Here is a 68824-nt window from a genome sequence, read left to right as displayed (position 1 = left end):
TTTCTCTCTTTTTCAGGGTTGCATGATGTAACCTGAATTTAAAACGTGAATTGCTGGGCTGGGGCTGTGCTGACCACTCCTGCTGGCCTCTCGCTGTCGCAGCTCTGATCCTCTGGGACACCCAGTGCCTGGGGGATTTATCTCACCTTTCCAGGCTCAGAGTGATCTATTTCCCTGGAAGTGAGCCACAGGGAGAGGGCTTCGGTGTGGGAGGCTCAGAGTGATCTATTTCCCTGGAAGTGAGCCACAGGGAGAGGGCTTCGGTGTGGGAAGGGCAGAGAGGCGCTGGTGCAGCACGCTGAGAGGCGGGGATGCTTCTCCCACACCGGCCCGGCTTTACCTCTGCAGACCGCGGGTTTAACAGAGCCCTGCCTGGGGAAGATCGCGAACGATTTCATTTCCAGGAGGACAGCCTGCACAACAATGCCGAGCAGGAACAGCTAATTACTTGTCAGCTAATTACTGTCCCCGTGTCCCCGCAGTGCCACCGCTGCTGCCCTGACTGCTGCCTGTCCTGGCTGCATTCCGCTGCTGCCTCATGCACGGCTCTTGCCTGGCTCTCTCTGCCTCCCCCACCTCCCTCAAGTTTATTAATGAAAACCTTATCTGTCTGCGCAGATAATGCCGGGAATAATTAGTACTCAGTGAGCTCTGTCGGGCTCCTCAGCTCTGCCACCCCCTGCCCTCACCTCCTTCCTGTTTGCAGATTCCCAGGTGCTGGGTTTGTGCTGGGGATCTTTTGGTTTGGGGTTTGGTGCTTGGTTAGTGCTGGGGATGTTTTCGTTTGGGGTTTGGTGCTTGGTTAGTGCTGGGGATGTTTTGGTTTGGGGTTTGGTGCTTGGTTTGTGCTGGGGATGTTTTGGTTTGGGGTTTGGTGCTTGGTTAGTGATGGGGATCTTTTGGTTTGGGGTTTGGTGCTTGGTTAGTGATGGGGATCTTTTGGTTTGGGGTTTGGTGCTTGGTTAGTGATGGGGATGTTTTGGTTTGAGGTTTGGTGCTTGGTTTGTGCTGGGGATGTTTTGGTTTGGGGTTCTTTTTTCGGGGGGGAGAAGGGGTTTACATCTTCCTCACCCTGTGCAGTTTTCAGTCTTCCTGGCTGCATCCACAATCCCCATTTAAAATCTGTGACTGTGGGATTGGTGTCTGTGCTCTCCACCCAGTGCACCCTGAAGCAAAAGCAGTCCCATGGTGGGTTGGGATCAGGTGATCCTGAAAGTCCTTTCCAGCCCATCCCATGATTCTGTGGAAACCATCTGAGTTTTCCTTGCTCAGGGCACACCTGGAGCATGTGGGGAGCTGCAACCACGTATTCCAGAAGGGTTCAGTCCCCAGAGACCTGGCTGGGTCACAGCTGACCCTGGGTCCCATCCCTGCAGGGCAGCAAGGGACAGCCCTCTGCATCAGGGACCCGTCCCAGCTCTGCTCCAGCTCCTTTTTTTTTATTATTGTGTTTATATTCGTTGTTTCTTGGCTCAAATCTTTCAGCCTGATAAAGGATGACAGCGCTTCTTGAGTGCCTGGGATGGCATAAATAATTCTGGTGCTGAGAGCAAGATTTACAGTGATATAAATGTCAGGAGTGAGCCCACTTTGTATTAATGGCCTTATTAGTTATGTTGCTGTAAAATTCTGATACTCCAGTTGTTAAGCAGCCATGGCTTTGCTCTGCAGCATTAATTCAATAAATTGGGCCTTTTTTGATATAAATCTTAGAGTCTGCTGTGCCCCATTAGAAAATCCTTCATGACGTGTGGGAGATTTTCAAATGGCTTTGACTGAGGCACACCTGGGGATAAAAAAGCTGCTTGGTGTGCAAGTGTGGGGTGAAAACACTGAATCCTTGGGTTGCAGCTGAGCATCTCCTGTGGGCTGGGGACGTGGCACAGGGTGTCACACAAACACCTCAGGGGCAGCCCCTGGAGCTCTGGGGGTTTCCAGCCACCAGCTCCGTGTCCAGCCGTGTCCCAGAGGTCACCTGTCACCCAAAGCTTGACTTGGCTGCAACCCCAAGCTCTGGCCCACCCAGGCACTGAGGGCAGTGGGGAAAGGAGAGAAGGGGCTGGGAGGGTGGCACTGGAGGGAGGAGACGCCCCTAGCACTGCTCTCACCGCTCTTTGTGTCCCTGTCACCGCCTCTGCTCCGCTCGCTGCTGTCACCTCCTCCCCGTCAATCCCGAGGTGAGCCGACAGCCGGGACACCTCTCCTCGCCTGACCCCAGCCCGGGCTGTCCCTCCCTCCTCCCTGCCCCGGCCGGGCTGCCAGCCTCCTCCCGTGGGACAGGTGCCGCTGCTGTCCCCATCTGTCCCTTCCCTGGAGCCGCCGCTCCTGCCACGGCTCTTCTGAAACTCTGCAAACTTTCCACCGGCGAGAGGCGCAGGGAGCGGGGGAGAGCACCACGATAATTGAAAATAAATGATGCATTCTATGAGAGAAATGTCCTGGTGCAGCCAGCTCGCTGCAGAGGGGTATGCATTTGTTTATTTATTTATTTATTTATTTAGTTAGTTAGTTAGTTTTTCTTCCTAGAGTTCAGAGGTGCCTGGGAAAAAGGGGGTTTGGTAGGAAAGGAATGGCACTCCCAGAGCAATGGCACTCCCAGGCTGGTGGGGATTGGGTTTCCAGTTGTGGTTTAGGCTGGAGCCTGCAGTGGTGGCCTCTGGAGTGGGATGTGAGCCTCAGGTGGGAGTCCAGAGCAGGAAAAGCATCGTTCTGAGCTGTGGCAGAGGTGCTGGGCACAGTGCCCACATCAGGATGAGGCAATGGCAGTCCTTTCTCCTCTTGGCACTGCCTGCATGTGAGCATGTCCCAGGGCTGACACAGTGTCCCTGTATTTAATGCCCATCCTCAGGCCATGGCCATGCCTCTGCTGAGCCTCCTGCCCCTGCAGCAGCTCTGACCCACCAGGAGATGTTCTCCAACCACTGGTGGGAATTTGGGGAGGCCCTCAGTGACCAGAGCTCTGCTGCTGCCCTGCCCAAGGTTAACACAGGTGAAGCAAACAGCCCCTCTGGCCCAGGTGAGTTCGCTTTGAAATGTTCCTCGGGTGAGGATTGACTCTTGACACGGCTGTTTGTTATGGGAAGAGGCTGCATTTTCCTGGGAGATGTTGGATTTAACCAGGAACATGAAACTTTCTCCTGCCTTGGATCCTGCACATCACTGCTGACCATTTCGTGGTTCTTATGCCCTGGTAAGACTTATCCTGGATTATTATTTAGCTGCTAATTAATCTTGAGAGCGATGTAAAGGCTTTGAACTGCTGTTTGAAGATTTGAGTGGATGGTTTTTGCTCTCGTCAAGGAAGGAGGGATTTGGAGGTGAGATCCCAGCTCTGAATGACATTAAGTTGCTGTGCCCTGACAGGTGGGAACAGCTCCTGACTCCCTCCTGCCAGCACCTGCAGGGGCCCTGCAAGACAAATCCCCTTGGGAATCGGGAGCACAAAGGTGTCTGGGGAGGGATGGCAGCCGGGGTGACACTGCCTGGGGATGGGACACTCCCTGTCCAAAGAGTCAGTCACCAGCAGGAGCCTCTCGGTTACCAGCCCATTTCTTGTCCCACAGGCATTTCCCTGCAGTCTCTTGGTGCTGAAGGACAGCTCAGACGCCTCGTTAATCACCGCTGATGGCGGAGCTGTGGCGCTCTGGTCCTGCTGGCTGCTGCTTCCCCAGCCAGGGAGGCTTTGCCAATGCTGCTCCCTGAAAACTCCACCTGAAAACTGGGGGAAAACTGGCCCCCTCGGAGCTGTAGCTTGTGGAAGATGCTCCTACTCTGTTCCAGCCTCTCATTCCTGCCCATGGGGCACACAGTGAGGTGTGCCCTTGCAAACCCGCATTTTTTTACAATACATTTTTCCATTCTTCGTGCTCGTCAGGATCGAGGGCAGCTCCGTGGTGGGCTGATCTGCTGCTGCACTGATCTGGCAAAGGCTGGGGGTGAAAGCCCCACAGCCTCCAGACGAGGCCATAGAGCTTTCAGGATGCAGTTTTCCCGAATCTGTCCATCACACAGCAAACAAACACCCCCAACCTGGAGGCAGCTGGCTCGGGGGTGAGCATCGATCGCTGGCTGCTGGGTGAGACCCACCAGAACCCCACCGGTGTCAGGAGGCAGCCCCAGCCCTCCCAGCTCCCAATCACAGGGCTGGGAAGGAAAACCAGCCTGCTCAGGAATCAATCATTTGACATCTGCTGTCAGCCTGCTGACACCCAGCCCCGCCGGTGTGGACCCCAGCAGGAAGCCTCGTGGATCTCGGCTTGTTTTGGTCTTAATCTGACCTGGTTTTGTGATAATGTCATCATCCATCACTGCCTGCGCTTGTGGGGAGGGGAGGTTAAACTCCTCCCTCACACTCCACCGCTCCCCTGCCACTGCTTTATCTCTGCAGAAGCTGCATTCGAGTGCAATTCACTTTGCTATTAATTTCTTTTACACAGAGGCTTTTCAAGTGCCCGGCAGCGGGGCTGGTGTCAGGAGAGGCTGCACAGCCCGGCAGCTGCAGTGCTGGAGGGGATCTGAGCAGCCAGCCCCTCCGGGGACAGCAGGCAGAGAGCTGAGAGCCCGAAGGGTGAAAGTGCCCCGTGGAGATGGCTCTGGACTGCAGCGGCTCTTCCTCAGAGCTGGATCAGGATGGGACCGCATCACCCTGGCACCCGTGGAGAGCTGCTGCCCAGGGACAGCGCAGCTCAGCGGCCCATGGGTGTCCCTTCAGCAGGTGACATGTCTCGGTGAGCCCACTGCTGTAGGAGGGTCTGCAGTGCTCGCTGGCCCTTTCCCAGCTGCACAGACCCCCCTGCCTGCCATCCCCAGGGAACCCACCCACACAGAGCCGCGCTCCCAGCTGCACAAAAGCTGCTGGAGGCCCAGCTCGTGTCCCACTGTCCCCCCTGTCAGCCCACCCTGCCGTGGCTTGTGCTGCTCAGGGGGCTGGGTGTGCTGGGACCCTTCCCGTGGGTTTGATGTGCGTTTAATCTGGTAGTGAAACTATATTGCAAAAATGTAATAAATGAGAGGGTTTAATCAAACCCAGCCAGCCAGCACTGATGGAAACTTGGTGGCGGAAGAAAACATTGCATTTGTGTTTGTTTATCTCCCCCTGTGCTCCCGGGGCCGTGTCCTGACTCTGGCGGAGAGCTCCTCGCGCTTGGTGGCACCGGGGGCACAGGCTGGATGTGGGGCCACTGCAGTGGGGTCAGTGCCAGCCACCCGCTCCCAGCACTGGGATTTCCTCCTGCCACTGCCCTCCGCAGCCCCTTTCTCTTCAGGAAGAGGGTATACCCCATTCCAGGAGTTGGTGTGGGGCTCGAGCCCTCCATCCCACGTTTCCTGTCACCCATGATGGCACCAGGAGCCGGTCTGAGGGTGTCTCCCGGTCTTGTCTGCCTAAATCTTGGGGATCGCATGGGAAGGTTGAGCATCTCCCCAGGGTGGGAACAGCCCTGCCAAGGGTGGGAGTGGGGATAAAACCACCAGGTTTCTCTGGCTCTGAATTGGGTACAAAACATCCCAATATGCAGGCAGTTGACGCGGCTGGGAATGAGGAAAGACTCCGCATTTTCCCTGTGCATCAGAGCCCCGGGAACGCAGCGGATCGCGGAGCTGCGGGGCCAGCTGCTCCCGGCGCCGCGGCTCCGCTGCCGCCTCTCTCCAGATGGCTTTTCTCAATGAAGCCTCTCCCCGAAATAGCTGCGCGCTCGCTCTGCAAATAGCTCCTCTCCCGAGCAGGGAGGCAGCGCGCTCGGAGCGGCGTCCTCCGTGTCCCTGCCACCCTCCGGAGTGCCTGGCTCTGCCTGCAATTCCCCGCGGCCCCGCTGCCTGGGGAAACGGGGATGTGCCGGATCCTGCCTTTGAGGAGCGGGATCAGCCCCGGGCATCCCACAGCCACGGGGAGGGATGGCTGGTGGCCTCCAGGGCAGGGCAGGTGGCCCTGGGGACACACAGCACATGGCCCGTGTGCCCCTGGCCAGGCAGCACCGCCCGCAGCTGCTGTGCTGCCTCACGGCCCTTTTCATGTGCTTATTGTGCCAGGGGGGGAAGACAATCTTCTCTGTAGGTTTAACCGATTTATTAATAGTCTGTGATGTCAGTAATAGCTCATCCATAAATCTGATCTTAAGAATTTATGGGGCAAATATTCCAGGCGCCGTATTAAAGACACAATTCATAAATGCCTCTAAGTACCAGCTCGGCGGCAGCAGGAGAGACTTATCCTGGGGAGGGAAAGGTGGCGAGCTCAGCCCATCACACAGAGCCTCCACAGTCTTTGGCAAGAAAATGATGTGAGGGACTGTCCCCTCCAGCCGGGGGCTGCCTGTGACCCCCGAGGGTCCCATCCCTGCAGGAACCCCAGAATGTGCCATCATCACCCCGTGCCCAGCCCAGGGTGATGCTATTTACCCTGCAGTGTAATTGCTAATCAGCTACAGGCAATCAATCCCCGCTGCCGCCGCTGGGGAGGGGCTGCTTCCCTGCTGAAGGTGACTCCTGCGGGAATTCAGATTTAAAAATAAAGGCGATAGTCATCAGCAGTTCATTAAATTGGCATCAGGCTCATTTGCACTCAATGAGGGGATGAGGCAGAGGTGGCTCTGCCGCCTCCCCTGCCCTCCCTCTGGGCTGTCCGCAGGGACAAAGCCCCTGGGAGCCCTCTCTGATTTATCCCTGCTGTCCCGGTGCTGCTGCAGTCATGAGCCAATAGAACGGTGCATTTAAGCACAGCCCACCATTATCCCTCATTAAATGCTCTGTCACCCCCAGCCTGCACGGAGGGGGTCACGGTGCCACCCTGCTCCTAGGGACAAGCGGCATTGCCGGCCCTCCCGCGCCGCAGGGATGGGTGCTGGGGGGTTCTCCGGGTCAGGCGGTGACATCCGAGTGTCCCTTCGTGCTGGCTGCAGAGCTGGGAGGGGAGGTGCGGGGAGCAGGCCGGGAGGGCACGGGGTGCCGTGGTGCGGGAGGGATGCGGGATCGAGGGATCCTTAGCACCACACTTGCCAGGGATGCTGAGATCCTGGACCCTGGGGCCTGCAGGGCCTCTGTGGCTCACAGCCCGCCGTTCCCAAAGATGGACCATCCCAGCAGGGCCCTGTTTCCAGCAGGTTTCCCATCCCTGAGAGCGGGCACAGGCAGAAGGGTGATGCCCCTCCAGCTGCCCCATGTCCTCCATCACCTGCCAGGGCCCAAACTGGCTGTGAAATCATCCCACAGCATCGCTCCTGCTCCACACCTGGGCCCGCGGTTCACGTTTCCTCTCTGTGAGCCCTGCAGGATGCAGCCCCTGTGCTCTCATGGAATCCCAGCACGAGCAGAGCTGCTCTTCGCCCGTCACTCCTAGCGATTCTTCTCGGAGCAGGGGAGTGAGTGAGGCAGAGCAGCTTTGGTAGTGGTGTTGATTCGCGGCTCGTAATTTAATTAAGGGAGGAACGAGATCAAAAGGGGACGGTGTTAAAAAATAAATCAGGTGAAGGGAGTGGAGTTCCTTCCTTTAATTACAGCGTGGTTTGTAACGGAGAGAGACTCAATCATAAAGGAAAGGAAAGGTGTCAAGTGGAGAGGCACCTTCCCTGGGTTAATTACTGATAGCGGGGAGGGGATGGTTGGGCTGCGTGCTGGTGAGCTGGACATCCCCAGTGATGCTCACGGTGCCTGGGGGGGCAGCCCAGGATCCTCGGGGTGCTGGGCAGTGAAATGGGGGGAGAGCTGAGAGCTGTGGGGACAAACAGCTCCCAGCCAGGCCAGGCATGGCCTGGGGCAGCAGTGGCCAGGGCTGTCCTGGGTTTGGGGCCAGGGGCTGTGCCACCGGCAGCGCCGTCAGGGACAGGGGCCGGGCTGGCAGCAGCCCGATTTGTGCAATAATTAATTCTCCTTTGATCATCTGCTGTGTAAATCATCAGTGGCCAGGAGTTAATCATGCATATGAAATGAATCCTTCTCCTGCCTTAATGAGCGCTGAATCGTGACCGGCATCTGTTTACTCCTGACACTTTCATCTCTTTGACAGTCTGAACAATCAGTTGTTTCCAATAATCTCCTTTTTATTCCATTAAATATACATATATATATATATATGTATACACACAGGTCTGAGAGCAAGCAGCCTTTTACTTCACACTCCTGCTCCCACCTCCAACCCCCTAATCTTTGTTTTTTTAGGCAAGGATTTGTTTGTGGGATCAGTGCAGGGGCTCTGCAGGCACCCAGCTCCTCGCTGTCCCACCGAGGATGATGCTGGTGCCAGGACTCCTTCCTCCCCAGCTCTTGGAGGCCGGGCTTGGCACAGTTAACAGCAAACAAGAAGCCACTTTGAGCGTTTCCGCCTCCCTCTACCTGGAACGAACCGCAATTAATCCACCGGTTGCGCCGCCAACGCAGTGTTGTAATTGGATTAATTAGAGCGGAGCTGGAGGCCGCGCTGGGGAGGTTTGGCCTGGCTGCAGCCTCATCCAGAGCTGGGATCTGTGGGATCCATCCATGGGATCTGTGGGATCCATCCATGGGATCTCTCCATGGGATCTGTGGGATCCATCCATGGGATCCATCCATGGGATCTGTGGGATCCATCCATGGAATCTTGGGATCCATCCATGGGATCTGTGGGATCCATCCATGGGATCTCTCCATGGGATCTGTGGGATCCATCCATGGGATCTGTGGGATCCATCCATGGGATCTCTCCATGGGATCCGTGGGATCCATCCATGGGATCCATCCATGGGATCTGTGGGATCCATCCATGGGATCTTGGGATCCATCCATGGGATCTGTGGGATCCATCCATGGGATCTCTCCATGGGATCTGTGGGATCCATCCATGGGATCTTGGGATCCATCCATGGGATCCACCCATGAGATCTGTGGGATCCATCCATGGGATCTTGGGATCCATCCATGGGATCTGTGGGATCCATCCATGGGATCTTGGGATCCATCCATGGGATCCATCCATGGGATCTCTCCATGGGATCTGTGGGATCCATCCATGGGATCTTGGGATCCATCCATGGGATCCATCCATGGGATCTCTCAATGGGATCTGTGGGATCTCTCCATGGGATCTGTGGGATCCATCCATGGGATCTGTGGGATCCATCCACAGGATCTTGGGATCCATCCATGGGATCTCTCCATGGAATCTTGGGATCCATCCATGGGATCCATGGGATCCATGGGGTCTGTTCCTGCTGGGCACTGGACCAGCAGCACCGGGGGATGCTGAGGCTCACCGGCCGCGGGTGATGGAGCTGCCTGAGGCTCAGGAAGGACCTGCCCGCTCATTGGAGCTGATGAGGCGTGGCCTGCTCAACGGGGCTCGTTAGAGGCAGCAGAGCAGAGGGGGCTGTGGGTGGCTCTGCTGTCACCACCCCGGCTGGCTGTTATGGCATGGGGGCACGGAGTCACCTTCCCCAGCATCCCTGGCTGTGTGAGGGGCAGAGGTTGGCATTCCCTCTGCCCCAGGGGCTGGGGAGAGGCACCGAGGAGATGAAAGGGGAGTGTGAGTCCTGCAGCAAGGCTGGGTAGGACAATCCTGGCCATGCTGGGCCCTGCTCTGCTGCTCCTGTGCCAAGCCTGCCCATGTGCCATGGGGAGAGGAGGTGGAGGACAGATCTGCAGGGACACAGTACCCCTAGGCACCAGGAGCATCCCTAAAGGCTGTGGGAGGACGTCAGCCCTGCTCTCCCTGAGCTGAATTGGGTCCAACCTGGCTCAGCTGGAAAGCAGTGGCCACAGGGGATTTACAGCAATTGCCTAAATCAACTGGAAAAGCCCTTGGGAGCAGCAGTTCCTGTACCGGGGCTGCAGGAGCCCTGAGCTGGCTGCTGGTGCTTTTGAAACCCTCAGAGCAATCCTCACTGGGCAGGGCCACCCTCAGCTACCCAGAGCAGTGAAAAGCACCCCCAAACTGCTGGGAACAGGCACCCCAAACCATGCAGGACCCGAGGCTGTGGGACTCCATCCCTGCTGAGGGGAGCCAGACCCAGCAGTGCAGCCAGCAGCTCAGGATGATACCGAGGTGATACCAGCAACACAACACAGCCTCCAGGTATTCTATTCCTCCCTTTACCCAAAAAGAAATGCTCTTTTCATTCTCCAGAAAAATCAGATTTTTATTGTTTTGTTTTGTTTTTGTTTTTGTTTTTTTTTTTTTTTTTCCTGAGGTGAATCAGCCTCCCCCAGGAGGCAGCTGGGCTGAGGTGTGGGATGCAGCCTCGTTATTCACCAGGTAATTGTGGGCTGAGGAGATGTCCCAGGAAGGACATCAGGGCTGCTGCAAGGGGGATTGGGGCTCTCTGGCCAAGCAAGAAGGGTTTGCTACAGCCCTGGGCTCATCCAAGCTCCCAGCAAGAGGGAAGAGGACCTTTCCAAGATCCAGGCACACCCAGATACCCCCACAACAGCTCTGGAGCACTTCCCACCCTGGCTGAAGACCCCACTGTCCTCAGGGATCTGCTGTGACCTTTGGGCGAGCTCCAGGAGCTGTCAGCTCTTGACCCAGCCTGCAGAGCAGCCTGAACGGTGACAGCAAGGTCAGCAAGATTTGGGGCCCCTGGACACGTCCCTTGTCACATCAGTTCCTGCAGTTACTTGGCTGTAATTTAGCCTGGTTTAATTGTGCTTAAATTAGCCACAAATGGAACAGCACTGCAGCTGCTCTCAAAAAATATATAAAATTACAGCACGCTAAAACATTTTCACGTTTCATTAGTGCATCTTAATGGGAAGTGTCTGCTCCCCAAACTCTCTGTTTACCCTCCAGAGCAGTAAAAGTTTACACATTAGCAGTTGTGCTGCCCATTAACAGTGCAAAATGCTCTGTGTGTTTTACAGGGGCAGTGCTGCTCCCCACACGGGTGGGAAGGCTGAAATTTCGGGTTCTCCTGGGGCACCTCTGCATGGGTGGCAGTGATGTGAGCAAGGAGCACCCTGAATGGCAGCTGGGAGCAATGCCACCCTCAGGAGAAGCACCAGAGCCCCTTTCCCAGGATGGGGCTGCCTGTCTCCTTGGCTTTATCAGAGCTTTCTCCCAAGCAGGGTAATGCCTGCAATCCAAATCAGGGAGCTTTTTCAGTGGAAGCAGCATTTTAGCAGAAGCCTATTTAACGCTTAGGCTGACGCCCTCGAGTGCTTTATTTTAAAGCCTTTTTGTTCTTCTCCATTATCAGTAATAGTCTATAAAAGCCAAAATGCAGCACTTTGCTCCCTCCTGCTCCATCCCCCTGTGGTGTGGGCAGCCCAGCGTGGCAGGGGCTGAGGAGGCTCCTCTGTCCACTGCTCCCCCTGCCCCCAGTAATCCAGAGGGAGAAAAAATCCAGGGAAAAAGCTCAGTGAGAGGTGATTGCATGGGGTCAAACCGCTTGTCCCATCAGCGTTCCCCAGGCAGATTTGGTTAAATACCTTTGGTCTCGGGCAGCATCTTCCTGGGGGCTCATGAAATGAGTTTTAAGATCTGAATCCCAAGTGACAGGGAGGGGATTTTGCTCCTTGTCTCTGTCCCACCTTACCCAGATCTCATCTTCCCCAGGGAGATGGGTTTTTGTGCAAGGGGTGGCCAAGGAAGGGTGAACTCGAGCAGTTTGGGGAATTCAGACCTTCTCCTGCCCCTGACTTGGTTCAGTGCAGGGAGGTGCTGGAGGAAGGGAAGCAGGACTGAGCCAGGAATGGAAAATCTCAGTGCTGGCTTGGACGAGGGTGCACATCCTGAGTCTGACCCCTTCCAGCATTCCCAGTCCGGAGGCCAAAGCCCGCTGCCTTCCCTCTCTGCATCCCAAACTTGTGCTGAGCATCCCCACCCTGCCCCCTGCAGCCAGAGCCGAGCTGAGCTGGGACCCGGCCGAGCTGTCAGCGATTCCTGCAACATCCATCAGTGCTGTCCGTGTGACTGGAGGCTGCCAATTGCCAGCAGGGAGGGCACAGAGAGCCCGGCAGCCTCCCCAGCTCCGGGGGGATCATCCTTGGGGCTCTGGGACCCTCTGCCCACACTTGGGGGCTCTCTGTGCCCCCCACAGCCCAGCGAGGAACTTGGCAAGCCAGGCCCTGTCTCCTCTGCTCGGACACGTGTGGCTGCGGGCTCTGTCCCCTCTGTCCCCCGGTGCCAGCCCTGTCTGAGCTCTCAGCAGTGGTGCTCGGGGAGCAGCGGCTGCGCAGCTTTGCCGCAGGTCCCTGGGGCCGGCTCGCCTCCACAGCCACTGCTGCTCACAGGGGAAAAATCATATTTTCAGCTCCAAGCCTCCATCCCCTTTTCCAGTCTGGAGCTTTTTTAGAGCCACAGGGAAGAAAAGGCCATGGCCTGGCTGCCTGGCTTCCCTGCCTCCCTCTGCTCCTGCTCTCTCGTTCTGCTCTTCCCGGCGGCTTTGCTCACAGCTCCTGTCCCTGCGCCCTTTTTTCTCCTTCTGCCGAAATATCTGGGCCGTGCGGCTTCACTGGGTAAGCAGCGAGGGGAAAAGGCTTTTGTTGGAGCAGATGTGTGGGCAGGTGAGCTGCAGAGCCCCCTCCTGCCCACAGAGAAGCCAGGTGCTTCCACAGAGGCCAGCACTGAAGGCAGGGTGGGACACACCTGGTCCTGGGAAGGGGGACACAGGCTTGGCAGGTCCCTGATGTCCCCCTGGAGATGATGGAGAGGCATCCAGTGTCTACCTGGAGATGATGGAGAGGCATCCAGTGTCTGTCTGGAGATGATGGGGAGGTATCCTGAGATCCAGGGGCTGGATGGGGGTGTCCCACCCTGTGCTGGTCCCACTCCCATCGTGGTTTTTCACACTCAAACCCTACAGGTTTCTCTCTTTCCTGCACAGGCACAGTGGAGCCAGTGCTGATGGAGGGGACATGGGCATCCCTGTTGTTTATCAACCCAAACAAGGGTCTTCACCCCAATGTCAGCCCCAGCAGCCCCCTCACACCAGGCCCAGCATCCTGAAGCTCCTGAGCTGGGCACTGATGGCCCTTGTGGGCAGTGGGTGCAGCCACAGCCTTGGCCCTCTGCAGGGAAAGCTGCAGCTCCACTTCCCACTGCCCTTATTTACTGCCTGGAGAAGCTTGGGCAGGGTGATGGAGGCAGGGGACAGGGTGGTCACTGCCACCATCCCGTGCCCAAGGGGCCAGCACAGCCTTGCATGGACTCCCCTGGGTTTTCTGTGGGTGGAAATGGTTTTTCTGTGGGTGGAAGGACAAAAAAAAAAAAAAAAAGAAAAGAAAAGAAAAGAAAAGAAAAGAAAAGAAAAGAAAAGAAAAGAAAAGAAAAGAAAAGAAAAGAAAAGAAAAGAAAAGAAAAGAAAAGAAAAGAAAAGAAAAGAAAAGAAAAGAAAAATAAGACACCTTTGGCGAGTACCTTGACCTTGGATGCACCTGAATAAAGGGATGGGCAGAGTGGGACATTTGGGTGCTGGGCTCTGCCCTGAGGGGTCAGCCAGGAGCCTTGCAGGGTAAAAGGCCATAAACCAGGTATTTACCCCTAGAAAGGTGGCGAATTCCCTCTTGCAACAGTTTGATCCTCCTAAATGCATTTACCAGGCTAAAGGTGCTCCAGCAGCAGCGTCCTGCCACCATCTGAGGGCTGTTCCCAGCTTGGCACACAGTGCACATTGTCCTGTGGCTGTTGCTGCCTCTTCACCCTGCAGGCCACTCCTCACTCACTCTTTTATTGGGAAAACCAGCTTGGATCCAGCCCCACTGGGCATCCTCTGCACAGGTCCATGGCCAAACCAGTTCAGTTGCAGGACCCCCTCCTGGCAGGCAGGGCAGAGCCAAGGGAATAATTGGTAGGTGCTTCTGGAGGGCCACGAGCAGAGGGCACTCACAGCCTTTGTTTATTGACTCTTGATGTAATGAATACTTCCAGAGATAATTACTGACTTTCTGCCCTCCCAGTAAATCTGTTTGGGGAATGGCTGGAGTGGTGCCATGCCAAAGGCACGGGGAGGTGGGAATGGGGTGGATTGAGCAAAACCAGGTTCTGGCTCTTCCCACTGGGTACAAGCCAAATAAGAAAAAAAACCCAAACCAAAACAACGCTCAACATTTATAGGAAAATATTTATGTAGCTCCAGGACAAGCCCAGCTTTCTTCTCCCTACTAGGGGGAACAGATTAAAACTTAATCCTTGCTAAACACATTTTCTCCTTTCCCTCCCTTGGGGTGCCTCCTGCACACACACAGCTTCTTCCTGCTGATCCCTGCTTCCCTTGGGCTTGTCCTCCTCAGCAGCAGCCCAGGGGGTGTTCGCCAGAGCAGGGACCCCCCTCTTCTCTCCACATCCTCAAAATCAAAGCCTCTGTGTGGGAGGGCATGAGGGCACAGGGCCCTTTAAACGTGGAAGAGGGAAAAGCAGGAGAAGGCATGGCTGGAGTTCCTCTGTCCCTGAGCCAGGTGGGTCCCTCTCACATTTCCCAGGGGGGGTTGGATGCTGAGGGGAGGTTTGGGAGGTCAGGAGGGTTCTGGGTGTTTAATTGTGGGGTACAGGGGGTTGTAGGGCTGCAGAGCCAGGTGTGGCAAGCAGGGCTGGGGGCCAGCAGCCTTGGGGAGAGCCTGGTCTGCAGCACCCCATGCACTGGAGGGAGGCCCTTTGTGTCACTCAAAAAAACCCCAAATAATGAGAGAAGAGCTCTTTAAAGAAGAAGTTTATATATTATATTTTATTAATAGGTCCTGATTAAGAGGAAAATGTGCAATTATGCGGTTTCCCTGTTCCCATCCCAAGACTCACTCGCTCTGCTACAGTTTGTAGCAAGCATTTGAACCTGGCAGAGCCCCACGTTACTGCTGCAGCTGTAAATAACCCAGGCTGGCATTTATGGCACTCCCAGGCTCTGTGCTGCTGGCACACGGTGCTCCCACAGGACAGGCAGCACCTGCAGGGGCTCCAGGGATGCTGTGGCCATGCCCACCCCATAGGAGCAGTCCCAGAGCCCCAGAAGGACACCAGCCCTGGTTCCATGGGTTAACAGACACACCAGATGCACACAGCATCCTTTCTGCTTGTGATATAGTGCTTTTCCTGGCTATCTTGTAATGCTTTCTCAGGCTGTTTATTTATGAGACAATTTATTACTGCGCAGTTATTCTATAGCAGGGGAGTCTGTTCCTGGGAGCCTCCGTTAACCGAGCCAATTGCTTAATTGGCTCACTGATGTCTCCACAAGGTGTGCCAGGAGAGAGGCTCTTGTAGTGATGGCAGCCTTCCTCCTGCCCACACACCACCCGTGCTGCTAATTTAATAGTGCAAACATTTATTATTCTTTTTATTTGGGATTAAATGTTAGGGTGATTGGAGAGAGCGCTGGTGGAAGGGGTGAAATGCCCCGGAGTGCAGCTGGAGGTGGTTGGGCTCATCCTGCAAAGCCCAGGGGATGGTGATGCCTGGCAGGTTGTGAGGTAATGAGGCACCAGAGGAGGGTTGGGGCTGACAGTGCCGCTGGGGCTCCTGCCTGATCCTCACCCCGCGTTTGGGTCACTCGCCAACAAATCAGAGCAAGACTGGGGAGTGAGTGTACTTAACACCTGATCTCTCTTTATTGAGTTTAATGTGCTCTGAAGGGGAAACAGGTTCCTCATGAGCAGCCTGTGTTCTGTGGGAGTGACTGGCAGGGCCAGAGGAAAGCCGAGGTTGGATTTGCTCGGGTGGGGAGTCCCTGTCCGTGCCCAGCTGCAGGAGAGGAGCTCTGGCCCCTGGTGGCTGTGCTGGGGCTGCTGCGTGTGCCCTCCCCAGCCGTGCTTTCCCAGCCTGGCCGCTCTAGCCTCTCAAACCCTTTCTCCTGCTCCTTCTGCCCTTTGCTGTGACTGTCCCTGGAGGATCCCCGCTCTGACACCTGCCCCCGGCATGCGCATCGTGCCCTGGGCTGGAGCGCAGCTCCGAGCCGCCTTTCCCTTGGGCGGCTTCCCGGGGGATCACACTCTCCCAGCGAGCATCTCTGCGCCGTGCCTGAGCGCTGTCCTTCCCCGTGGGGTTTTCAGGCATTGTTTGGCAGCACTGACAGTGTTTCTGCAAGCCCTGCTGGATGCGTGCCCGCTCTCGCTGCTGCCCTTCCCCAGCATCCCCGTCCAGCCGCGGCACAAAGCCCGGCCCGCGTGTGCCAGCGCTGCTGACCCCGGCAACGAGGAGCCGGCAAACCACGCCGCCAGAACGAGCCTTCTGCTGGTGTTGGAAGAAGCGATTAAGTTTCCCCATGATTTTCCTTCTTCTCCGGCTCCCACCGCCCATTGTTCCCGGCTCCATTATCCCCCCGCCGCTTACATAAGCGCATCGTGCGGGTTTCTGAGGCACAATAGAGACAGTCTCATTCATCCAAGGTCACCGGCTCTTACTTGCGCTTCAAAGCATGTGGTAGAAGAAGCGTTCTCTCCTAAAGACGTTTTCATTGTACTCAGCGCAGAGGCTGAGGGAGATGGCAGCGCTGCACTTGCGCCGCCCCAGCTCTTCTTCCCTCCCCACGCGTCCGGTCCTGGCGGGTCAAATCCTGACTGGAAGGAGAGGAATTGTTTTCTGCGCTGGCTGGGACCCCACTGTGGGATTCCCAGCCCGGCACTGCGCTGGAGCCGAGGAACTGCATGCTCCCTCCCTGCCCCTGCCCAGTTAAATGGGAAGGGAGGAGGAGAGGGGTGGAAAAGGGGTTGTATTTCGAATTCTCTGTCCCATTTGGGTCTCGGTATAGACGAGTTACAGAGCGGTCTCTACGGCCTCCTGCCTGCTGCTTTCTCCCTCAGCTCCAGGCTCTCCCTTTCTTGTGTCTGGTGGGGACTGGGCAAACACGGAGGCTCCTGGGAGCCTGTGCGGGGTCCGGGGACTCTGTGTGCCCGGGAGGCTCCGTGCTCCGCCAAGGGCAAAGCGCAGCGGTGATCCCGCAGCGAGCTGGCAGCGGCCTCTCGGCTGGGGCAGGAAACGATGGGGAGGACGCACGGCCGGTCCCGGGGGCTGCGAGGGGGTGGAAACCCCCGAGGATTCCCCCACGCGGGGGAGCGGACACGGCCGGAGGGGGTCGCGGGTGCCCCGGAGCCGCCCCCTGCCCGCGCTGGGCTCCGGGCGCGGCCGCGGCGGGGGCGGTGCCGGGGAGGGGACGGCGGCGGGCCCGGCCCCTCTGCCCGCCCCGCCGGCACAAAACGGAGGCGGGGGCGGCCGGGGCCGCACTCCCCGCAGCGGGCCGGGCTGCGGGCTCGCCGGGCCGGGCGGAGCGGAGCGGAGCGGGGGATGTAGCGCTCAGCACCGCGGACAGCGGCGGGGCTGCCCGTGGGTGCCGGGGCCATGGCCGGCGTGCAGCAGGGAGAGAAGCAGCTCTTCGAGAAGTTCTGGAGAGGCACCTTCAAAGCCGTGGCCACGCCGCGACCCGAGAGCATCATCGTGGCCAGTATCACCGCCCGCAAGCCGCTGCCCAGGTAAGGGCTACCGGGGCAGGGAGGGGGGTCTGAGAGATCCTGCGTCCTTCTCCATCTCTAGTTCTCTTCCCACCATAAGGAGAGTCCTGAGCGTGTCTCCCTGCCACCAGCAGCTGTTCGTGGCTGAAGGAGCCGGGGCATCCTCCCCATGCCTGAGGCTGAGGGTGGTGGCTGGCTGAGCCCCCTCCCTGGGCAGGTGCTGTGCTCCAGAGCTGAGCAGGTTTGGGAAACTTTGGAGCCTGGGAGCAGGGTGAGGGTCTGCAAAGCTCTAGCTGGGCTACAGAGTGGTGGGGGACATTAGCTGGAAAGTGTGAGCAGCTCCATCCCCGTTGTGCAGAGCCCTGGGGTGTGTGTCCTGCTGGTGGCCTTGTCTCTGTGTCAGCCCTTCACCTCGGACCCTTGGGAAGGGAAACAGCCCCTGGGGCCGGACCCTGCCTTGTCACCGAGGGGAGGCTGGTGACGCCCAGGGACACACAGTGCAAGCAGCCTGGTCAGTGCCACGGCCAGGGACAGCTCTGGGGATGGTGTCCCCCATGTCCCATAGCCAAGCAGCTTTGACTTTGCTCACCCAGCACCTGTTCTGCCCTCCTGCTCCAGCGAAGTCAATGCCCCCGTGTTTGACAGAGGCTGAGCAACAGAGAATCCTGTGAAAAGAGGCGAGGGGGCTGCAGGTACCCCTTGAGCCCCTCTGCCAGGCTGTCACACAGGCAAAGGTCTGTGTGGCTTCCTCACAGCCATGCACACTCTAATTTAGACCACCTTTATTTTGCTGATTGTCTCAGTATTTGTTAATAATATCCTATTTGTGCTGCTTTTGTAAACAAAGGACTCTTTTGCTGGCTCTCCTCTCTCTTTGCTCTGTTTTTCCTCTGCCGGGTCCTGCCCAGCTGCTGTGGGGACCCAGCCAAAGTTCGTGGAGGTGCTGTGTCTGTAGGGGAGAGGGGCTCAGTCTGCAGGAGGCTGGGTCCTGGGGGCTCAGCCTGTCCTAGGGAAGAGAGGGATCCTTTGAAATGAGCCTTTTCAGATGCCCCCCGTGCCAGTGGAGGCTGTGAGCCACAGCACAGTGGGGATGGGGGTCCCTTCTGCCCTGCAGCCCAGCTGCTGAGCGTGAATGTTTCCAACCTCTCTGATTTCCATTAATCTAGGTAGGAAAATGGGAAAAGCATGGCTTCAGCCTCCAGTTGAGAAGAACAATTCTTGTTTCCACAGGCAGTGTTTGCAGGGCTTCAGCCTTTGTGGCAGAGGGGAACCTCTGTGTTTTTCTCCATCTGTGCATCGGGTAGGGTCGGCACCTGGGCTGAGGGCTGGCTCACACTCACACTCCTGCCTGGAGGTTCCTCAGTGAGCTTAAATATCTTGCAGTTGGAGATGTAATAAGGCAGCAAATTCAGATTTTGTGGAAATACAGCCAGCCTGGGTGCCAGGAATGCTGCCTGGCTCTATCTAGCCAGCAGTTTGGATGGCACAGACATCGTGGTGGGGCTGAGCACCGTGGCTCGGGGTGTTTGCAGATCCATTAAAAAGTTCCCAAATGTGAGCACCGCTCCCTGCTGTTGGTAGTGACAGCTCCGGTGGCAGTGAAACAGTGCAGAGCTCTTGGCACAGAGCAGAGCCAGCCCGGCTTTGCTGTGGTTTGTGGTGGGCACCAGCAGACCCAGGTGCCCACGCTGGGCTGTGCTCCGCTGCCGGGTCAGTGCAGCCCGGCTCCTTTTGTCCCCTGGCAGTGTGTCCTGCCGGCCCGGGGCTGTTCCAGGGGTGTGACAGCTGCACAGGCTCCGCGGGGCACTCGCTGTGCTCGCCCTGCCCGGGCACGGAGGGGCTGTGCTGCTCCAGGGGCTGCCACCAAAGCTGCGGGGACAGAGATGCTGCAGCTCCCAGCTCTTCTCATCGGTGCTGCCGGCTCGGCTCGCATCCCACGGGGCTGTGCCAGGAGCTGGAGCTGCCGCCTGGGCAGGATCACACCTCTGAGTGCCACATCGCACACCCCCAGGGGCTTTGCAGCCGCTCCTTTGGCTGCACGGTGATGTCCCCAAGCTGGCCCCAGGCTCCTGGTCCAGCAGTACCCAGAGCCAGGCTCCTGCTCTCCATCCATGGAGAGAACAGACCCGGGGCTCACAGCAGCTCCTGTTGTAGTGGTCTCTGTGCCTGGCTCCGCTCTGGGTTTGTTTTTCCGGAAGGTTTTGCTGCGCCACTGCTTGGACCAGCCTCCCTTCCCTGATGATACTCCCGACTAATTTAAGAGCAAATGACTGTGGTGCCAGAGAGGAGATGGGGAAACCAGTTAGCCAAATGAAATATTAAGATGACCATCTGGATTGCTGTTTTCTCCCACACTTGACAGCTGGTCCCCTGCAAACACCCTGCCCTGGATCCGGCCCCGTGCTTCCCACAGCAGTGGAGACGCTGCCATGGTTTCTAGGCCAGCACTGCCCACCTCCCATGAGTTTTCCTGTGCCCTTGTGGAGTGTCAAGGGGCTCAGCTGCACCATGGGGGTCCTGCCAGGGATTCCCCCACAGTGTCCATAGCCCAAAGCTTCCTGCAGGGTGCCCTGGGAATGGCTGAGGGCCCAATCCTGCATCCTTGTGGGGCAGCAACCTGCACAGAAAGTGATGCTTTTTCCCCTTGCCTCAACCCTCACCACTCCCTTCCTGCTGCTTCTGCAGGTAAAGCATCTTCCATCTAAATTCCCATCTAGCTGTCTTGGAGGTTGGGAGGGTTAAAGCTTTGCTAAACCCACGGTTCATCCTGGAACAAAAGAGTGCATTAATACCTTCCCTCCTGCTGGGGCTGGGGGGGGCACGAAATCCAGCCCCCCAGACAGCTTTGTGCCCAGAGCAGAGCTCTGCCAAAGTAAATGGATTATTGACCAGTTTGCAGAGTGAAAGGGAAAACCGAGGTGATGGGGAAAGGGGCTTTTCCAATTAACCTTTCCCCACACAGGGCCTGGTGGGGCTTTGCTGTGCAGCTGAGGGTGAGGGGCTGCATGATGAGGGGAGGCTGAGGCTGACCCAGAGCTTGCCTTTGCAGGGGAATAGCTCCAGCATGTGCAAAATCCCAGTGTGATTTGAGAGGGTTTTTTGCCCAGTGTGCTGGGGAGGGATGGGATCAGGGACAGAGACCACCCCACCTTCCCTGCCCTGAGCCCCTCTGCCAAACCGGGGCGCCCTCAGTGTCTCTCACTGGGCCATGAGGATGGGGCTTTGGCTCTGGTGAACTGAAAATGCTTTCAAAATCTGCTGTGTTAAGGTGCCACTGGCCTCTGGGGATGAGTATGAGCACCATGCTGTGGCCCCAGCCCCAGAGCAGGCTCAGCTTCCCTCCCTCTGGGCTGGGCTTTTGTCTGCATCTCTTCCCTGGCCGTGACCTCGGGCACAGCACGGGGCTGGGAGCCCTGTCCCACCTGGAAGCCTGACTTGTGCAGCACTGCTGAGAATTCCATCAGCATCGGGTCCCCAGGTGGGAGATGCTCCAAGTGTCCCAGGACCTGGAGCTGGTGGGAGTGTGGGGGCTTGAGGGACGATTCAGGGGTGGTTTAGTTCCCTGCTGCCTCACTGCCAGCCCCGGTACTGTTGGCATGAACTGCCGTGTCCCCAGAAACTCAGCCAAAATCCACTTTGGGGCCAGCGGGTGCTGGTGTCAGCTCCCGGGGCAGCCGCTGAGACAGAGGAGGCTCCTGCATCCCTCCGTGCCAGATGGTCTAAGTGGGTCACATCAGGGCAGCGCTGGGGATTTGTGCTTTAACCCTTAATCCCCCGGGATGCGCCGCGCGCGGAGGGGGAGGGATGCGCTGCTGAGGTGGGATTAAGCCGTAGTTTGCCGTCGCGGGTGATCTTGGAGAGGAGTCTGGGACAAGGGTGCCGTGTCCTGGGTGCCGTGTCCTGGGTGCCGTGTCCTGCCCGCTGCCCTGGGACGCGGCAGGAGCAGCCAGGGCACGGCAGTGCCGGAGGTCTCGGTATCCTCCGAGGCTGCACAAAGCAGCTGCGGATCTCCCGTGGCCTCTGCAGCGACTTTTGGCCGTGCCAACCTCTGGCTCCCTTTGGCTGCCGCGATTCCCCAGCGTGCCCCCCCATCCTCGGCAGGGATGTGTGGGGTGTGCCGGCGCGGAGGGAGCCCCGCTGGCAGCCCTGCCGTGCCGCTGCCCCCCAGCCCCGCTAATCTCCCCTGGCTGGCCGGGCATCTGTTCCGCGGGGCCGCCTGGCTGCCATCTGCTGCTCCATCCTGCGAGCCCCGGTGCTAATGAGCCCGTGGCCCCGGCCCAAGGAGGGGGGAGAGGGGCTTGAAAAGAAAAGCGAGGGGGAGAAGAAAAGCCCCTTCCTCGGAGGGGCTGTCAATAGCGAGGCTTTTGTGCGCCCCTGCCCTCCGGCTCCAGCTGGACGGCGCTGGGAGCAGGCAGAGCTAATTAGGCAGCTCGGAACTGCCGGGGGGCTGGGGGCGGCTCAGCGAGGGGAAGAGCTGGGAATGCCCGCAGGACCCACTCCCTGCTGCTCGCAGAGCCTTCGTCATCCTCATCCTCCTCCTTTCCATCTGTCTCTGCTCTGGTGCTGGGCACCGTGACCCTGCTGGGGAATGCTGTGATTTTGGGGACAGGTAATTTCTGACCTCTAAAAGTCCACTTGAGAGCTTTGCTGAGCTTTGCTTGGGGCCCAAACCATGGCTCCTGCTCCCACACTCACCCGTAAGAACACGGCACAACCTGGCCCTGCTGCTGAGTGAGGGGCCACAGCAGCTGCTGAGGAAACACAGGATGAGGGTCTCCCTAAATCCAGGATTTGCTGCTGCCCCACCTCTGGCCAAAAGTGACCCTGCGGTGTCCCTGCCGTGCCAGGGAAGCACCGTATCCAATCTCTTTAGATGAGGGATGAAATCAGGTGGAAGGCAGCAAAAGGGAGGACAATTCCACTGGCTGGCTGGAGGATGGTTTTGTAGAAATATTTGATTTCACCCTTGATCAAACCCGCTGGAGACATTGGCCTGGCTGCCAGGCAGCTTCCTGTCTGCAGATGCTGTGAGGGGAGCACTGGTGGGGTCTGTGCTGACCATGGGGTCCCTCCCTGCCTCAGCAGCATCCCAGCACTCACGTGAGGCTGTTTCATGGGGTGTGGAGAACCAGGCCAGGGTGAAGTATGACAGTTTAGGGTCTTGCAGGGCTGGGGTTCATCCTTGCCTGGCTCAGGTAGCAGCACCATCTCCAGCCAGTCCCCATCCCTGCTTTTATCCCATCCCTGGAGAGGCAGGAGAGCAGGATACTTGAACCCCATGCGTGTGTTCACACCCCTCCCACCAAGTGCTGCTAATGAATATTTAGGGCTGTGAGGCCCTAAATAATAAATAGCAGTGATGACCTTGATGACAGGGATTGCTAAGGAGCTTCTGCCCAGCGCCAGGTCCTGTGGCTGCTCGTGTCTCCTTGCTGTCACCATCCTGTCCCCATCATCTGGGACAGCCTGTGCTGCTGCAGCTTGACCCCAGAAAGAGCTTCTGTGTGATCAGGGATCCCTTCTCTCACCAGGCTCCCTGGGCATGGGAGATTTCCCTGGCATTTGTACCCCTCCCCGCATCTCCATGGCTGGTGGCTGTACCTTTCCACACCTCCATTTCTCTATAAGCTGGACTTATCAAATGCACCCCCACATCACTGAAATGAAATAATTTCATGCATGACCACCCTCTCCTTTTCTCTCCCTTTTTTTTTTCATTTATTTTTTCATTTTCTACCTGTGGGCACTGAAACCTCTTCATCACTGCAAAGCCTGGCCCGGGCCAGAAAATCCCACCAGTGTTTCAGTGCAGAGGGTGCCAGGGCTTTTGCCACAGCCCCTGCTCTGGCATGAGCCCTCAGAGGCTCTCCAGGACTGGGTCTGTGACCCACAGCTCTTCCCTGTGACCCGCACACAGCTCTCACTCCCTTGGGCCCAAATCCCTGGTGGTGCCATCACCTGGAAAACAGGCCAGGGTTTGATGCCTGGATTGGCATTCCCAGCAAAGCGCAGGGAGAAAGGGAGCCAGCTTGTGTTTGCAGCCTTGCTTGATGATTTCAGAGGTGTCTGCAGAGGCACAGAGGTTGTGATGCCTGAAATCTGGTGGCAGTGGTGTGTCCCAGCAGCACAGCATCCCCAACAGGCTTTGGTGTGTGCCAGGGATAGGCGGGCTGGGCCATCACCCCCAGCAGCGTGGCCGGGCACAGTGCCCACGTCTGTGCCACCATCTCCTGGCAAAGGGCACTCGACCCTCAGTGGGACACCGGGTGCTGCAGAACCGGCTTCTCCAGCAGGCACTCGAGCTGGAAGCGCTGACAAACACGGGCAGTTTAAAAATAGCCGTTTCTTTCGCACGCGGCGGGAACGCGCTCCCTGCCAACGCAGCAGGGACTGCAGGAAGGGCTGACAAAAAATAATGCAAGTGGCAAAATAAACTCTATTAAAAACTGTGCTGGTGTTTGAGGCGGGCTGAAATGAGTCTCTGGTCTGGAGGCAGCGAGGCTGGGGCTCCACTGATGACCCGTTAAGCTCTGCGTGTTTAATTTATGAATTGTCATTAGTGGGAGAAGAAGCAGCTGCTGCCCAGCCCCAGCTGGGGCATCTCCTTGTTCACCCCTGGCTGGGCAGAGGGGACAGTGTGGGCAGGGTCCTGCTGCCTGTGGGGCTGCTCTTCTCTCTGTCACTTGCTGGAATGGGCTGTGGGGGCTTTGTGCTGCTGGGTTCCAGGTGCCCATCTCACAGCCCACAGGGTGGCTGAAATGCTCTGAGACCCACAGGCAACAATGACAAAATGAAACCCATCAGCCCGCGTCAAACACCAGCACATTTCAGGCATCACAGCCTCTGTGCCTTTGCACTGCCACAGACATCAAATTCCAGCAGGAACTTGGTGGCGCTTTGGCAATGGGCTGGTTGTATTGGATTTATCTCTGTGCCCACGTGTGTTGGAGGGTGACTGGAACAGAGTGGGGCAGGAGGCTGGGATTTGAGCTACATTACCATCAGGATGAAGAATTAGCTACTGCCCAGCAAGAGAAATATTTTTGCATTAAGAGAGATTTCACAGTTAAAGAGCTCCTGCTGCATTAATCTGTGGGTCAGCTGGAGCTGCCCTACAATCCCCTGCCCACCAAAGCTGGGCAAGTGTAACACCAATCTGTAAGAGCATGTAAATATAACAGAAGTCATTCTCCACTGCTCCATCAGCTGCAGCCAGCAGAGGAATCCTGCTCTGCCAAGGCATGGACATGGATGGATGGCTGGGGCCCAGAGGGTGCGAGAGGCAGTTTGGGATTTGGGCAGATCTACTCCTGAGGCTGGTGCTTTAACTCAGAGAACTTATTTACCTTAAAGCATTTGCCCTCTTCAAACCCCCCTGCTCTGATCAGAGCCTGGTCAGGATTGTTATGATGGGGACAAGCAAGACAACTGGCTTCAGCACTTCTTTGAAGGGATGGGGTTTTTATTCTCCAGAAAATTCCAAGACTGGCAACTTACAGACAATAAGACCCCAAAGCAACAAAACTTGTCATGTGTCACCTGCCCTTCCCTGTGTGTGGGGCAGCCTCCATGGTTATCCCTCACCTTTACCTTTCGGAGGGGTTTTGAATGTTTTGGTGATTCCAGGGACCCTGTCTCTATCCCTGCCCTCCCTGTGAGTGTGGAGCATCTCTGCACCTGCAGGGCCAGAGCCAGAGGCACAACGCTGGCAGCACGTGCCAGTGGAAGGTTTAGCTCCTGCTCTGTGCTGCCTTGTGGCAGTAGCTACTCCCCCATTGCCTCAGGAGTTCACCACAAGTGCTTTTTTCCCACCCAGAGCCCCAATTTCCCCGTCCCACCAAGGGCTCTGGGCACAGGAGCTGTGCCATGGGGATGAGTGGGTTAATTTTGCAGTGGTCCAAAGTGCTGGCTGCCTGCTCTCTGGGCTGTGAATGCCACCCAGGGCACATCCATCCCTGATTAATGGAAACCAAAAAGCAGGATCCTAGGGACCTGTGGCTCCCTCCCCACTGCTGGCTGCCACAGCCAGCCCTCAGCCTGTGTTGCTGCCGGGTTTGTCCTGCACAGAGCAGAGGACAGGGGTCTCACCTCGCCTGCCCATGGTGGAAGAGCAGGCAATGGAGCCCCTGGACACAGCCTGTGCCCTGCCTGCAGAGCTGGCACTGCCCTGCTCCCCCTGCTCACCCTCCCCAGCACTTTGGTATTGATTTGACCTGAACTCCCTTTAATGTGCTGTGATTTCTTTCAATTAGGCTTTGAGCGAGGTCTGTGCCGCGTTCAATAGAACTGGACCCGTGCCTGGACTAGCACAGCCCAGAGGGAGATGCTTGCAGATGCTCCCCCATCCCTGCAGGAGCATTCCCCCATGCCCTATTTTCCCCCTGTCCCATGAGGATATTCCCACTGCCTCAAGGTTGCTCCTTGTCCCCTCTGCATTTCCTGGCCTTTGCACCCACTGGGCTGGTGGCTTTGCCAAAGGGCAGGTTCAGGGTGATTCCTGCTGTGTGCAGGAGCAGCCCCACTGCAAATGGGAGCTGAACCCACCCTGAGCACTCCTCATCTTCACCAAAGCTTTTCCCTCTCTCCTTGGGGGCTGTCATCTCCTCAGGGCTGCATTCAGCCAAGGCAGGGCTTGGGTCACATTGTTTGCAGCAAACTGATGGGCAGGGTGCTTGTTTGCAGAGATTGTGTGGAGCAGAAATCCCTGCCCTTCATCTCCAGCTGCAATTACCGAAGCCAAGTCGATGCAGTTGATGGTAATAGGATGGTAACACTGTCTGAATTCGTATTTAATGCTGATTCCAAGGGTCTATAATCTTCATCAGCACCACATGACTTTTTATAGAACAGAAAAATGTGAGAGCGGTTAATGAGCTGTAATTCTGGAGAGCTTCTGCCTTGATTGGGACTAATTATTTTCTTTATAAAAATAATTAACCATGCACACAACCTATAGAGTGAAAGGCATGTGGCATTAATTAAACCATGCAGTATTTTCACTGCACCTTTATCTCCCATTTCCCAGCACATCCCAAACAGACGGTGACACGCTGTGGAAAGCCAGGCTGGGCACAAGCTGGCATCGTGTCAGGGCACAAAGGGCAGGCCCTGGGTGAGGGGGGTGCCCCAGATCCCAAATCCACAGCCCCTTGGCCCTGCATGTACTGTGGAAGGCCTCATTTGGGTAGGGGAGGCTGGTTTGGGGGTAAGGGGATGGTGCTCACACGTGGGGGCACAGAGGGGACACTGGGGGTGTCAGTGGGGCAGGGCACAGGGCTCTGTGCTTTGTGCTGTGATTTGCATCAGGATATCCCAAATTTGAGGGGGTGGCTTTGTGCAGGCCAAACCTTTGTTCTCCAGCCCTCTGGGATGCCAGGATGAGTCCCAGGTGAACGTGCCCCAGCACCGGGGCTGTGCGTGCTTAGACACACACTTACATAATACATAATTGTTAACAAAACTAATTCCCCTATTTTCCTGGAGGTATTCTGAGAACTAATGAATATATTTGCATAATCTTGATTTTGTTTATGAATAATTCTGGATTATCCAAATGTGAATAACACCAGGGCTTTGCCACTCTAGATTGCCTTTCAGCTGAGGATAGCAAAGCATTTTACAAATATTAGTTCAGCCTCACAAATCCCAGCGAGCAATAAAATTATTATTACACCCAATTAAAGATGGATGGGATGGAAACTGAAATGATTCTCTGAAGCCTGTCCTGGCAGGGTCTGCCACAGGGATTCACCTGCCTCTTCCAAATCATCCTCCTAGGAAGCAGCAAGTGGACAAATATCCTCTTTTTTCTTTTTTGGGATGATTTAAAACAGTGGCCAGAGTTGCAGGGTGGTGTGGATGGTTCGGGACCTGAGAGCAGACAGGAGGTTTCTTTCTGGCTCTGACTCCCACACAGCACTGAGCACCTCATAGCCCTGTGTGTGGCAGGGATGGCACAGCTATACCACCCTTTTCCATCCTGGAGCACAGTGAGAGGAGAAAAGGCCTTGTCTTCCCTTCCAGAAACTCTCCTTTATTCAAAACCTCCTCACCAGTCCTTCCTGGGCAGGCAGCCTGACCACTGAGGTGTTTCCCACAGGACCAGGGGGTGTTACAGGGAAAGAGAATTGGAGTCAACCCAAACACTCCCACCCATGAAGCTGCAGTTCAGGAGCTTCCCAGCTCAGCTGTCCCTGCACACACAGGGAGGAAAAGGCCCTTTTTGGCCATTAAAAACCCCCGTGAGTAAATGAGAGTGGGAGTTTAGAGTCCACTTTCCACGTCCCCTGCTGGGCTGGGATCGTTGTAGGCTCCTTGCTCAGCAGCAGAAATGTGTTGGTTAATTCCTTTCCACGGGAGCTGATTTCTGCCCACGCCTCTCTGTGTGGGGACATCTGCTCCTCGCGGTGTCACGGAGCCCTCCTGGCCCCAGGGTGGCCCTGGCAGTGCAGCCCTGTGCATCACAGGGGGCTGCATGTTCAGGAGACAAGTCCCAAAGATAGGGATGGCCAAGGAACCCTTCCTCACCAGACCCTGCCCAGGTGATGCCCTGGCTGGGGACACCCATTTGGCTGCACTCCTGAGTCTGTCCTGGGGGATTTGAGCAATTTTTAATGTTGGAGTCATTTCAAGCTGAGCCCTTGGGAATCGCTGTTCCCTAGGGAGCACCATGCCTGTGTTGTGGCACATGGGGTGGCTCAGGGTTTATGAACAGCATGAGGTGACCTGGGTGTCCCTGTCCCCAGCCTGGGTGGATGGATGGGGCAGTAGAGAGGCTCAGCCACGCATTTCCAGGGCAGCTCTCCAGGCATGTGGCAGCTGCATGAACAGGTTTTGTTCTTGGAGTTACCTGAGTGTTGGGACCTCCAGTGTGTTCTCCCCTTTTCCAGTGACAATTCAACAGAAGATTAAGGGAGAGGAGGAAAAACTTTATGTGAGTGGCAAAGAAAGCATTGCTGCTCCAAGTGGATCTTCTCCAGCCACCTCCTTGCTGCTTTCTAAGTGCCTAATTACTAATTTATTTTTAAAGTGATCTCAGTGCTCCCAGGAGCTGTGTGTAACTGTGTGCTTACCATTCCCTATTTGATTAAAATTTAACGAGTTGTTATTGGCAAATTCACTATTTCACTGCTGTTTGCCATGCCAAGTAGCACAGGGTCTGGACAATGCAGGCCCATCTGATGGTCCCGGGAGCAGAGGCTGGCACTGTGCAGCCCCTTGGGTGTGAAGGTGCTCTCTAGCCTGACCATATTGCAGGGAGTGCCAAAGCCCTTATTTTCTAGGACATCCATGTGTTCTTTTTTTTTTTTTTTTTTTTGTTAAACCCTTCCTAAAGCATTAAGCATCATCCTCAGCTTCTGGCTCCCCGTGCTGTGTTGAGAAATGCCCAACCACAGCCTCTGGGCTCCCTCCCAGCCCCTTGGTCCTGACCTTTGCCCAGCTTGGTTTTGCCCTGTGCTGCTTGTGGGCAAATGTTTCAAGGGAAACAAGCTCAGATCCAGACTTTTCCTTATCCCAAGCTCTGCAAGGGCTGTTCCAGGTTGCCCCCATGCCTGGCTGTCAGCTCGCCCTGCTGCAGGCTGCTTGGGGGTGATGGCAAGGAGAGGAGCTGGGAGTGCTGGGAGGAGAGTGGCTGTGGGGTTATGGTGTGGTTTAGCATAATCTCTCAGCCCCAGACCTCTGGGTCACCCAGGAGCCTAGTGTCCCCCAAAACATGGATTAGGGCTATGCCATGGATCAGGGATGTGCCAGATTGCTGTGCCGTGGGGCAGCCCATAAGCACTTCCATCTGCATTTGCGGGCACCTGGGACAACCAAAGCTCTTGTCGTGTTTCCTGATGGAGGAGAAAACTGGCTGCTGTACAGGCATGGGAGCCCGCAGCGTGTTTGTGCAAGGAGGAGGCTCTGAGGACAGGAAAGGCACAGGATTGTCCCCCCGAGAGCCGGGCAGTGTGCAGGGGCAGACGGGCAGGAAGCTCCGCAGGGACCCCGAGCCGAGCCGGCAGCGTGGGAGGCACAGGATGCCGCAGGAACCCTTCGAGATGGGGCGGCAGGCCAGGTTTTCTTTAGAAACAATGTGACCATGTGCCATATTCCTCAGGTTCCTCGCTGTTATCGCTGGCAGGCAGTCAGCAGAGCCATCCTGGGTCGCTGGAAGCGAGGGGAAGGGACACGGAGCGCTGCAAGGAAGGGGGACAGAGATGGGGCTCCTTGGGGAGGAGGAGACCGAGCCGTGGGGAGCAGGGAGAGGCTGTGCCCACCGAGAATGCGATTCCCAGAGGCCTGGCTTTCCCCGTGGAGCTTTCCCTGCGCAGGGACTGTCCATCCCCAGGAACCGCTGGCAGCTGGTGCCCGGCACAGAGCCCTCCCCGCGGGCTGCCCCCTCTCAGCATCCCCCGGAGCATCTGGCACCGATCCTGCGCCGCCAGCGGGGCCTCCTCCGGCGGGGAAGCTCCTCTGTTCTGATCCAGCCATGCATAGTAAATCAACTGCTGGAAAAGAAAGAGCCAAGCTGCTTTTTTGGCCCGGGATGTGCGGAGAGCGGTCGTTAAACCTTTCTGGAGTGCGAGAAGGAAAAGGAGCCGCATCCAGGCTTGTGCCAGGACACAGGGTTCCCAGGAGCAGGAGGGGGAGGAGAGTCGCAACTGGCAAAAATCTTATGAAAAATGTATAGTACAGAATTGTGTTTCTCTTGTGCGTTTGAACTGCCTCAAGAAACCCACGTGTCTTTCTGCAGCTGGTGCCTCTGCTGATACACAGGAAAAAAATAGCAGGGAGAAGATTAAAATTGAACTGGCTTGGAGTCTGTGTAATCAAGGAAAATATCTCGGTGATTTGCTATTATAATTTTCAATAACAAACTGCAGGGCTCCTGCTGCACTAATAATAACGGGTTGAATGAGGTGGGCAAAGAACCTGCCTCGGGTGTTTGTGTGTGTCTGTGAGTGCTTGTGGGAAGCACTCACAATATTCCCCATCTCCTAATTTTGAAGAGGTATTTTTAGTGCTTATTTCAAAGGGCTTTACATAAACACATCTGCTGGAGCTTTTGCTGGGAAATGTCTTTATGACAGTCTTTTCTGTCCCCTCCCTCTGGGGGGACAAGGGAATGGTCTGAGCATTTTCTTTTTCAATCAGGTAAGCAAAGCCAGAGAGCAAGAGAGAAAATCACAGGCTCATTCTGCCGGTGCCAAAAAGCTTCTCAGCCCAAAGGGTGGATTTTAGAAACACTTTGAGCTGCTCAGATCACCCTCACTAGAGCCCAGGGCAGAAGAACACGTGGTGTGGCTGTGGCAGAGAGTGCAGGGACGTGGGAGAGCAGGGATCCTGACCCACCACTGCCCACTCTTGCACAGCCAAAACCTCCAGGTGAGGAAAGGAGAGGAAAGATGGGATATTCCGTCACCTGTCCATGCACTTTTTGCATGTAACTCAGGAGAATTGGCAAGAACATCCCTGGTGCAAGCAGCTGCAGGCACAGGAGTTTCTCCAGCCTCCCCTCAGGATGCCATATCCTGATATTCCCAGTTCCAGGCAAGGTGTCCATCCTTCATCATTCAATACCAGTGAAACATTCACAGCTTTTAGGCTCATTGGAGATGTTTTAGCCTTTTTTATTTGGGGGGTTTGGTTGGCTGAAGCTGCTCCTGCCTTTTCACTGAGGGGTGTAGAGATGATGGGAACATGAAGGCAGCTAGGGCTGAAGCAGGGAATGTAGTAAAGTTTCTGTATTGGCTATCCCAAATCCTGTGACCTTGGAAGTGCTGCCAGTGCAGGTCTGCCAAGTGCACTCAGTGCCCAGAGTCTCTGAAGTGCTTCTGCATCCAGCACCCAACCCAGCTGCATGTGCAAAGGAAAATAAAGGATAAAAAAATCCCCAAAAACTGCTTGGTTAGCATAGTCCAGCCCCAGTTTGCTTACACTGCTGCTTGCAGGGCAGCTGGGAAGGACACAAGGACTGCACAAGGCCACTGACAGCTGGAACTGCTGGGGTCCATCCTGTGGGGGTGAGGGACAACACAACTGAGTGGGGAGATGGTCTGGTGCCACAGTCTGGCAGCTGAAAGGTCACAGGGAGACAATTTTCCTGCTTTTGTCTCCTCTTGAGATGAGTTACTGGAGGGAAAGGCTGATTGATGGAAGGTTTGTGGCAGGAGGCAGCTGCAGGGCCAGGGGAGCTGGGCTGGGACACGGGAGCCTGTGGGCAGGGGATGGCAGCACCCAGGGAATGTCAAGTGCACAGCAAAGCCCCCTGAGTGCTGTCACTGCGGGCTGGGGGGCATGGGTGTCACTGGGCTCAGCTCCCCGAGCAGCCTGCGTCACCAAGTGCCACATGCCATGGCCTGATGAGATGGCATTTGGCTGTGGCAGGCAGCATGGCAGCCCAGGATGGAGGGGTGGGCATGGTTTGGGGGTTTGCTCCCTGAGGCAGCAAATGCTTTGTGCCTTTGTCCTGTCCTCTGTGGGCAGTGCCAGGATCTGTCCGTGGGCAAGGGCGGGCATTAGCTGCTCTCCATGGCATCCCCACACACTGGGTGTGACATCCCCTCCCCAGGCAAGGGAGGCAGAGTGAGCTGGCCTCAGGGCAGTGCCAGCAGCAAAGAGCCGCCCATCCCTTCTCCTCCATGTGGCCACAGTGGTCTATGGTGGTTTCATCCACCTCCAAATAAGGGATGTTTGGGTTCCTTCCCAGCAGTGACCTTTCCTGCATCACTTGTATTGGGGTAGGCAATAGATCATGACCCTCTGCTGCCAACACAGAGAGGAAATACATGTGAGAGCCCAAATCTGACACCACAGTGTGGAGGTGGGCAAGCTGGGCTGGGAGCGGCTTGTGCTGAGGGCACTGTGTGCCTGCTGCTTCTCTTCCAGCCACTGCAGCATTGGCAAAATTTGCCACGAGCCCAAAAACCCCTCCTGGACCAGAGACTGCTGGATGGGGAGGGACAGGATGAGCCAGCTATGGTGGGTGGTTGCACAGGGCATGTTCTGCACTGAGTGGGGGGCAGGCAGCCCACGGGTGCCCTGCTGTGGGGGTCTCCCATCAGGAGCAGCTGTGCTGCTTCTGCACAGGTCTGATGGACAGGCTGAGTTTCTGCACAGGAGAAAGAAAGGGAAGAGAAAAACAAGTGCAAGTGATCAAATTGCCAAATGGAAATGGAGAAGCTTGGAGGGCAGGTGGGATGGGTGGGCAGCTGCCTTGTCCTGGTCTGCCTGCCCGTGGCCAGGACTGATGCATCCTTAGGGACAAATGCAACCAAACAGTGGGGAGAGAGGCTGTGTGCCTCACCAGGAGTGCTGGGGCATGCTGCCCGCAGCAGGGCACCCTCCTGCCTCCCCTGGCACAGCCCCTGGGCTGAGTGAGCCCCGTGCTCCCAGCAGCATCCTGCCGAGCATCCCCGCTGCTCTCCCTGGGCCAGCTCCAGCAAAAACACCCACAGAGGCTTCTTCTTTTCTGCTGCAGGCACAAACAGCAGGGAGGGTGTGATAATCCCTCCTTTGAGGCCACAGAGATCATTCACACCAAACTGCATCACTTTTATATCAGTCATGAAAGACACGAAAGACAATAAGAAAAGAAAAAAATTTTTTTTTAATATATATATATTTTTTCAATCAATGTCTATGGAGCTCCACGCCAGGGGATTACCAGCCAGTTTAAAGCATTAGTGACTCTCAGCATCCATCAGAGGAGAACATTTGGTTGAATGGAAGCCAGCCTTTGATGGAATTGGAAAATAATTATTTCCATCAATAATTACTTCCAAGCCCAGAAGAAATGGCTCCTGGCACGTTGCAGGACAGGAGTCCTTGATTGCCTCGAGGCCAATATGTTTTGACCCCAGGACCTGGAAATCCCATTAGAGGCTGGGTGACAAGGATGTCACCTGCTGTGCCCGGGTCCTGGCAGTGGTGTTCCAGCCTGCTGCCAGCCTGGGGAGGATCCCCCTGCCTCTGCTGCTGGAGTGCATCCAGCTCAGGCTTTGCACAGGTCATTAATTTGGGGACGTTTTTAATGGATCCTAATGATTGAGCCTCAGAAGGCTGTTCTTAAAAGGGGTTTGGGAAAGGCCTCAAGCCAATTAGCTGGCACACAGAAAATGATTAACCATGTAGCTTCCTGGATGGTTAAAAATAATGGAGATGTTGGGAAGCAACTGGGGGATTTATTACAGACTTTTTAAAGCAAGAGGGATTATTCACCTCCTGCATGAAACAGAAACATTTCACCCAGCTTCCCCCCACTGATCCCTGTCCCTTTTATTTGGCTGTGCATATCCTTGAATGTTAAGGCATTACAAAATGAGCTTCAAGGAGGAGCTGGCTGTTAGAGAAAGTGGATGCTTGTAGAGAGACAGAAAACAGGTGGGAAGAGAGGAGTGACCCTTCTGCAGGCGCTCCTGTGCCAATTCCAACCCCAAGGAGTGTTATTCATGGCTGAGGCAGGCAGCAGGATGTTCCCTGGGGCATGCAAGGATCTGGCCATGCCTAACTGGGGCTTTTTTTACGTGCCATTGCTCTTTAACCACCCTCCTGCCCCCACTTAACACCCAGATGTGCAGCACACTCATGGCCCTTGTTGCTGTCTCCACAGCCCATGCGTGATGGCTGTGGTGGTCCTGCAGCCAAAGCTTCTTTCAGTGTGGCTGCAGGGCTGGCAGGGGGACATCCCAGCAGCCTCCCCCTGCTCTGCTGTGATCCACATGGCCTGAGGGCTCCAGAGTGCTGCTTTCCAAGGAGAGGAGGCAGGCCTGGTGACAGACACAGCCACGGGACTTTGCAGAGCTGACCCTAAAGTGGCACCCACACCCAGTCTTGGGATTGGCTTTAAAATGGTAATGGGAAGAAATGGGGACACTTTTAGTGCCAGCTGAGCCCAGCCTCCCCTGGGTATCACCCCACAGCCTGGCTGGGCCTGGACATGCCCACGTTTGCTTTATCTCTTCCATAATGCTCTGGATGACACTAAACCCCAGTGTTTTCAGCACCCCTGCTGGGGATGGTTTATGGCTTTTCATTAATCTTTTCATTCTTTGAAATAAATATCTGCGGGGCCTGGAAACCTATTTAGTTTCCTCCTGAGTGTCTGCACGCAGACTTGTTTGGGTTTGTTTTCTCCATTCAGCAGCTTCTTTTCTCCATTTCAGCTTGCACAAACCCCAGTGTTTCTTAGAAACCACTCTCTCCAGGCTTTCCCTGCCTTTGCTCTGCTCCTTGCCAGCTCCCAGGGCTCTTGCAGGCACTGACCTGGCCCAGGTGGTTCCCCTTAACTCTGCTGGGCTGTCCCAGGTTCTCAAGGTGGAGCTGTCAGCAGGACCAGGTGTGTTCACAAGCCCAGCGCTTTATTTGTAGGAAGTTTGCCGCCAGTTGAGGATGAGAGGCAGGGTGTTTTGGAGGCATTAGCAGGTTGAGAAAACCACATTTGAAATGGGAAAGGATTTTGGATTTTTTTTCCTATCGGAGTGCAAAATCTGTGCTGTCTCTGCAGAGCTGGTGATCTAAACTCCACAGTGAAGACAAAGATGTCCTGACTGGCTCGTGGTTTTTGTTCCCATTGGATTGGATCTGGCCCTGTGCTGTCCAGCTGCATGATGCTCATGGCATCTCTGCCTGGAGAATGAGCACAGCATGCCTGGGCTGGGGTGCAGCTTGGCTTGGGAACGGGGCATTCCAGAGCCCTGTGGGAGCACTGAGAGCAACCCGCAGCTCTCCTTCCCAGCTGCACAGCTCCAGCCTGCAAAAGGAGATTCCCCAGGACGTGGAGAATGGCCCCAGCTGAGGGCACGGCTCCTGATGGCTCTTTGTCACCTCTTGCCCCGGCAGTGGGACGCTCAGCTGCCTGCCGTACCCTGCGGAGGACAGACGGCCCGAGAAGCTGAGCAGCTGCGTGGTCAGGGAGCCTGCCAGCACCAATGGCTGTGCCAAGGGGAGGGACAGACGGGACCATGGCCACCGCAGGTCACGCAGGTACGAGCCAGGGCCATCAGCGGGGTCACCCTGGGACATGGGGGGTGGCAGGGGAGGGACAGATGGGACCATGGCCACCACAGGTCACACAGGTGCAAGCCAAGGCCGTCATCAAGGCTACCCTGGGACACAGGGGTAGCAGGGGAGGTGTCTGTGGATGTTTGCTCAGCCCCTCTGGGGTCTCTGGGAGCTGGGAGTGGCTTCAATGGCTCAGCGTGTGTGCACAGAAAATGCGTACAATCGCATGAAATCCCTGCGTGAGTTTGCAGGGACAAACCTGCAGTTTGTTTCTACTCCAAGGCGTGCTCCTACAGCCTCCTTCAGTCTTCCAAGGCCTGCCAGCACTCCTCTGCCTGCCAGGTCTGCTGGGAATCACCCTGAGCAATTCCCCTCTCCCCATGCTAGATCAGCTCAGCAGCACTGCCTTCATTAGGACACAGCCTCGTTATCAGCTTGTCGTTAGTCCCTGACCACTTGAGAGGAGAAAAATGAATGAAACGTTGTAAATGAAGCAGCTGGGGCCTCAGAGCCCTGCCTGCTCAACCGTCTCTGGGATTAAAGCCTCTCTGCTCAGTTAAAGATGCTGGAAAGAAAGAGCAGGAAAGCACATTTCATATCTTCAGATTTCAGGCCAACCAGAACAATAATCTAAAGCACACTTTTAATTAGACTTTGATTGTTATCACGGAGGAACAATTGAAGTCAGATCAGTGCACGGGAGAAAGCTGCTGCATCAAACACAAAAGACTTTATCTGGGGAGAGGGAGAAGGGCTCTGCAGAAAGCGCCTGGGGCTGCATGGCCAGATGTTGCTCCTGTGGCTGTGGCAGTGCCCAGCCGTGTCCCTGGGTGTCTTTGGGCAGGTGTCCGAGCTCAGTGACAATGAGACATCCTGGAAAATGCAGATTTCTGTCTGCATTGAGGTGGAAGGGCCACCAAGGTGTGCCACATCCTGCTGCTGATCCGTGAAATCCTTGGGAGGAGCAGTGAGGAGGAGGATGTGGGTGCTCCATGGGGCCATGCCGTGCTTGCACACTGAATTTACTGCACCAGAAGCACTCATTATTCACAGCTCACAACTGAAGCATTAGCCTGCAGTTTCATTTTGCAGAGCTTTTATTTTTTTTTCCCAAAGTGTATTAAAAGCACTAAGCAATTGAGTTTTTATGATATGTAATTTCAGTGGTAATTCAAGCCCTGGATGATCAAGTGTTGGGGGGTGGTGGAGTCTGAGTGTCCCCCCCAAAGTGTCGTTTGCTCTGCATTAGTACTTTCATTAGCAATAATGTTTGTTCTTGCTGCAGAAAACTGCTCAATTTCTAGCCTGTTTTGTAGTGAAGATCTTACAGCATTCTCCAGCCGTGGGGCTGCTTCCACCCATCCCTTGCTCCTGGCTATTCCCAGGGGCTGGATGAGAAGTGGGGAAACTGAGGCACAAACCCAGCACTCTCAGTAATTTTTCAGAGGCCCTGGGGATCTCGCTGTTCCCCCACAAATCTTGTCCTGGATCCATTTGGGGATTCAGAGGGACCTGCGGATCTGTTTGGAGATGCACATGGCTGATTTGGGCTGATTTAGGGATGCCACCAGCTGCCTCTGTCTTTACAAGCATTTGCTTTAGTTAATGAGTAGCCACAGAGTGTCTGTCATTTTTTCAGCCCAATGCTCTGAATTAATTAACCACGGTATTTGCTTTTCATTGAAACATAACACGATTCAGCATCATATGTTTAAAGAAGAAATTAATTTGCAGGAGGGTTTATTTTCAAGGTTTAACAACTGTATAAGAGATGCATATCTCCTTCAATTACCATAGTGTCTCAATAAATATATATATATTTCTAATCAATTGCTACTTAACACATGTCAAGTCTTTATTATAGTTAGATGCATCTGGTTGCAATAATTACTGTATGCAAATTAAATGCCAATTAATTATTTAAAGCATATTTACAAAGAGCAACAAAACCTATAAATCTGTTTTGGAGTCGTTAACCTCAGCAAACATGTTTTAGATAATCAGCATTGCTGTGGTGGAGCTGTCTTGTTATATCTTTATTAGACAGTTTGTTTAAACTGTGACTAAATAATTTGTTAGAGGGTAATGAGGCAGCACCCACACCCACCATGAACACTGACCTTGCTGCCCCCTGTCCCTGAGGTGGCGATGCCAGAGAGTCCCGTGTGAGCCCATTCAGGGTTTATTTTTATTATTTTTAATGTTTATTGGGTCTTGTCCCCCATCCTCAGCCCTTCGTGCGATGGGGAGCGGCCGCTGCCGGCTCGGGGGAAGAAGAAGAAAAAGAAATCTGGCCGCAAGAAGAGAAGGAGGTGAGGGAGCCATGGCGATGTGAGGGGACAGGCAGGGCAGCCCTTGGCTGGGTGGGAGAGAGGGGGATCATGAGGGAGCCATGGTGGTGTGAGGGACAGGCAGGGCAGCCCTTGGCTGGGTGGGAGAGAGGGGGATCATGAGGGAGCCATGGTGGTGTGAGGGACAGGCAGGGCAGCCCTTGGCTGGGTGTGAGGGAGCCATGGTGGTGTGAGGGACAGGCAGGGCAGCCCTTGGCTGGGTGTGAGGGAGCCATGGCGGCATGAGGGAGCCATGGCGGCGTGAGGGACACGCAGGCCAGCTATTGGCTGGATGTGAGGGAAGAGGATCATGAGAGAGCCATGGCAGTGTGAGGGACAGACAGGGCAGCCCTTAGCTGGATGTGAGGGGAGAGGGTCATGAGGGAGCCATGGTGGTGGTAGGGGACAGGAAGGGCAGCCCTTGGCTGGGTGTGAAGGAGGAGGGTCACAAGGGAGCCATGGCGGCATGAGAGGCAGGCAGGGCAGCCCTTAGCTGGGTGTGAGGGAAGAGCATCATGAGGGAGCCATGGCGGTGTGAGGGGACGGGCAGGGCAGCCCTTGGCTGGGTGTGAGGGAGCCATGGCAGTGTGAGGGACAGGAAGGGCAGCCCTTGGCTGGGTATGAGGGAAAAGGGTCAGTGTAAGATGGAGGAATGAGGCCTGGGGGTTCCACAGCCCAGGGAGGAGCAGCCATCTTCTTGCCCTCCCCTCAGGGCAGCAGAGCTGGGTTGAGGCTCATCCCTGGGTCCATCCCTCGGCCCATCCTGCTCCTACCAGGACCCCCAGCCACTCTCTGCCCTGGAGATGCCACTGGTGGTGGGGTGAGTGTTGGGGTGGCCAGCATGGCTGTGAGCAGCCCTGTAGTCCCTAATGCCTCTCTGTCCTCCCTCAGGTCTCCCTCCTACAGCCCTTCACCTGTGAAGAAGAAGAAGAAGAAAAGCTCCAAGAAGCGAAAAAAAACCAGGTATTTTTTTCCTTGAAGATGCAATGGCTTTTGGGGGTTTGGAGAAGGGGTGGAAGGCACTGCTGCCTGGGCAGCTGTTGGTCCCAGTGGGCAGAGAGGTACGAGTGAGTCTCTGACCACTGCCAAGAGGAGGCGTAGCCCAAGTCCCTCTGGGCTAGGAGGGCATGGAATGGGGTGTCCACCCAGTGCAAACAGAGAAACGTGAACTGTTGGGGTGTGGACACACAGAGGTGGACAAGCCAAATCACTGAGAGGTCTGTGGAGCCTCAGCCTGCTGTCGTTGCTGTCCTATTCACATGTGTCCATGCTCTGGAATGCCAGTGGGATCAGTGCTCAGGGCTTGTGCTGGTCCCCATCCCTTCCTCCCCAGCCCTCCCCAGCCTACAGAGAGTGTCAGGACCAGAAAACGGCTCAGACCAACTCCCCACACCCACATCCCAATCTCCTCTCCCAGCCCCAGTGACTGTTTCCACCTTCCCCTTCTGAAGTCCATTTTTAATTCAAAGAGCATGATTAAATTTTAAAATTGCAAATATTTCACTGTTTTCTCTCAGCTGTTAAACCAATATTTGACGAGAACAGTGGATTCCATCTCCCTAAGAAGGTTCATGTATTTATAATATATTGAACGAAAGAGAGAAGCTACCAAAAGTGAATAACAGGGTGAAAAGTTGAGCTTGAATCTCCAAAGAGCAAGGGAGAAGGAGAGACAAAGATATAGGAACTTCTCTAAAAGACTTTCTTCCCAAGGAGGAATTCTTATGCTCTTTTGTGGATGCCATCTTCTGATGGAATCCGGGGTCAGAGACTGTGGCTTTGAACCCTTGGTAGCCATTTAGGTGTCTCCTATGTCATCCCAATGGTGCTCCAGGAGGCAAGACAGAGCCATGATGCTGGTTTGGCTGTGAGGCTGCTCTGGAGTTACACAGAGAGGATTTTTCCCTTGCCTGCTATTTGGTTTTTCATACAGAAAACCAGGGAATGGGCCCACCTCTACATGCAGTGCAAAACTGGAGGCAGTAGCAGAGAAAAAGGACCCACCAGAGACAGGGGATGTATCTGATCTCTCTAAAGACTTGTTATCCTGAGGACCATGTTCTCAGTTACTTGTAGGGAAATACTGCAAACCAGTATTTTTAGCTGCTCCCTCACCCAGCTGCCTAAAGGAGAGGCAGGCAGGACCATTCTGCCCAGGTGCTGCCTGAGGTCTTCTCTCAGTGCTCAGTCTGAGCCTAAACACATTGACTTGGACTCAAATTTCCAATTTTGTGAGACCCTGTATTCAGTGTACATATTTGTGTCTTGCAGGTTGTCATCAAAGAAGAGAAGGCACAGGTAAGAGTTGAGCAAGTGTGGGTGGTCCCTTAGAAATAAGAGTTTAATGGTCTTTTCAAGGTTGATGTTCACTGATTGGGAGCAGAGGACATTTATTCTGTTTTTCCTTGTGGAATCCCCTTGGGTCCCCCCCATTCCATGTGGTTTTGGGGTCAGTGACTCCCCAGGTGTGGACTGGAAGAGTTCTGATTCCAGTATCTGTGTATACCTTATCAAGAAGTACTCATTTTCTCTATGGAAAAAGGCAAAGTCACCAAGTTGGCTGATCCCTTTGAGGGCTTTGGCCAAGCCCATGAAGCAGTTTTGTCAGCAGGCACTCAGACCCCCTGTGCTGTGACAACCATGAATGCCTTTCATTTTTACTGCATGCTCTTGGGCAACTGAGCTGTAACATTGATTGTGTGATTGTGCAGCTTTTTATCGGAACAGAAATCTCCGAATTAATTAGCCATTTCTTATTTAGTTCTTCAAGCCCCAAAAGTAAGAGAAAGGAAGAAAGAAAACACAAAAAACAGTAAGTAGTGGTTCATGGAGTTCTCTGCCCTGCCTGCACAGTGTGGGGCTAGGAAGTACTTGATGTGGTGGGGCCCCTGGAGCTAACACATGTGGCACAACTCTAATGATTTCTCACGATTATTTTGAAGCTAAAACCAGCAATTCTGGTTTTGCTGGAATGGAAAAGGGCTTGTAGAGGCTGGAGATCTTTCCTCTGCCTTTCTTTTGTGACACCTCTTTGTGTACTTTGTGTATCTTGCACGGATGTGCAGAGTCTTGTCCACCCCGTCCAGAGAAAAGGCTCCAGCTTTTCTGGTGGGGGCAGCATGAGAGGCTGAACACTGTCCTGCCAAAAGGGCAGGCTGGCACACCCTTGTGGGAAGGGCCTCAGCAACTCCTGGTTTGCTGCACTAGGAGGTTGCATTAGGACCTACCCATGAGATACAATACAGCCAAGGGTCTGAATGGGGTCAAAGAGAAGAGAAGGGATTGCTTGGAGGGGATGGAGTTTGCAAAAATCTGGAGTTGAGGTTCAGCCCTGGAGTGTTAGCAGAGCACAATCCTGTGGGGCACATGATTGAGGAGCATGGTATGAAATGGGGTTCCTCAGGACTGGAAGGAAGAACTGTTCCTCAGGACTGTAAGCTGCTTCTGGTTTTCCCTTCATTCTCTGTCTTCTGGGAACTGCAACTTGTGGCTTCTGACCTGCTTTCAGAGCAAGGTCACAGTCTCGGGGCTGAACCTTGGTCACTGACCCCCTGATTAGCTTTGCTGGGCCTTGTGATACTGCCTCACAGGCCATCTCCATTGCATGCAGAAAGCTAGTCTCCTTTTCAGTAAGACTTCTGCGCATTAAATGGCACAGTTTCAGCTCAGTTTCCCCTCAAGCTGGGCTGCCCTGCACCTAGAAACCTCAGTGGTAAAAGAGAGGCTCCCTAGGTTATCTGTAAAAGGAGGCATCTCCCCAGCCTAACCATGCAGTTAAAGCTCAGATCCATGTCCTGCTGGTGTGCCCTGACCTCAGGGAACCAGAGCTGCTGGAATTGCTCTTGGGGGATAAACCAGCCCCAAGGCATTTTAGCTTCATTTTTCTGCTGGCAAATCAGAGCTCAGCCACTCCCAGTTTCTGCAAATCTTTTGCTCCCAGGCGTGGATCAGATGGATCCCATGAGGATTTTTTATAATCACACTGCTTTGACTTATCTTTGCATCGAGCAACTGGCTATCTAAAACACACAGCACCAGCTTTCCTTTCTGCAGGAAGGGAAGACAGATTGGAGAGACTGGAGCAGGGGGTGAAGGACAAACACAGGGATTTTCACACAAATCCACCATATGAGTGAAAGATGTTCAGTGCTGCTGATTTTAGCTGTATGGAAATAAGAAAAAAGGATCCCAAAATGCAAAGTTTAAGAAAAACAGAATCATTGGGTGTGAAAGGCATCAAAGAAAACAGCCAAGCAGAGTTGAAGGAATTGCCCTGGAGGTTGCCCTTTTGTCTTAAGGGAGATGCTGTTCTCAAGCAATTATTTGCTGAGTTTTTCTACTAGCAAGTTGCTAAATGCTGTCCAAGCAGGTTGTATTTGTGCTGTCAGAGCCTGTGTTGTGTGGCCATGAAGTCAGTCTGTTCCCACCAGCTCACCCACAGTTAGCTTTGCCTGCTGGCACAGCCATGCCAGCCTGAGCAGATGGAAACGCTTCCAGACCTAAATTAACTGCTGTGGTGAACAAAGATGGGAGGGGTGGGACACAGAAGGTGGCAGCTAGCCTGTCACCCATGTCACCCTGCTCTCTGCACCCAGGACTTCAGCTGTTGGCATGGACAACTACAGCCCTTAGGTAACAGGGCCAGGTAATCCATGAGAAATAGCCTGGTGGTGCAAAGGAACTGCAGCAAGCCCTCTGTCCCCTGCACACAGTTTGCTGAGGACTGTCCTCAGGCCCTGCCAGAAAAGGCAGCAGCAGTGACTGGGCACCTGTCAGAAGCCAGGGAAATGGTCCTGTCTCTCAAGCAGGACCTGTGCACAAGGCAGGCTGTGCTTAGGAGAGCTGCACTTTGTGCAGCATCCACGAGAACTGCCCACAGGACTGGCTAAATGCTCCCACCTGGAGAGGGTGGGGAAGGCTGGCTGCTGCTGAGTGAACTCTGTCACTTGGAGCTTGTCCTTCTGCACCTGCTTTTTAACAAGGACTAGGGAGAGGGCTGGAGTTTTGTGATGGGTTGCGCACAGAGATGGTGCTTCCCCCAAGGCTCAGCAACAGGAAGGTCTTGGGCAGTTGCCTGGCTGTTACAGGGTAGGCTGCAGGATGAAAGACAAGCACATGGCTCTTTAAAGTCTTGGTGCTGGCTGCTGCACTCCCACATGCTTGTCCACAAATCTTCCCCCAGCATGCTACAGAGCCAACCTCTAATAGCTTGTGTGTAAAATGCTAGCAGAGATCTCAGGAAGATGTCACTGCAGCAATGAAAGGATGGAGAATTTCTCATGCCTTGATGTTCTGTGCCACGTTTCACACACCAATCTCTTCGGTTTAAAAGGCATACCTCCCTTCTGATTTGAACATTATCGACCTCAGCCTTCAGCTGCTGGCTCTTGCATCCCCCCCACTTGCTAACCTAATGCTGGTTTTCTTTCTCTGCTTCTTAAAGCTCTCGTGGGCGCACCCGGAAATCCCATCGGCATCGGCGCTGCCACTCTCGCTCAGAGAGCTCCGACTCCCACTCCCCCAGCTGCCGGAGCAGGTAACAGCACTGCTCCCGAGCTCAGGGTCCTCAGACTGCCTGCTGGGCTCAAGGATGTGGCTGCCACAGCCTGTGTGACCCCCAGGCTCTCTGTGCACAGCCACTTCCCATTCTGGCAGCAGCAGTGCCACGCTGGGGGCCGAGCTGTTTGTGGTCTCGGCCATGGAAGGGTTTTGCCTCAGGAAGCAGTGGCTACAGCTTTTTGATCTGACAGTCACTTCTAATCCCCATGGCTGATGCTCAGCCCATGACAGCTGATTCCAGTCCAGTGTCCCTTCCCCAGCCCAAGGGTTTTGTACTGCTGATGTCCCAGGAAACCCTTAAACATGGTCTTAGCAATGGAAATATACTTGCCCATGGCAATCTGTAGTCATTGTCTTTGACCTGATTAAAATCTCTCCTCTGGATGACAGATGCATCCTGGGGCCGGCTAAGTGGATGCTGGTGCTAGACCCAGCACTGCTGCAGTAGCAAGTCATTTATACACATAATAATTTCATTTTTCATGTTCTCTGAAAGCACTTGAACAGCCCACCCCCACTCTCCTACTTCACTCCTCCTAAGTACTGGGAATTTTCTTATGAAAAGCTGAGGATCAGTGGGGGGAGGAATGCAATCAGTAATTGGAGGGGTGCTCATGCAAGAGCAGAGTGTGTTTTCTCTTGGAGGTGTGTCACCATAGGAACATTCTATGGTGCAGGAAGGTCATGGCTTGCCTCGAGCCACCATAAAATCATGCACTGGAGCTGAAATTTGAGGTTAAGGTCCAAAGCCTGGATGCAAAACTATTATTTTTCTTTTAAAGTAGAAAAGCAAAACATCCCTTTTCTCTCCCTCATGACTCCACAGAGCAGTCATGTGGAAGGACAGTCTCCCATACGCAGAGTCCTAGCACAGACCTGCAGAGGGTTGGTGTGGAGCTGGGAAAGGGCACTAGTGCAATCCTAAGGAATAACATTTTGGTGTTCCTGTCTCCTGGAGGCACAGAGCCAGGTCTCGGGAGGAAGGGCGTAAAACACGGCGAAGGCGCTCCTGGCACCATTCAAAGATCACAGCAAAGAGAAGCTCCTCTGCAGAGGTTCAGGCCAGTCAAAAAGCCAGCCAAACCCTCCCACTCTACAGCTTCCTGTCTTCTAAGGAAGTAGTAAGTATTACACACTGTCCTTCTTTGCTTGAACTAGCCAGAGGAATCTGGGCAAGAACTCTGATATGAAATTTTTATAACTCAATTATAGTGATGTTAGACGAACTTGGTTAAACTGTATTATTAATTCATGGTGCTGTTTTCCAATGTATGTAAAGTCATTCCTTCCTTCAGCACTTTCACACCAAGGGTGGGGCTGGAGAGGGGGAAAACTTGAAAAGTCTTTAGCCTATGAATAATGAATTGAGAACATTTAACAAAAAAAAAAAAAAAAGTGGCCTCCAGAAGCGATATTTTAAAGGGAAGAGTTTGTTATGCAGTCTTTTCTCAGCTGGATGTGAACTTATTTCACTGGTCTTTACGTCCAAAAGTTTAGTCCTTCAGGCTGAAAAAGGGTATCAAACATATACAGAAGGAACATTTACATTTAATGAGCTGGTGATTATTGGCATGGGATGTTTTCTGACTATCAGGATCCTTCTAAGATGACTGTTTCTCTGGACTGACAAGCCCAGGGGCCAAATTTGGAAGTTATGAGCAGCCCTCATTGATGCTAATGGGAACTGCATGTGCATCTGAGGGTAAAATCAGGCTCAGTGCCTTGGGATGTTTTTCCATATACACAGAAAGAGATGATATAATACAGGAATTGAGGGAGCAAGAGATGGAGAGAAATATTAGATAGAGATTGATATCAGTCTTCCTTTTCTGTGGCATGCTTCCCCTTTGTTCCTGGCAGCAGTAAAGCAGAGGTGTGATGCCTGACTGTGGTGTTGGTATCAGATAGGCACTCTGGAGAGAGAAATTGCTGCATAGGACTGGAGGTAGTGCAGGATCTGATAGTCACACGTGTAGATGTGTAATGCTAGAGGTGTTTTGACTAGAGTCCTCCAAGCCCCAAAGTTGTTTTCTCCTTTAGGCCCAGTCATCAGTTGGAAATAGCTCAGCCACACGCAGGAGCTACATCAGATAGGAGAGAGGTGGTGCCAGCAAGAGGAGAGACTCTACCCACTCACCCACACAGACAGCGTGCCGATCAAAATACCCAGGGATTGTACGTGGGTACAGACAGGCACAAGCTGTCTCTCAACATTATAGATATGCATATTTGCTCTCGTTATAGAGCGTGTGGGGCCATGTGAGTCACTGCTTGTAAAGCCTTATAAGGCAGCCTGGAGAGCAGAGCCTCACACCACACGCCGGTGTGTGCACGCACACGCACAGGAAGAAAAACAAGGTATGGAGCTCATTGTCATGAACTGGGGGTGTTGCTGAGCTCAGAGCTCCTCCCCTCCCAAAAAAACAGTGAGCCAAAGACTGCATCATGTCACCAGGGTGTTGTTGAGTTCAAGCAGTGTATTTTTCATAAATGCTTTTGAGCCTAAGCCTAGTTTTTAATTAGTGCTAGGTTTCCTCTCTCGGAAGCCAGGCTTCCTAAGTCCTGTGAGGCCAACTGCCAGCTGTTCTGTTTCCTGAGAAAGAGTAAACTCTCATTTAAAATTTTAAAAGCTTTAAAATGAGCTAAACTCAAGCATCCTGCACTTGTTTTTCCATTTTGCTTCACTCGAGGTAAATGAGTGAAGCAAATGGAAAAGCTGCAGGGAAGGAAAGACAAGAGCTTGATAGTTCCAGATGCAGAGGGTGGATGCAAAGTAGAAGTCATCAGGATACTTCTGTATTCTTTCTAGTAAGGGTTAATAACTTAGGCAAATACTTTAATGACTAAAAGGCATAATGACTCATGAAAGTCACTACTGTCCTCCTGTCCCCAAAAGAAGTACATTCTCTTGGGACACCATTCAAGAGCACATTTAAGCACTTGTTCAAATTGAAGCCCCTGGTTAAGAGCTGCCCCTGAAATTTTGCTGAATAAGGTCATTAAATATCATGTACTCAAAACTGGCAAGAGAAAAATGGAATGGGAACCTTTAGTCTCATTTATTAATGACTATACACAACCCTTTGAAGCCTTTCCTTTTCATGAGTTAAATGGTTGTTCTATGAATAAGCTTCGTTCTGTCAGACTTTGAGAGCAGCCTGAAATGAAAATGTGCTCTTGCAGAATATGTTGATCATATATTAAAAAAAAAAAAAAAAGCTGGAGAAAAAGGATTTTGTGAAAAAAATCAGATTTAGGATTCAAAAATGCCATGTTTCAGTCCTCTGTGAGAGTTGGTATGTTACACTCCCTATCCTTCCATCTGGCACAGGCTTCCAAACCAAACCATCCTTACCTAGGGAGATGCACTGTCATATCTCCATAGAAAAGGGGCTGTCCAAGGAGGATCAGGGAAAAATACACAGAGATACAAGGAAATATGAGATAATGCTGTAGCACTTCCAAAACAAAGGTTTTGCTTTTCAAGATGTTTTTTATTCTACATTATTTTGCTTCTGAAAATTTGAAGTGCTTTGTGGTAAATTCTGCTATCCTCCCCACCCTATTTGTCTTCATTCCTTTGTAATGAAACAGCCACAATTTCTAACTAGGTCTGCTTGGAACTCCTGGGGAATAAAGCACACAAAACAATGCCCTGCCTATGCATCTACCTTGCTGCTTCTTTCCCTCTTTATGCAAAAGCTGATGCACCCACACATGCATGTACACATGCAGAAACACCTCGAAGTTCCCTGCTACTTTTCTTTATGGCAGTGAATTTCCAAGCTTCTCCCTCTCCTCCTCCTTTAATCCCGTGCAGCAGCAAGAGGCACCTGTGGAGAGCAGGATTGTGGGCCTGTGCCTCAGCAGGCACAGAGAGGCTGTGGGTAATGTGCAGCATTTATTTCTGTGCAGAATACCCCTGCCCAGCTGCAGGCACTTTATTCCACACCGACACAGATGGATGACTGTGCCACCCTGCTTTCCTTCAGCAGTGCAATATAAATACCTGCAGGGCACGGATCTAATTGCCTTTGTTGTTGCTGATGAAGATAACTGCACCGTGCACACACTTTCCTTGCCAGCTCCTTTGCTTTCACTGTAACTCATTTGTGATGCCACAAATTATCACAGGCTTGAGCCAGATTTCCAGTGAAGCTCAGTGGGGTACAGCTGGCCCAAATGATGCTGTTTGTCTTTGTGCTCGTGTCTGCAGGAAGGTAGAATGGGGAAATGCTGTGCAGGGACTGGGATAGAGTGTGCTGGAAGGCTGAGGAAACCTTATGGTAGCTTGCTGCTGCTGTTTTCTAGCCTGGGTTTTGGCTTACATAGGAAAAACGATTCTTTTGAGTGCTAGGCAGTATATTTTTGACAGCAGACAGGGCCCTTCAAGAGCAGAAAGGCAAAACCTATAAATATGGAAGTTGTATTTTTTTTTCCCTTTTCCTGTTTTTCCCTCCCAGCCGAGGGACTGAGGTTACCCCTGGTTATTGTGTGACAAATCCACAGCTCAGTGCTGGGAGCAGCAGCTGGAGGGAAAGGATCATTGCCTGTATCCATTGAAGGGCTGGGCTGTGCACCAGGTACCAAAAAGAGGTGATGGAGGACAAACCCTTGCTCCAAAGCAGTGCCAGCCTGGCTCAAGCTGAGGTGGGGATACAATGCCAGCACCCCAGCAGGCTAAAAAGATCCTTGAAAAGAAACAAACCTTTGCTTGGAGTTTACCCCAGCAGTGTATTAGTGAGCCGGGCTGCTCGGCAGTGTCACCATCCAGCCACAAATAACCCAAGCTCAGGGCTTGCAGGGACAGCTGTGCCATTGCCTCCCTGCTCTGTGGCACAGAAAGCCTCACCCTGAACTCCCCATCCAGCCAAAAAAAAGGGGGATCTTCCCACTCAGTGTTCCTTGAGTCAGGGACTCATAAGTGTGCCAAAATACCGAATTCCTACAGAACTTCTGGTTTTTGTACTCAGTCAAAGTTGGCTTTTCGGCTGGGGTAGGCTTTCAGAGGTGAGGCCGTGTCCCCGGCCCTGGCAGGTGGAGGAGCCCCAGGGCAGCCCCAGCAGGTGCTGGCCCCGCGCCGGCGGCGCTGGCAGATGCCGGCCCGGGTCACCCACACAAGTGTTTCACTCCTTTCATTAGCACAGTGCCTGGAAAAAGAGAGAAAAGCAGACGTTATGCTCCTCTGAAAGAGAAATTAACTCTGCTTTGAAGTGAGTTGCGAAACAGGAGAAAAAAGGCCCAGGGATGAAATCCTGCAGCTCTGAGTGAGGCTGTGCCACTCTGCTGTCCCCGCATGGCTGAGACAACTTTGAGCATTGTCGTCTCTCGCCCCGGGGCTGTTTGTGGCACAGTAAATGGAGCTGTGCAGTTTAATTGGAAGAAGAGCAGTGATTGTATTTTTGTAACCTATTAGTCTGCGCTGCCTCTTGGTCTGGGATTGCACTTGGAATTACAGTCTGGAATATGAGTGAGTGCTTCATTTCTGCTCCCCCCTCATCTTGATTAAATAATGATTTGAAACAAAAAAAAAAATCCAATAAATACATATCCTGGGTTCCCTTGAGGGCAGCAGTATGTTCTCTGCTGAAAGCTGGATGAAACAAAGTTCACTGAGATTATTTGATTACTTATTAGGTGTTGTGTGTGGGGGGAAATCCAAATGTTCACATAGAGAGAATTAGATTTGTGAAAGAGCAGGCTCTTTTAAGCCACCCTAGAAAAGTAAAAAGGCATTAGAATTCAGAATCACACAGAATGGTGTGATTCAATTGAGCTTTGTGCAATGTTTTTAGATGTGGTACTCTGTTTCCATCCTGGGTGACTGGCAAGATTTTCAGACACAGTAAAATGGGACCACGAGCAAAGCCAGGATCATCCAGAGGGGAATACGGGGAATTGGTCTGAGCAGGCAGGCAAGCTGAGCACCCTGAGACTTGTCCTGGCTCCTGCTGCAGGGCAGAACCTCCCCCAGAGCCTGCAGGAAGCCACTGGATACAGCCTGGTGCCCCAGGGTGGTGGGGCTGGGAAGTTGCTGTGTCCCCCCTGGCCCCACGCAGACCCTCCAGCCCTCACCCAGACTGTCAGCTCCATATTTCACTGATACCCACACTGCCTCTTCCCAGTGCTCCTGCCACAGATGTTGAACTACAGAGGAGCTTGTTGATCCTCCCGGTCATTTGACAGATTTTGTGATAGGCTGACAACAGTTGCTGCTTTGAAGGTAGATGTCAGCCAAGGCAGAGCAGAAGCAAGGATGCCAGGTCCTGCAGTCAGTCTGAAAAGCTGGTTTAGAAATGCCAAGAAACTGCTGTATTTCTTGGCAGCAGTAATAGCCTTTCAGTTTAAACTGGGAAGGAACAGAAGGAAGGTATTTCTGTGTGTGATGCTGGGGTCAGTGACACATGGAACAACCCTGTGCCCACTCCATGCTCGTCCTACTCCTGCAGCCAGGGAGTACCTCACATGCTGATTTTTTGCCTGTAACTTAAAGGTGATATAAAGCTGGTTGTCTCTGGGTTAGGATTCAGCTTAAATGCAAACCAAAACCCATCTTTTAAGAAAAATTCCTGGTAATATATTTGAAAGTGCAATCCTGTATATTCTGGAATGTGGCTGGGGAGAGTGCAGCGGTCCATAGCACAGAGGTCAGATCTCTTGGGGCTCTGGATGTGGCATCAGGGTTTCAGCAAGAGCTGGTGAAAAGCAGAGCTGGCTATTTGGCTCCCTTGGGCTCCTGTGACATTCCAGTTTCTGCTGGAGTAAGCAAGGATCTGTAGAGAATTGCTAGAGCTGAGAAGAAGCAAGGAGCAGTTCCAGATGCTGAAATGAGGATTTGCAATGTGTGTCTCCACTCATTCCTAGCTGGGAGCATTTGGGAGATATTTCTGCTCTGTACAGGGCTTCTGCTTTGAAGGTGCAAGTTGGCTAATGAAGAAGGATCACTTAATTTCCCATGTTTGCTGCTGGGGCTTCTGATTCCTCTGAGCTGGGACTGAGCATCAGTTAGAAGTTAGTGTGGGGTGGAGATGGGGAACTCCATTATGGATTTGCTGGGATGAAGCAATCCCTTATCCCAGAAGCAGTAACGCTTCTCTCCCTGGCAACACAGAAAGTACTTGGAGATCCTCCAGCTCCAGGTGTTTTCAGAGCAGCAGAGTGTTGTGGGCAGCCATCCTTGAGCAGACTGTGCTGAGAGCTGCTGTGGGTGTTGGTAGCTCTGCTCTGGTTTCAGTCCCTGCTGGTTCAGCACCTGTGTCCCAGTCAGCTGTCCCTGTCCCAGTTAGCACCTTGAACTGGGTCGGGAGCAGCCCTCCCTGGGGACACAGATTGAATGCCACAGGCAGCAGCATGGATGTGCAGGCACCATCTGATAGGATGAAGGAGATCCATGTGAAACATGATACAGGCTGAGTCTGCAGCCCCTCTGGGGATGAAAAAGTCATCCAATCCAGAGCTAAACTTTCCAAAGGGACTGGCCCTGTGCCTGCTGTGTGACAGCTGATCCAGGTCTCCTCTGCTGCCTGAGATAGCACCAACATTGCCATGTGGTTTTTTGGCTCAGAAGGTCCCAGACTGGTGAGGGCATGGCCCAGGTCCCTGGTGTGGAGAGCATGGCATAGATGGGGCATTGTGTGCCCCAGAGCGTGGCATGAGGGCATGTGCACGAGTTTGAGGGAGCATGGCTTGCTGGGAACGTGTTTGGAGGACTGTCCTGAGTGGGGGGAGCCAAACCTGTGTGTCCACACTCTAAGAACCCTGCACCAAACCTCACGAGTGGGTTTGAGGAGAGTGGAGGCTCTGAGTGAAAGAGGAGGAGGCCACATGAGAGTCCAGATGTGTGCACTGGGCCCTAATTCTCACCCCATTGCAAGGGCAGATGTTAGCACTAGCACAGCCTCACTCCCAGTGCTGCCACATGCCTGAGCTGGCTCAGGTAAATGCCAGTGCAGTTAAAACTGAACTATAAAATACTGGAATGATGCAAATCCCCTTGGTGGTGCTCAGGGTCCCAGAGAATAGCCCTGCCCAGGTCAGTCTGTGTGAGTTTGGGGTCCTTGCTTGCCTTGTTGTGCTCAGCAGCCCAGCCAGGGTGTGGCTGGACCCCCTTGCAGAGGCTGGCAGGAGCAGGGCTGCAGGGCTGCTGTCCCCTTCCTCACAGTGGGGACACTTTTCCTCCTCCATTCTTTTGCTTCTTCCCTCACCGAGTTCCCTTTGTCATTTCCATACAGCTCAGGGGGATTCAGTGCAAGCTGCAGCTTTCAGCACAAGCCATCAGCCTCCAGGAACGGGCTGGACAGGCTAATTCAAAGCAGAAGGAAACAAAAATGAATAATAAGGGAGACAGTCGAGCAGACAAAAAGCAGTCATGACATTTGCATAGAGGAGGCAGCAAACAGTTGGCAGTGTGGATTGAAGAGAGGGTTTATGTTTTTTTCATGTAATTTGAGACTCTAATGATGGACTTATGTTGCCCGCTCTTCCTTTTTTCTTACACCTTACCTACTAAAGGAGGAGTTCTTGATGGGTAAGTGGATGCTATCCGCAAGACACCAGGGAATTTATTAGAGGTCACTTGAGCGCATTAGCTATATCTTCTTCAGGGGGTAAAAAGCACACAAAGAAATATCTGTATACCTTTTATTTCCAAAGGGATTTTTCTTTTTTTCCCTCACCCTCTTTTTTCTTTTTATTTTTTAATTTTTTTTTTATTTCAAAGTGATAAGCTTGTTTATTTGCCAGTTTTTGCTTTGTACAGAAGCCCTTAATTTGATTTGATTTGTTTTTTTGTTGCTTATTTTAGTGACATTGGTTCAGCCACTTTATTAAGGAAGCTTAAAAAAAATTCACTCATCTAAGTTTTTGTTTCATTTTTGTTTTCTTTGCAAGGATTATGCAGGTTTTTTATATGTATATACCCCCTTTATTTTCCTCCCCTTTTTAAGGTTAAATAAGGGCTTTGTCCTCTGTTACATTTTTTTATTTAGTTAGTTATTTTAATTCTTTGGTTGCCCACTTACTTTGTTGAACTCTTTTGTTTAACATGAACCGCATGCTGATACTCTTTGCATGATCTCTAAATCTTCCCGTTATTATAGCAGGGGGAAAATAAGTTTCTTCTTACTGTGGATTTCTTTTAGGGATATGTGCTTTTGTTTTCTTCTCCTTTCTTCTTTTTTTCTTTCTTTCTTACTTTGTTTCTTTTCTTTCCTTTCCTTTTGTTTCAGTGCATCATGATGGTAAAATTTCTGGGTTTATTTGAAAAAAAAAAAAATAAAGCAAAGTAAAACCAAAACCAACCCCCCCAAAAACCATTCAAACAATGCCAAATGGCTTTTTTGCTTTCAGATCTCTCAGTCAGGGTCTTCTGCTGACCTCTTTACCAAAACAGACAGCCCGCCTGGCAACCTAGCCAGCCAGAATGGAGAGTATCATGAATATGACTCAGGAAACGATACTTCCTCCCCTCCCTCCACTCAAACGAGCTCATCCAGGTCAAAGGACAGCCAGGAGAAAAGAAGTCTAGTCCATGATGGCTTTGGCCATGCCTTCTCGTCCGGGAAGCCCAAACTGGCCAACAGTGATAACAGCTCTGATTCAGGAAATTCCTTCACCAGTTGCTTTTCCCACACCAAGGGAACAGCTTTGGAAAATCTGTCTCCAGATGCCCAGGGACAAGACCGAAGGTCAGTGATTACCAGTAGCTGCTGGTACGTTGTTGCTCTGTGTCTCCTGCCTGCTCCAGCTGCCGTGGTGAGCTGGCAGGGAGCTTTGCGTGCTCTGGAGGCAGGCAGGTACCAACCAGACCCACGGTCTTGCCAGTCTGGAGTCCAGAACTCAGCAAGGACCAGTTCTGTAGCCTGAGGAGAAAGATAAAACCCAGCCATCACATCCCTGGACATTGCTTGTGGCAGTGTTTTGGCGTTGCTGTGGCTCGTGCAGGGTTTGGGCCTGGGTCAGGCTGTGGTCACAGCACATCCCTGCTCCCCTGGGCATGGCCATGTCAGAAAAGTCTCTGGTCCTTCTGGGCACAGTGTGAAAGGAGCATCTGGGGGTTGCCATGCTAATTCTCCCTCTCTGCCTACTGTGGGGAAGGGAAGAGGGACTTGTTTCCACTAACATCATTATGGGCTGTTCTTTCACCTGTCCAGTGAGCCAAACCCAGCGTGCCCCTTCCTCTTCCCAGCTCATCCAGCACAGCTCCAGGGTGACAAGATAGCATCTCCTGCTAGTGGGGAGCACAGGGAGGGGCAAGGACTTGGCTGGCTGCAGGATAACACAGCAGCAGCTCTGCACTGGGGCCACAGGGCACCCAACCACCACCCAGGGCCACAGGTCATCTTCAGGAGAGGGGAGCAGCTGCCAGCCTCCATGACCGGCTCCCATTCCTGGGTTTTTGCCAGGGCATGTTGGGAATGAGGGCACTGAAGCGTGGTGGCTGGTACCCAGGGCTGTGCTCAGGCTGTGGTTGTAGGGAGCTCTTCCAGCTTGCGTCCTAAAGGCTGAAAGTTAGAGCCAGGACATGGTTTGGAGCACTGAATGTGACAGGAGGGAGCCAGGGTAATGGGGTTTAGTAAGAATAAGCCTCATTTTTCAGTCAGAGGGTAAAATTTTAGGTCTGTCTGCACTTTTTACACGGTGACTCCAGTGGGGTAACTCTGCCTTCACATGGGTGGAGCTGGGATTGCAGCTGGCCCTGGCTGCTGGGCTCTGACCCCAGTTCATTCCAGAGCACTTCTGGAAGAGGAGGAATTCATGCAGCTGTCCAAAGGCAACAGGACAGGCCTGCTCAGTGCCCACTCACGCTGCTCCCCAGCCAGGCTGGAGCACAGCCCTTGCCCTGCCATGCTCTGCTTTTCCCCTGCTCCAGCACTTTTGACTTCACTCCCTGCCCAGCACCAGCACTGCTCGCTGGCCCCACCAGGCTCTGCCAGCCTGACACCTCTGCTGTGCTGGGCATGGGGCACAGGAGCTGCTGCCACAGTGCTCTTCCAGACCTCTTCTCCCTGGCAGAGCCCAGAGGGTGAGCTCTTGGATTCCACCACACACACATGGGGTCCTCTGCAACAGAGCCTGGGGAGCTGAGAGGTCCTTTTCACCTCCAGTTAGGGAATGGAAGGATGGGAATATTTATTTGCTGGAGCATGCTGCTCCCCTCAGCCAGGGGGTTCAGCCACAGCTTCAAGAAGTGCCCAAATGTCTGTTCACAGAGCGTGCCTACCGTCGTGTCCGGGCTCCTCAGAGGACAAGAAGCGAACCCCGCTGCCCTCAGCGGCGCGCAGCTCCCCGCGCAGGCCCGGCTCCCGCAGCGCCTCCTGCAGCAGCGCGGGCCGCTCCTCCCCCGCCTCCAGCCGCTCCTCGCACCGCCGGGCCTCGCCCAGCTCCTCCCGAAGCAGGTCCTGCTCCTCGGCAAGGAGGTAGGGCCAGCTGGACACAGAACGGTGTCTCTGTGACCCAGGGCAGTGGCTCGCTCTTGGCAGCCAGCAGGCTCCTTGCAGGGGGAGGTGTAAGAGTGTGGGATCCACAACTGGCCATGCAGAGCTGGGCTGAGACCCTGGGGAATGGGACATCTTTACCCCCTCGTCATTTGGAGTAGTCTGGTACAGCCTCACCCTCCAGCATCTAACTCTTTTATGTTTCCTTCCTGTCTCCAGGTCTTCCTCACGTTCCCCCAGCTATTCCTCCAAATCCTGCAAAAAAAGTCCTGGGAGTAGAAGTTCGAGGTCTCGCCGGAGCCCCAGTTACTCCCGCTACAGCCGTAGCAGGTACAGCTGTCTGCTTGTGGCATCTGCTGCCCACCCATGTGGTACCTGCAGCCCCACACTTTCCCTGCCTCCATCACTGTCATGCTGCTGTGGGTGGTGGGCAGAGCCTGAGGCTCCAGCTGGGTCTGCCCACACAGCCAGCAGGCCTGTCAGACATGGATCTGATTGCAGCAGGGAAAGACACTCTGCTTTTGAGAGTCACAGCTCTCACCAAGAGTTGTCAGGCTCATGGAAGGGCCCCTGCTGTGAGGGCAGATGTCAGATACCCTGAGGCTGGTGCTCACAGCCTTGCAGAGAGAAACACAGTCCAGGCACCTCTACTCCCTCCACACACCATAGGAAACAGCCTCCCAGTTCAACCCTAGAGATGCCTTCGGCAGGTGTTCCTGGTAGCACCTGTGCTGCTGTGAACATTTTGCAGCCTCAAGATCGTACATTGCCAGGGTCGATTCTTGCAGGCTTTGACAATCCCCGTGCTGGTGAGGAGAACACTTGCAGCATGCAGGGATCAGGCAGGCCCTTGACCTGTAGTATGTTGCTTTGCAGATGGCACTGAGCAGGGTGTATGAAATCAGCCACGCTGCACAGAAGGGCCTGTGCTGACGTGTATGGGAATTTAACAAAAGAGAAAACCATAGCAACACCGGCACTCCTTCTGGCGAGGCTTACAGAGCCCTGCAGGGCTACCAGGCCCTCAGCTCACGTGGGGCCTGCTGGCAGGGCTGCTCCTGCCAGCTCCAGCAAGAGCTAAATACACACTGCACCCACTGACACAGGGCCCTCCCTGGAAGCCATCTTGGCTTGGCAGTGCAAAGCCACTGGAAGACACTGCTGGATGCCATTAGTGTTATCCAGTCTCTTTGTCCAGCTGTGTGAGCACTCAGAGGTGACACCACCACAGCACTTAGAGTTGTCCCTTTGGGAGCTGAGTGTCCTCTGCCCATCTGTGCCTCCATAGGTCGTTGTCTGTTCATCCCTGACCCCCCCCCCAAGCCCCTGCAGTGACAATCCCCTGCTGTGGCTCCGCAGGGACCGCGAGCGGGAGCACAAGTACAGCTCCAGCGAGAAGGAGTCGCACCGGGAGCGGCAGCGGCAGCGGCGGCGCCGCTCCTACTCCCCCCTGAGGAAACGCCGGAGAGACTCTCCCAGCCACCTGGAAGCCCGGCGCATCACAAGGCAAGGGGATGCTGTCCCGTCCTGCGGAGACAGGCTCAGCTGGCACTCCCCGGGGGGTGAGGGCTGTCCTTGGGTCCCCGCCCTTGCCAGAGGAGGTTTCTCCAGGAGACCGGGTTCCCTGAGCCTGATCAGCAGGCCCTTCCACCCCTCCTCTAGAGCTTGGGCATTTCCAGCTGGAGGCAGAGGGAGGATGGAGAGGGTCTCAATTTACAATAGCTGAAGGGAAAAAAGAAGATTAAGTAAGACTAAGAGCAGGGACTCAGGTGCCAAGAGCATTCCCTCACAGGTTTTTATTTCACCCTGCCCTGTGGTAGGTGTCCCACAATGGAAAGAGTCAACTATTGACTCTACCCTTCATGCAGAGGGCTCTTTGGGACAACATCAAGTAGACTGAGTGGCTGGGATTTCCCCAGGGCTGTGGGGGTGGGTGGTTTGAATCCCGAAGCCCGTCAGCTACCTGATCTCTTTTTCCTTTTAAACAAACACAATCACATTTTTGGGAGTATTGCCCAGAGCGAACAGTGCTTTTTGGAGATTTGGCAGTAAGTGTGTCCTTGTGCTGCTGGTAACCCGCATCTCTGTGTCCCCACAGTGCCCGCAAACGCCCCATCCCCTACTACCGTCCCAGCCCCTCCTCGTCCAGCAGCGCCGGCAGCTATTCCTCCTGGTACAGCAGCTTCAGCCGCTCCCCGAGCCGCAGCCGCAGCTACTCCAGCTACCGGACGAGCCGCAGCCGAAGCTGGAGCAGCAGCCGGAGCTCGGGCCCCAGGAGCAGCCGCAGCAGGAGCAGGAGCTATGACTCAGGAGCCAGCTCCGACAGCCTGCGTCGTTAGGGAGTGCCACTGCTGGCTGACACCGGGTGCCGGCGTCACCGCCGCATTCCTGGCATTCTCCGCTTCCTTCCCACCTACCTGGCCATCGATAGCAATCATCCCCGATACTGACGCGGTGGCACTGCCGGGTCCCCCTTCCCCGGCTGGGAGTGAGAGCCCTGGAGCGCCTGGTGCAGCCCCTCCTCCCCGGCGGAGCGGGTGGCTCCGTCCCAGCTCCCCAGGCCAGGCTGGAAGAAGGGTCGGTGCTTTAGAGAGGGTCTGTCAGCTCAGACCTGCTCCATCCTCCCCGATGCTCCCATCTCCCCATTGCTACTGCTCTCCAGAGCACTACCAGCGGTCCAAAGGAAAGAACTCTGCTCCTTGCTCTTCTGACAAACCAGGAACCAACAAATTAACTTCTGCTGGAGAGACAGACCCAGTTGGGGAGGAGTTTGCTGGAAAACTTCGGTGATGGGTGGGGGGATGGCTGTCCCCACCAAGGCAAATACCAGGTCCTTTGGGTCTCTCCTCCAGAGCTGCTGCCCACTCTGCAGAGAAAATATTTATTTTTTGCCAGTCAGCCAGTCCCTGCTATAAATAGAAGGCTAGAAATCCCTCCCAATGTACTTCCTGGGGGGAAAAAAAAGGCCTGTTTGCTCTTTCTCCTGCCCTTTCCTACCAGGCAGCAGCACCTTTTGCAGGGTTGTTTTATCCCCCCAGCACTGAATTGCTTGCAAACCACCTGCTGAGGTCTGAAGCAGGCCTGGGGCTGGTGGGGTACAAGGCAGAGAGGAGGCGGTGCCGTGCTGTGCTCCAAGGGCCAGGCCATGCAGGGGAGACAGGGCTGTGGGCTTCCCCTCTTGGAGGAGCCTCAGACAGGTTGGGTTGAGGTTCTTCTTCAGGGAGCATTGCCCTTGGAGTGCATTGCTGGTGGGACCAGAGGGAGGTGCAGAGATGGCAGTTGTGGGGTGCAGTCAGAACACACAGGGTTAAAAGGGCATTGCAAGAGCCAGGGGACCCCCATTCCCCTTCCTCAAAACACACAGCAGGATTCCAGGCAATCCTGGAATTCCTCCTTGAGCCCCTCTGGCTGTCCCGTGGCAGCATCAGCAGCACAGCTGCAAGGCCGGTGCCAGGCTGCAGCAGGATGCACTGGTGCCCCAGTTTGTTACTGGGAGGCTGGAGCAGTGCAGGGGGACAGGAAGGGCCCCCACTAATTGCCTGTTTTGCCAGGGAGCCACAGGCTGCCCTGGGCCCTGGGGTTTTGTCTCCGTGCCAGCCCAGCTGCCTGCGCAATTACTGTGTTTTGCCGGGTAACAAAGGCTTCTCCCAGCACAGGCTGAGCTGGTGCCGAGGAGTTTATTTCTCTTACAACACCTGGGTGCTTAGAGACGCTAATTTGGGCTTAAGACTTCCCTCCCTCCCTTTTTCCATCCCCTCCCCTTCCATCCTGCATGGTTATTAACGAGTTTGGGCTTAATGAGTCAAGGAGGTGTGTGTTGTTTAAGTGTTAGAGAAAAGGGCTGAGTGCAGCCACCATCTGCAGGAGGAGAGGGGCTAGAGAGGAATGCAACCCACCCCCCATCTACAGAATTACCTACAGGCCCCTGGCAGCTGGAAAAGGGACAAAGCAGCAAGGGGAGGAAGGCTGAGTGCCATGAGCTGCTGTGGTGGAACTGGATGATTGCCTCAGCAAGCCTATAAATCTGTTATCTGTTGGAAAGTACAGCAGCACAGGCAGGGATTCCATCTGGGTGGTACAGGAGGAAGTTTTATGTCAGGGACTCTTTCCCAGGATCTTTCCTGATGCTGGCTCCCCTTGTCCTGTGCCTTCAGTGGCCAAAGCTCCCCCTTTTCCCAGACCTTCATCCCTCACCCTGCTTGCTGCAGGCAATGTGAGGATGAGGGGGCTGAGGCAGAGAGCTGGGCACTGGTATGGTTGGTGGCTTAGTGGGGATGGGTCCAACCTCTGGAAAGGCCCTTTCTAGGATACAGAGAGAAGTGCTCCTGGCAGGGCTGAGCAAATGCTCCAGGGATCAAAGACAGGATGCCACTGCCCTCCCTCCTGTGCTGGCCCCAGCAGCGGCCCCTTGGCCACCCTCTGCAGCAAACTCCCTCTCAAAAGGGCTGAAAACCTCATGCTTCTTCCCCAAAGAGTCTCTCCCAGTCTGATGCTGAAATGCCCCATCCTTCTGCTGCCTGGGAAGATCCAAAGGCAGTGATGGGATCCCAGACCTCCCCAGCTCTCCCAGTGTTTCAGGAGCACCCCCTGCCCCTTGGCACCCCGTAATGCACACACGGAGCTGCAGCAGGAAGCAGCGAGCCCGGAGATCCAAAACCACGGAAGGAGAGGAAAGAAGAGGGGCTTTGTGCAACTGGTGTAAATACCAAACTCACACTGACTGGAATCCTCGTGGCTGGGGACAGATGATGGAAGCACCACGGCAGGGTTGGCAGCACCCACCCCGTGTGGGTCAGGAGATGACCCCAGGGGTTGTGTGGGGCAGCTCCTGCACTCATCCAGCTGATCCCTCCATCAAGGACTGCCTCTGCCTGTACAGTCCGTGGCAGCTGAACGCTCCTGGGGTTTTCCCAAGCAGACTTGCATTGGAGTAAACCTCTCTAAATTATTTATTTATTTATTTATTTAATATTATTATTATTCTATTTTTAATTGTATGTCAGAACGGACCAGTATTTATTTATTCTGATTTTTTTTTCCTAACGTTAAGTTATTTTTGGATCTGTTTGTTTGTTCAAATGTATCCATGCCGCCGGTCTCGTGTAAAGGTTTACAGCTGTGGCCCCTCTCAGTGAGGTGGCCGGAGGAGTGACAGTCACTCCTGCTGCCACCGTGTCCCTGTGCGCTCTCACGGGACACACGAAGGGGCGCAGGGCAGATCTGCGCGCTTTCACCTTGGAATCTCGGGTTTCTCATTAGATTCGTGCAGGAATGCGATGGGTGTGAGCGCAGAATCGGGTCTGGGACGCGTCGGAGGTGACAGCGAGGGTCTGCCTGGCGGTGCCACCAGCGGCCGGGAGCCAGCTGGCCCCGCGCTGTTTGCCTTGGCTGTGCCGGCAGCGCTCAGCCCGAAACCCGCCCGCTCCCGCAGCCACCGCCGCGGATGCCAGGACTGCCCTGCCGCGTTCATCCCTGCGCGCTGACCCACCCATGGGAAAACAAAGGAGACGAGACTGTGAGAAAGCGATCCCCGCGGAAGGTCCTTGCAAAATCCAGCCTCTGGTGACGGATCTGATCAAGGCTCTGTGTGTATGTGTGTGTGTGCACATGTGCATATACATGTGAGTTTCCCTCGGTGTTATTTATTTTTTAACTTATTTAATATTTTTAGTACAAGCTTTAGTACACCCTTCCTGTTAGTGGACAGATGGGGTTTCTGTGGGTTTGTGTGAAGCTGTGAGTTTTTCTGTCTCTGTGCCTTTTGCCAGTGCTTTTTAAATTTTTTTTTAAGTTATTTCTCTCATTCACTGTTTTTATGGATTTTTGCTCTGCATCCAACATCTGAGATTGCTGCAGGTGCTGTCTGCAAAGGGCAGGTTCACCTGGAGGAAAAGCAGCTGGGTCACTTTGGTGTTGGTGAATTGCTGTTGTGGTCAGGCACACAAGGGGTGTTCAGGGCTGGCCACAACATCAGGATAATATCTGGGCTGGTTTTTGGGAGTCTCACACTTAAAGGCTCTTTCCCAGCCATGATTTTGAATCATCCCACAAGCACCCCTGCTGCCTTTCCCTGGCAGAGCCCATGTCACAGCACTCACTCCCAAATGTCCCTTTGACCCTGGAGCCATCAACTCTCCCCATTCACTGGACCTGCCTTGGCTCTGGGTTTGTCCCCCCTGTCCCAACCCCATGCTCCAGAAAATCCAACACCATTTCTGCAGGTTTGCTGGGAAGCAAAGACAAGGGATGTTTCAAATCACTGTTCTTCTGTTCTTTCTTCATTGGTTGCAGCACTCGGCTGAGCTTTGCTTTATGTTAACTGCAATTTTCTCAATGTTTTTGTTGTTTTGGGGACTGAATTTGTACCAAACTTGTCTGCAACAGCCAATCACTGTTATTTTGCTATGCATTGTACATATATTGAACAGGCTGAGGGGACTTGGCCTCTATTTAATATTTATTTCTTCTATTTATTGAGCATTACTTTAAAAAAGCTATTTGGGTGATGCTGTTGGGTCCATGAAGGCAGGAGCCTTTGAAGTGGTGCCAGATATGTTGGAGAGAGGAAGGTAAATTTGGTTCATTTGGACCTCACCATCAGTACTTAGAGAGGAACCTCATTGTGATGGAGATGGGCAAGGCAGGGGAAAACTCTCCATTTCCTTGAAGCAGCTTCTGTTGACAAATCAGATCCCCCTGGAAATCAGTGGGGACTTCAGAGGTGACAGCCAGCTCTGGTGGAGGAATAACCCTGCTCCTCTTCCTCTGCCATGTGGCACAGGGCTGCCATCACCAAAAATCCCTGGAGTTCTCTGATCTCCCACTGCTGGTCCCCTCTTCCCTCTGGAGGTTGGGGACACTTGTCACCCTTTGGATCAGTGATGAGGAAGGGAATAGGATGGAAGTGACTGGCCGTGGTCTCCACCAGGAAGGAAGGATGCCCACCCTGCCCCATCCTGAGACCCTCGTGCTGTGCCCTGCTTTGCCCCCTTCCCCAGGCTTTTCCCTGATGTGAGCTCAGTAGCTAGCAGGGCTGGGAGGCCTCCCCTGCTGTGTCCAACTTGCTGCAGGCATCCTCCCCCAGCTTTGAGAAGAGCTAAAATGAGATGTGCTGAAAGTCCCACCCTGCCCCAGCATCGCTCCACCAAGGCTGCAGCCACTGCTCTGCTCACTCAGGGAGGTGTTTGTGCTCCTGGGGCAGAGCTGCCTGTGCTGCTGAGTGTGGACACAGCTCCAGTGCCAGCCAGTGAGTGCCAGTGCTGGGCTGCTGGTGCCCAGCCTCGGGCTCCTGGGGTATTTGAGAAAGGGGTAGGTTCAGGTGCCTAAAGGAAGACTTTGCCCTTTAGTGTCCAGTGGGGTTTTATTACCTCTTCACCAGAGAATAAATCATTCTCATTGCTTTGCTGCAACCTGGCAGTTTACACATGACTGGGAGGGTCTCCAAAGCAACAGTGTCATGGTCAAGCACCCCAACTTTTGGGCTATTGCCCAGAGAACAACACCCTCACCAACCCAGGGCAGCTCTCCACCTTTGAAACTCGGGGAATGAGCAGAAGATGTAGAACAAAAGCCCAGATGTGAGAAAAGCCAGGAGGGAAATGGTGCCTCTGTTCTCTGCCTGTTGGTTGATTCCACCCCCACCGACACCGGCACATCTGTTTGTTTGAGTTCGCTGTAAAGCTCCCCTTGCTCTCCATCCACTTGTGTTCTGTATCCTTTAGTCTTCCTGGGTGTTTGAGTTGTTAGCCTGGTTAGAAAAAGGTTCCAATAAAGGTTTGGACAGTATTTCCTTTGCATCATGTTCCTTTTGCATACAAGTGCGTGCGGTGGGATATTTCGGGTTGTTTCAGCTGCTCTGCAGGGAAGGGCATGTGCTTCCACTCCCAGCTGCTGAGGACTGGCTCCTCAGGGCACTGGCTGAAGCAAAAAAAAAGTTGTGGGCTAGTATTTCTGGCAGCTCTGCTTTCCTGCTGGGCCAGGCTCCTGCTGCCCTTTGCCAGGCCCTTGGATCCCCCCACCCTGTTCAGGCACCGGGAGCCCAAGGCAGAAATGTGCCCATCTGTCCCTGGAGGTCACACTGGGCTCACCAGTGCTCTCCTCAGGGCTGTGCCCTTCCCTTCCTGCACAGAGTTCCCATGCCACAGGCTCCTGCCATTGGCACCTTCTGGGCAGCTGCCAGGGGCAGTGGGGATTCTCCAGCACCCTGAAGTCCCCCAGGGGAGCAGCAGCACTGGGCCATGTCCCCATGTCCCCATGTCCCCATGCTCCTCAACAGGGCTCAAATGGGCACCCAGGAAAGGTCTGGGCAGGGCACAGGTGGGCAGCATCCCCAGGTGTGTGTCAACCCAGAGGAGAAGGGGGGCTGCAAGGGCACTCCAGGCTTCCCAGAGCTGATGTGGGGTGGCTCGGGGTGGGAGGCAGCCGGGAGGATTGGAATGACAACAGGAGCTAAATTGGGATGGCCCAGAGAGGGTGAGAGCAGGCGGGAGGAGGGGACGTGTGACTAATGGGGATGAACAAGGCGACAGAAAGAATTCCTGGCCGGGGAGGGAGGATGGCCTGGAGCTATGTGGGCAATGTGGGATGGGGGATGTTGTGAGGCTCCTGGAAACACGGCAGGATCGTGGGACTGCCTGAAACCTCCTCGGGGCTTGTCCCTCTCACCCCGTGCGCTGCTGTTTGCCCAAGGGGGTGGCAGGGCTGGGTGCTGGGGCGATCCTGCTCCCCAGCCAAGCTGTGCCCAGCTGAGCTCATGCTGTGTGTCAGTGACCGCCAGGACTGCCCCTGTACTGTCACCCACGGGCACCAGGAGTCCCCAGGCAGGCAGAGGCAGCCGAGCAGGACAAGGGAATGGACGGGGATGCTCAGTCCCTCCAGCAGCAGCTGCCTCCCCACACCAGGAGTACTCAGCTGGCACCTCCAGGCATCCCTCCGGACCCCAGGGAGACCCCTGTGTGTCCCCATGCTCGGGGGGCGGCCCTGCCCTAGCCAAGGAGAGGCAGCTCCCCGTCCCCAGCGTGATTAATGCCACGGAGCCACCAGGGGCTCCATCCCTGAGCGGCCTGTGCTGCATTAAAGCTGCAATTACTTCCACAGAGTCCATTAGAAAAATTGCAGATGCTGGAGAGAAGGAGCAGGATGCAGTGCCAGGATGCGGCATGAGGAAGTGCCAACGTCACCCTCATCGATCACATCCCATCCTCCAGCGCTACCCACCGGAGCCGTGCCCGGACCGCCTCCATGGGGACCCCATCCGTGCCAGCCGTTCCCCGCCCGTGGCCGGGCTCGGGCCGTGTCCCCGGTGATGCTGGCTCGGAGCTGCCCCTCCAGCGCTGCTGCCGCGCCCCTTCCCACAGCTCGCAGCTCGCAGCCCGCTCCCGCCGCTGCCCTGTAATTACGGGCCCGGCCGCGGCTGTGATTAGCGCCTCGCCCTGCCCGCACCGCGATTGCGGCAGGGCCGGGGCATGCGGCGGGGCCAGGAGGAGGATGAGGAGGATGAGGATGAGATGAGGATGGTGCTGAGCAGCGCTGCTGCTGCCCAGGGTCCATCTCCTTCCTGCAGTCAGGGGATGCTTCTCCGGGCCCAGCTGGTGAAGATGGCCAGAGAGGCATCCCGGAGAGGCTCACCCTGTGCCCCTGCCCCAAACACTGCCCACACACCCCCGTGGGGTGCCACTGCCGGGGGTGCCAGCAGTGGGTGACCCATTTCCCGGCACGGCGGTGCCCTGGGGACACGCGGCTGTACAGTGAGGGGAGCAGCTCGCTCAGCCCCACCGCGGTATTTTTAACAGGTGACAGCGGGGTGAAAGCAGCCAGCCCCGGCTGAGCTTGGGGGCTATTTTGGGCGGGCAGAGCAGCGGGAGGGGGCGGCAGGGACTGGGGCAGCTGCCGAAGCGCCGCGGCCCCGTGGCAGCCGGGATCCTCAGCAGAGGTCAGCTGCCACTGCCCAAATTCTCCTCGGCTGTTTCATCCTCTCCAAAATACTCGGCTGACAGGGCAGGACTTGCAAAACACACACCCCCCTCCTCCGAAATCCATATAAATAGTACTCGCCCAACGGCTGGAAGGTTAGAGAAGTTTCTGGGCTCCAGGCTCAGGCATTTATTGCAGCTCTCACCCAGGAGCAGCAGGGAAAGTTGCACATAAAGTGCTGGAGAGTGAGAAGTGAGAGAGAAGCTTTTTAATCTCAGGATATTTGGGTTTATTATTTTTTTTTTCCTCTCTCCTGACAAGAAGTTTTATTTTCCTCTCCCCAGTCCTGGGATCGCAGCCAGACAGGAAGCGTTTTCTCGCGGCCAGAGAGCTCCCTCCGTCCTTCCTGCGCTCCTCCGGCTCCCGGTGATTCAGCCCGAATTGATTTTCTCCTCGTCCTTCACCTGGTGCCGGGCAGGAGGCACCGTCCCCGCGCACCCGCGTCCCACCCGGCGTGGATGCGCCTCCTCCGGGACAGGCTCCCGGGGGAAGTTTGCAGCCAGGAGCAGCCGCACAGAGGCTGAGAGCCGCGGGGACGCGCTCAGACCCCTCGGAAGGCAGCCATGGCCGACAGCCAGCTGCCCTTCTCCTGCCACTACCCCGGCAGGCGCAGCCTCCGCGACCCTTTCCGGGAGCCCGGCCTGACCTCGCGCCTGCTGGACGATGACTTCGGCTTGTCGCCCTTCCCCGGGGACCTGACGGCGGACTGGCCCGACTGGGCTCGGCCCCGGCTCACCACCACCTGGCCGGGCCCGCTGCGCGCCGGGCTGGGCCGCACGCCCCCCATGGCCCCCGCGTACGGCGCCCACTTCGGGGGGTACCCCGAGAGCCGCAGCCCCGCGCCCTTCCCCCGCGAGCCCTGGAAGGTGTGTGTCAACGTGCACAGCTTCAAACCCGAGGAGCTCACCGTCAAAACCAAGGATGGCTACGTCGAGGTGTCAGGTGAGAGCCAGGGCGGCGGGGAGGTGGCACTGCCAGCTCAAGGGATTGTTGCAAAGTGCCAAAATCGTTTGGGAGCAGGGGAGGGCTGCAGCAGGGCTTTGGGGCATCTCCAGAGGCAGTTTGGGTGTCACGGGGGGGATCTGGCTCACAAGCCGTGGTGGTTTGCTGCCAAAATGAGGAAGGACACGCGTCCTTTGGGGTAGATCTCCCTGCTTTGTGCCCTGGCTGGCAGCACCCGGAGCCAGCAGCCAAGAGGGGCCCCAGCTCTGCTCGGTTAATTATAGCCAGGGTGAGGTCGGCACGGAGGGAGATTCCCTTTAAAGGGGCCGAGGGAGAGGCTGGGAGGAAAGGAGCAGCTGCTCGCAGCCCCCAGCCCAGCCTGGCTGGGTCAGCCACAAACACATCCCTGAAATGTAAATTAATGCCGGGAACAGTGGGTGGGGGGTCCAGCACTTCTGGGGTGCCCACGACTGCCCTCAGTGTCCCATCAGCCTGGCAGTGACATTCCCATTGTCCCTGGGTCCTCCGGGCTGGGATCACCCGGGAGGGCTGGGGGCTGCCACCTAACACAGCTCTGAGTGTTTGTTTGGAGCTCACTGCAGCACAGGGGGACAGCCACAGCTCGGGGGGTCCAGGCAGCCTCTGGCTGATGCTCCAGGTACAGGAACACCCAACTTGACAGAGGGGTGGGAAAGAGCCCATCCTTGGGGGCGAGGCCAAGGGGGATGCTGCCACCAACAATGGTTTTATTATTTGTTTATTTTCTTAAGCCCCAGTTCTTGGCAGCCTGTGAGACCCCAGTTTTCCACTGGAAATGTGGCTGTGCTGTGTCTAGCATCTCCTTCCCCACATGGAGAGGCTTCCTGAGCCCTCCCCAGAGAAAGAGTTTGCACTGGGACAGGGAAACAGCTGCTCGGAAAACTCTCCTGTTGGGTTTAGTTGTTGTTGTTTGTTGGGGAAAAAATAATAAGGTGCTGATGTGGGGTGTTGGCCTTCCCTGCAGGCAAACACGAGGAGCAGCAGGTGGAAGGAGGGATCGTCTCCAAGAACTTCACCAAGAAAATCCAGTAGGTACCGGCTGGTCCGGCCGAGCTCTGCCAGTCCCCGTGCCCCAGCTCACACACGCAGGGACTGTTCCATCCCAAAATCTGCTCCTCTGCAGCACCTGCCTGGCCTCCCCGGGCCACGGGGTGATTTCCCAAGGGAAAGAGAGGAGGAGGAGGCCTTTTCTGAGGCTGTGTCAGTGTTCTCCATGCCCGGGGGTGCGGACAGGAGGGGAGCGGGGAGGAGGCGAGCCCGGGAGCAGCGGGCACGGCGGGCGGGCTCCATGCCGGCGCATCCCCGCATCCCCATGATGTCAGAGCGATCGCTATCGCCGTGCCTCACCCGCGGCTCGCTTTGGCAGCAGCACCGCGAAGGCGAGCCCCGACCCACGCGGGGGGCAGGTCCCACCCGCGGGGCTCGCACGGGGTGAACAGCGAAAAGCATCGGAGCCCAGGGCATGGGAAGGGTTTCCTCGGCTGGCAGCGGCTCCGCTTTGCTTTTCCAGCCTGGAGGAGCGCTGTGCGTCCCGAGCTCCCGCGGGGAGGCTGGGGCTCGCTGCTGCCGGGCGCTCGGGCTCCTTTTACGGGCAAGGCTGGCCGGGATTTTCTCCTGCCCCGCGCGGCGCTGACATCCCGTCAAACACATCTGCCGGGAGATTAAACAGAGCTCCCGCGGGGCCAGGAGCCCGCTCCAAATACCCCCCGCACATTCCCAGGCGCTCCAGCTTTGCCGGGGCGCCGGGGCTGCTGCCACCCCCTTAGAACACCCTTGCCACCCCCTGGGCTCCAAGGGTCGGGATGCGCCGGGAACGCAGCGTCCTAACCCATCCCGTCTCCCCTGCCCCCCTGCAGGCTGCCCTACGAGGTGGATCCCATCACGGTGTTCGCCTCCTTGTCCCCGGAGGGGCTGCTGATCATCGAGGCGCCCCAGATCCCCCCCTACCAGCAGTACGGCGAGGGCAGCGGCGGCAGCGAGATCCCCGTCGAGAGCCAGGAGGCCACCTGCACCTGAGCCGGCACCCCCGGCACCCCCGTCCCTTCGTCCCCTTCCCCTTCCCCCGGTCCCTGCGGCATCCTGACAGCCTCGGGCAAGGGTGACGGGTGCCGCTGGCTCGCAGGGATGATGGCAGCACCCGCCACCCCCGCCGAGAGCCGGGGCACGCACCGGGTGCCAGCCCACCGCCCCCGAGGGCTTCTGGCGCCCTGAGTGCCGCCAGAGATGTTGTGCCCACGGGGCCAAGCAGAAAGGATGCTCCTCCTTATGGTTATTGTTTGTTCCGAGTCGCTCGGATGGGATATTTATAATACAATAGCAAAAAAAGGGCCTGTTTTTTTGTTTTTTTGTTTTTTTTTTTTTTTTTCTTTAAAATTGACATGGAAACCTGTAGCTCTGTGTCTTTTCTCCTCCATGAGTTGGTGTTTTTTTTTTTTTTTTAAACTACATCTCTGGAAGGACACGCGTCTGGCGGCGTGGCCTCCATCCTGAGAAACGGTCTGCGTGCTTTGAACGTTGGTTTGGGGTTTTGGTGTTGGTTTTTTTTTTCCTTATTTCCAAAGAGAATTTGTGCTTTTACTTGTCAGACCTGAGGAATAAAACCCAGTTGATGTTCTTAGCCTCTGCTTGTCTCAGCTGAGCCGGTGGGGCTGTGGGAGGGTGGTGGGGACAAGGGGAATGTCACTGTGTGCCACCTTCCAGCTTGGCACAGGTTATCCCCATGAAGGCCAGGACAAGAGAGATATGTGGGATGCCTGTACCAACGAGGGCCTGGCAAGGACCATGGGCTCATCGTGGCTTGGGGATGCTAAACCAGGCTGTGAGTTGGGAAAGTTGGGTTTGCCCCATCCCCACATCCATCCCACCATGCCAGCTTCCCACCTGCACAGAAAGCACTTCCCAAATGGTGTCTGCTGGGCTCTGGGCACAGCCCTAAAATCATTCCTAAAACCATTCCTGGGGCAAAGCCCCATTTGGTCACCCACTGCAGTGCCTGGCTTAGCAAAGCCCAGCTGCTGATGGGAGGCAGGAAATTTTCCATCAATCTCTGCAGCACCTGGGCCAGGCACCCAGTTTTCCATGTCAGCAGGACCTCAGAGTTAAAAATACAGCCTCACATGTTTGCTGTGGCTCCTCTGGGAGGTGGTTACCAACAACACCCACCACGTGCTGCAAGCCCTGGCCCAGCACCTCGTGCCACCAAGGCACCCACGGGCCAGGTCGAGC

At 54.7% G+C, this 68824-nt stretch overlaps 2 protein-coding genes across 3 annotated transcripts; both read left to right on the top strand.

Moving 5' to 3' along the window:
- The first annotated feature begins 17201 nt into the window (after nucleotides 1-17201).
- Nucleotides 17202-62431, top strand: SRRM4 (serine/arginine repetitive matrix 4). 2 transcript variants are annotated; one of them, XM_063173552.1, is made up of 13 exons: nucleotides 17202-17358; nucleotides 35161-35304; nucleotides 37554-37634; nucleotides 38544-38615; nucleotides 39924-39950; nucleotides 40414-40464; nucleotides 43096-43188; nucleotides 44170-44332; nucleotides 52560-52897; nucleotides 54422-54628; nucleotides 54866-54976; nucleotides 56006-56152; nucleotides 56745-62431. In XM_063173552.1, exons 1-13 carry the CDS (start codon nucleotides 17228-17230, stop codon nucleotides 56983-56985), a joined length of 1806 nt encoding a protein of 601 aa, XP_063029622.1. In that variant the 5' UTR covers nucleotides 17202-17227; the 3' UTR covers nucleotides 56986-62431. The 2 variants fall into 2 exon arrangements, with proteins under 2 accessions (XP_063029622.1, XP_063029624.1); XM_063173554.1 differs by lacking the exon at nucleotides 40414-40464.
- A 2240-nt stretch (nucleotides 62432-64671) lies between these two features.
- Nucleotides 64672-68216, top strand: HSPB8 (heat shock protein family B (small) member 8). Its single transcript, XM_063173234.1, has 4 exons — nucleotides 64672-64810; nucleotides 64903-65560; nucleotides 66564-66627; nucleotides 67456-68216. Exons 2-4 carry the CDS (start codon nucleotides 65182-65184, stop codon nucleotides 67613-67615), a joined length of 603 nt encoding a protein of 200 aa, XP_063029304.1. The 5' UTR covers nucleotides 64672-64810; nucleotides 64903-65181; the 3' UTR covers nucleotides 67616-68216.
- The last annotated feature ends 608 nt before the right edge of the window (nucleotides 68217-68824 follow it).

This window comes from Melospiza melodia, chromosome 20 (assembly GCF_035770615.1).
Source record: "Melospiza melodia melodia isolate bMelMel2 chromosome 20, bMelMel2.pri, whole genome shotgun sequence".
Lineage (NCBI taxonomy): Eukaryota > Metazoa > Chordata > Aves > Passeriformes > Passerellidae > Melospiza > Melospiza melodia.
This window is presented reverse-complemented; position numbering and strand designations above follow the sequence as displayed.

Bases quoted from the DNA above. Each gene is read 5' to 3' on its own strand.
- SRRM4 (XM_063173552.1), top strand. From the start codon at position 17,228: ATGGCCGGCGTGCAGCAGGGAGAGAAGCAGCTCTTCGAGAAGTTCTGG. The intron at 35,305-37,553 runs GTACGAGCCAGG...CCCCATCCTCAG, and splicing joins GGCCACCGCAGGTCACGCAG to CCCTTCGTGCGATGGGGAGC. The intron at 40,465-43,095 runs GTAAGTAGTGGT...TGCTTCTTAAAG, and splicing joins GAAAGAAAACACAAAAAACA to CTCTCGTGGGCGCACCCGGA.
- HSPB8 (XM_063173234.1), top strand. From the start codon at position 65,182: ATGGCCGACAGCCAGCTGCCCTTCTCCTGCCACTACCCCGGCAGGCGC. The intron at 65,561-66,563 runs GTGAGAGCCAGG...CCTTCCCTGCAG, and splicing joins TGGCTACGTCGAGGTGTCAG to GCAAACACGAGGAGCAGCAG. The intron at 66,628-67,455 runs GTAGGTACCGGC...GCCCCCCTGCAG, and splicing joins AACTTCACCAAGAAAATCCA to GCTGCCCTACGAGGTGGATC.